The following is a 72089-nucleotide window of genomic DNA, read 5'->3' as shown; positions in this document are numbered from 1 at the left end:
TAGCATTAGAACTCTAGTTATTCTCTTCATATACTAACTCTATAAATTGCAGGATGTTCTCACTTTATAGGCATGCACAAAAACGCAGAAGTTAAACGTGAATTAAGAGCAAAATAGTAAGGCTTTTTGCAAGCAGTTCGTGTGTGATTCAAGTGTGAAAACCTGAAGCTACGTGAACTAGATAGAAGAACCAGTTCCAAGTGACTGTCTTTTATTCTAGTTCAATTGTAGTAGGTGTTTTCATATTGTACCTTTCAGCTTTATCTAGAGGCAATTATATTAGGTACTCAGAGTATTCAAGTTAGAGTTAACTTGAAGTTGTCGCAACAATCAGAGGCTGTTTGTTACAACGGGATTAGAGTTAGTCCTAAGTTTACAAAAGTATTTTTGTAAATGCAGTTTTTGGCTCAGTGATTTAGTAGAGAGTTTGAAAAAATCCTACTGGGAAGTAGGTCGTGGTTTTTTCACCTTTTGAGTCAGGTGTTTTTCACGTAAAATACTTGTGTTCTTTAATTTTCACATTTACTATTTCTGCAATAGTAGGTTGAGGAACACTTAGAAGAACCAGGTCCTTCTGTAATCAGTTTAAGCGAAAATTGGACACCACACAAATTATCCCCCCTTGTGTGGTATTTAAGTATAAAACATCACTAGGTACTTGAAACTCTTGTCACACCTCCTTTTTGCGCGCCCCGCCCCGAGGGGTAAGATGCGCAGGTGGAGTTTTTCCAATTTAAGTGACAATATTCGAAATGGGATTATTTATTTAATTCAGAGTCGCCACTTGGGAAAGGTTTGGCTTTTGGTGTCCCAAGTCACCGGTTTATCTTGAATCCCAAATCGAGGAAATTTTCGACTTTTCCAAATGAAGTCTGCGAACCAGAAATTCTAAGTAAGGAATTCTGTTGACCCGAGGGAAGGTGTTAGGCACCCTCGAATCCCGTGGTTCTAGCACGGTCGCTTAAATTGTTATAATGGCTAAATATCTGATTTAAATACAGGTTGTGACTTATGTGCTTTTATTAAGTTTAAACCGCTTTTATTATTATCATTTATTTTATAGAATTACAACGTCGTGAAAATGCATCTCGAACCACGTCACAATCAATGCACCCGTAGTTGTTAACACATTTTGACTCCGTTGAGACTTGGATTTGGGTCACATCAATGTGCACCCGATTTTTAAGAATATAATTTACTAAAGTCGCGCCTAAAGAATCTAAACGCATTATTATCTTTGGGGAAGGCAGTGGAATTCACTAAACAGTCCGTCCCAAATTCTAAGTATTTATCATTATCAATTATTGAGGGCCCCGCAATTTGCATTTTTTATTCGGCGAGGCTCGTCTCATTATTTTAGAATGGTACCCTACAATGGCTACATTTCTACTACGTTTATCTTTAAAGAGAAGGACGATGCCGAACTTTGCTTGTTTGAACAAATACAGACTGAATCCTCATTATGTTCGCCGAACCTAAACTTGTTTGATTACCTGATTGATTGTTCATGAGGTGAGGGTTACCTCATGCTTTGTCTTCATCGAGTGAATACGCTTATTAATTTGCTAAATGAGATTGCAACAAACTAACAACATATATTGAGTTATGTTTAACGACCTCCAAGTTCCATTTTAACACTCTAACCTATTTGAAATTGATAAACGAAATCGGCTGTTTATTAGGAAAATTACTACTAAATGAACTCAAAATGACTATTAGTTTCTCTCAACAATCATCACATTATTTCGAAACAAAGAATCTATACCGAAACCCGATATGGAACTTATATTGGAGCACATAATCTAACAGGAAAGTTAGCCTTCATAGCCAAACTCTTAATGTGACTGCGTGAGGGTTTGTTTGGGATACATTTATCCCGGACCTAGTACCATAGATTTGTCAATCCAGTGGTCTAGGCAAAATACATACAAGTACTTACCATGACTCTATGTTATACAATTATAACTAAACCAAACAAGTGTTATACTGAACTGAATGTATATCAAATCAAACATGTTGTCATACTGTCATTACTGTTGAGCCATGCTATCTAACAGTTCATCTTAAACAGAATGTATGCTAGTTTATACAGAATATTTGCAGTTTGCAGTAAAATACAGGCCCAACTAACATTCGAACTATCTTTTTACACCAATGCTATAACATAAACTGGTGTTCATTTCTTTATTTCTGCTTCAACTTCAAACTTTCAACAATACATGGTTCAAAGGTTGTGTACCTGGGAATATTTACAATTGAAGGAGAGGGCAATCAGTAGAGTAACAATGAACAAATGCAGCAGCAGTAACAGTAGCAGCAGGGCAGTATAGCAACAGCACCAAGAAACACAACTCACAAAACAAATGGAGTGAGATCAACCCCAACTAAACCAAACTTTCGAGTAGAAAAAACAACAAACAAGCAGACTCAGTTGTGAGAAATCAGTGTTTGCACATAACATGTCCAGATTTAGTGAAGTCAGAAACAAAAGGAAAGGAAGCAACTTCTGGTTTTGTCTGTCTGAGTTATCAGACAAAAATTCTTTTCCAGTTTTCTGTTTCCAAAAAATTGAACTCTCAGGTGTTCCCTCTTAGTATCTCTTTGTATGTCTTTCCAGCTCTCTCTTTCAAAACCCCTCACTGTGTGTGTATATTTTCTTTTTACAGCCCTCAAGGTCCAGTTTTTCCAATCTTTTTCCTCTCTTTTTCAATTAGATGTCCTCCTCCTTTTATATGCCTTCCTTAACCCTTTTAACAGCCTGTTTTTAGAGTATCCCAGTACCCTCCCATGTGCCTTTAACCTTTTTCAGTTCCACTTTAGTTAATTAGGTATAAAAACCCCATCATTCCCTGGCAGATTTAACTTTTCCATTTTATTTAACTAAAAGCAAGTATGGGCAGTAGGATATGTTGACAGCATATGCTGTCAAACCATTTTAAAATTAAACAAAGGACCTTTATGCAGGCCACAGGCTGTGCACAAAGCACATGAGATGCACCAATGCACATGCTGTGCACGAGTGCACATGCCTTCCAATTCAGAATCTAAACACAAACAATCCAACAGCTATAAGTGAACTAAACTGGCTCTTAATTGATTCAGGCAAATGTTCAATAGAAGCAAATCGATTTAACTTTGTTCAGACAGTTGAAACTAATTGACGACACATGTCGACTCGACTATATTAGCATTAACATACACAAACGTAGCCAAATCAGACATTCAAAAGCATGGGACACATGACTCGACTTATACTGATTAAGCAGGATTATACTTTGAGGAATCAGTTAGTCAGTCCAAACTCGAAACACAACCAATACACATGCCTTATCAGAACAGGAGGGGGGGATTTAGACAAACACAGAAGTTTAAGTAAAGTGGACAAACAAAGTTGATAAAATCAAAACAAATATGAACAGACTTTTAAACAATCACACGGACTAAAACAAATAAAGGAAAGAAAGCAGACTTACCTTAAAACTTGAAAAGTTAACAGTTTGAACTCGGATTTGGACAAACTTTTCTTAAGGCTGAATGGACTTTAATCGAAGTGTTTCTCAGATGAGAAACACTTTGATTAAAGTCCATTAGACCTTAATCTCTTCGGTTGAACCGGTATGAACCAGTGACGAAGAACTACACAATTCTTCAAAACTCAGATCCGGGATTCATGCTTCCCTGATCAGATTCGGACCAAACCAAGTATGGTTTGGTCACGAGGGGGGTCTGGGGAGTATCTGGTGTGAAGTTGGGGTTGGTTGGTGTAGATCGAGTTTTGACTCGAATCTTCAAATGAAGATTCGAGGACCTGGAGGGTGATTCGAACCAAACGGTTTACAGGTCTATGTTCAGGGTGGTGAGGGGGTTCCATGGTGTTCAGGGCGAGGTCACCGGCGTTCATGCCGCCGGTTTTCATGGTGAAGAATACAGGGGCGGCTCTAGGGTTTGTGGGTTTGGGTGAAGACGACGAGGCTGGGGTATTGGATAGGGGGCAGGGTAAGGATCTAGGCTTATATAGTTAGTGGGTGGGTTGATCTCAACCGTTAGATCAATCTAAATCTACGGTTTGGATCTGATGGTCTTAAGTGAAACGGTGTCGTTTCAAGTGTTGAGGGTTGGGGTCGGTCCGGGTGAGACGGGTCGGGTTTATTGGTGGGTTATGGGGAATTGATCTTGGCCGTTGATCAATTCGAGATCAACGGCCCAGATCAACCTGTACCAAAACGACGTCGTTTGGATTCTCTAGGCATCAGGTGGTCTGGACCGGGCAGGCCTGGGTTTTGGGCTGTTCGTTTGGGCCAATTTTGTTAAAATTGGCCCAAATCCGGAAGAATAAAGGGACCCTTTCTTTTTCTTTTTTTTTTTATTATTTTTTTTATTTCTTTTCCTTATTTATTTAAAAACAAATCTAAACAACAAAAAAAATCAAAAATTAAATACACACTCAATACAATTATTCGCACACACACTAAAATATTTCAAAACAAGTAAAATCAAACAAAACAAAATCACGGACAAAGATGCATGTTTATGCCTTTCTATTTAAACCATGTTACGGTTCAAATTATGCATGACACGTACGCATTTTTCAATTTTGTTTTAATAAAGTAAATAAATAAAATGGGCCAAAGTCACAAATAAATCAACAAAGTGCCGCACAGAAATCCAAAAATTGTACAGCAGGACCAACTTTATTCTTTTGGAGCGACTGTCGCGCAAAAACAAAAATCACGTGCTCACAGCTGCCCCTCTTTGTTCGGAAACACGAAGAGTTTTCGTGCAAAGATAAAGTGAGCGTGTATGAGCGATTTTTGCCTATGGACCACTCCGTATGAAGCATGTTTTTGAAAGATCTGACCGAATCTTGCTTCAAAGATTTCCTACATATCCTGGGCTAAACAGGAATCAGGTCAATGTAGTTCGAGAAGTTTTGGTAGCTGGGACTACCATGGGACTGCAATGCTTGCTGCTACTGCTGCTGCTGTTATCACTGCTACGTCGCTGACCGCCTTATTACAACCAAACGAAAATTGGAAAATGAACTAACTACTTATATGCATGTCAACTGCTAGTTACAAGATTCCTATCTATCATTCTTTTACGACTTGATCTTGGGTCTTAGCTGATTCTGCTTGTAGACTCCGATCTGAATCTTGATGCTTGCGAGTTGCGGTGACTTGTTTAATCTCCGGGATACCGAATAAAATGTTGGCAGAGTTCAGGACCTTAGTCAAATGTTGGAGTCGATCTGCTTTCCCTTCATTCTGATATCTCGGGATATCTTCTTTTGTCTTTTTCTTCTTTGATTCCGAACTGGGATTTATCTCGTGGGTCATTTCGATCCATGTGGCTCGAGGTCAGACCTGCGGGAGAAAACAAACAAACGAACGAAATTTTCTGCCCCAGTTTCACTAGGAAAATTTCGTTAATTATTCACCAGGAAGTTCATAAAATTGATGAAAGAGGATATGCATGCTCAGTTCAGGGCTGGAGCCCTAACACCGGCTAGCTGGGGAGAGGTTTCGGTTTGGGGTTTAAAACCCTAATGCTGACTAAAGGAAAATTCAGTTTAGGGTTTAAAACCCTAATGCTGATTGCATGGAAAAGCTCAGTTTAGAGTTTAAAACTCTAATGCTGGCTGAAAGGGAAAAGTTCAGTTTAGGGTTTAAAACCCTAATGCTGACTAAAAGGAAAATTCAGTTTAGGGTTTAAAACCCTAATGCTGATTGCATGGAAAAGCTCAGTTTAGAGTTTAAAACTCTAATGCTGGCTGAAAGGAAAAAGTTCAGTTTAGGGTTTAAAACCCTAATGCTGACTAAAAGGAAAATTCAGTTTAGGGTTTAAAACCCTAATGCTGATTGCATGGAAAAGCTCAGTTTAGAGTTTAAAACTCTAATGCTGGCTGAAAGGAAAAAGTTCAGTTTAGGGTTTAAAACCCTAATGCTGACTAAAAGGAAAATTCAGTTTAGGGTTTAAAACCCTAATGCTGATTGCATGGAAAAGCTCAGTTTAGAGTTTAAAACTCTAATGCTGGCTGAAAGGAAAAAGTTCAATTTAGGGTAAAACCCTAATGCTGGCTGGAAGGAAAATTCAGTTTAGGGTTTAAAACCCTAATGCTGATTGCATGGAAAAGCTCAGTTTAGAGTTTAAAACTCTAATGCTGGCTGGAAGGAAAATTCAGTTTAGGGTTTAAAACCCTAATGCTGATTGCATGGAAAAGCTCAGTTTAGAGTTTAAAACTCTAATGCTGGCTGGAAGGAAAATTCAGTTTAGGGTTTAAAACCCTAATGCTGATTGCATGGAAAAGCTCAGTTTAGAGTTTAAAACTCTAATGTTGGCTGGAAGGAAAATTCAGTTTAGGGTTTAAAACCCTAATGCTGATTGCATGGAAAAGCTCAGTTTAGAGTTTAAAACTCTAATGCTGGCTGGAAGGAAAATTCAGTTTAGGGTTTAAAACCCTAATGCTGATTGCATGGAAAAGCTCAGTTTAGAGTTTAAAACTCTAATGCTGGCTGGAAGGAAAATTCAGTTTAGGGTTTAAAACCCTAATGCTGATTGCATGGAAAAGCTCAGTTTAGAGTTTAAAACTCTAATGCTGGCTGGAAGGAAAATTCAGTTTAGGGTTTAAAACCCTAATGCTGATTGCATGGAAAAGCTCAGTTTAGAGTTTAAAACTCTAATGCTGGCTGGAAGGAAAATTCAGTTTAGGGTTTAAAACCCTAATGCTGATTGCATGGAAAAGCTCAGTTTAGAGTTTAAAACTCTAATGCTGGCTGGAAGGAAAATTCAGTTTAGGGTTTAAAACCCTAATGCTGATTAAAAGGAAAATTCAGTTTAGGGTTTAAAACCCTAATGCTGATTGGCTGGAGATAAAGCTCGAGAATACTACACGATCTATTTTTGAGTTTTCTTGTTTCAATAGAAGATAAAAGGGAGTTTTGCGGGAACTTACCTTTTGAGTGAATTCCTTATTGCCAAAATGTTTCTTGTACCCGTGTACCTTCTTCTTTGGGCGACACCCGCTTCTTGCATGGTTGTCTTGGATCATTCCTGTTTCAACTTTTCAGACAAAGAAAAATTGTTAGTTCGGAAACGACGGTTGGTTCGGTGACCTTGATCGTTCCCAATTGCTTTGTTGCGTCTCTATTTATGTTGCGAAGTCCCGCCATTGATTTGGTTCGAATGGCGAAACCTTTAGACTGCTCAGGCTTGTATTTCCGGATTTTTTTTGTGTCCCGTTTTGCTTGGGGGTTCTCAACGGGGATTTTATTGGAGGTATTTTGTGGGAATTTTACAAAAGGGAAGCTCTGTGGGGAATATTTACAAAGTGGATTCTTTGTGTGGATTTTTGTACAATGGGGCATGCTGGGGATTTATTTCAAAGCGGGATTTCTAGGATTTGTTGGGGTAAGCTTGTTGGGGAATATTTACAAAAGGACTCGCTGGGGATGTGCTGATGAAATTCCAACGGGGATTTTTTTTTATACTAGGGAGACTTTGTGGGAGATTGTACAAAAGAGAAACTCTGTGGGGTTCTGTACAGGGGGAGACTCTGTGGGGATTGTCCGAAGGTGGACTTGCTGGGGAAGATTTCAAGATTTCTCTCTTTTTCCTTTACTCCGGAACACCATCAAATGTCATGATTCATCATGCTTGGGTAATCATATCAACGAGATGAGGTGCTTTCCTTCATGAGACGGGATTCCGTGCAAACAAACCTGCCACCTGTCCTTTCCGGTGTGTCCTGAACTCGGGGTTAAAATGCGAAAGGGATTCGAAAAGAAACAAAGAAAGGGGAAAACAAATCAGAAAAGGAATACCCTTTTCGGGATGAGAAAGACTTATCTGAGGAAGATAACGCTGGCTTTCAATGACATGACATGCTTTTTGGACTGGACATCTGACCTTCTAAGAGCTTGCGTATTCCTGAACCAGAACGGATCTGTGATTCCAAACTGATGGCACTCTGCCGAAACTTTCTTGGGATGGCGTCATTCTTTTCGGCCAACAGTGACCTTTGCGGGTTTTCGCTGGCTGACCTCTCTCATTTCTCTTCCTGTCGTCGCTTGATAGCACTCTTTGCGAGTTTTTACTAAACAAGCTCTCTCATTTTGGTTTCTCTACCCCCGTCGCCTCGTGGTGCCCGAAGGTTTTCACCGCCGAGACTCTCTCATTTTATCTTTCTCAATTCAGAGTGTGCTGGTCTCCATTTGTGACGCTTATTGGTCCCCCACCATATTTGGTAATTGATTTGAAGGCATGTGCTTGGTAAAGAAAAGGTAGATGATACTAACTTCTAAACTGCTCGACGTGCCCCGGTTTCAATTTCAGGGTGAATGGGATTTTATTGTTGGTGTGACTGAACCTCAAGGAGAGGTTGCCTACGTATCCTTTCGGAATCAAGTCAAACGTAGTTCAGGCCTCAATCAAATTTTGTTTTTGTTTTCTTTCTTTGTTTTTTTTTTTGTTTTTTTTTTTCTTTTTTTTTCTTTTTGTAGAGAGGATTGGGTAGTGTTTGGGGAGTAGTGGGAAATAAAACCTTCGCCATTTTCGAATGTGTCAGGACCACTCGGAGTATGATCTAGACGTAGTATCTCTTGACTGCATCTGCATTCACTGCTATGTCGGGGTCATTTCCTTCGATATCACCTAAATACAGTGCTCCTCTCGGCAATATCTTCCTTACGATGTATGGACCTTTCCAATTTGGAGCGAACTTTCCTTTCGCTTCTTCATGATGCGGCAGAATACACCTTAGTACCAGCTGACCTACTTCGAAATTCCGGGGTCGGACTTTCTTGTTGTAAGAACGGGCCATTCTTCGTTGGTATAACTGTCCGTGACAAACCGCGTCCATTCGTTTTTCATCAATCAACGTCAATTGCTCTAATCGAGTCTTAACCCACTCGCTGTCCTCGATTTCTGCTTTGACAATGATTCGAAGTGAAGGAATCTCTACCTCTGCCGGTATTACGGCCTCGGTCCCATAAACCAAAAGATAAGGAGTTGCCCCTACTGACGTGCGTACCATAGTGCGGTACCCCAATAATGCAAAAGGTAACTGCTCATGCCACTGTCGGGAACTTTGGATCGTTTTCCTCAGAAACTTCTTGATGTTTTTGTTTGCCGCTTCCACGGCACCATTGGCTTTTGGCCGATAAGGAGTGGAATTCCTGTGTGTTATCTTGAATTGCTCATACACGTCTCCCATCAAGTGACTGTTCAAGTTTGCTGCGTTATCTGTAATGATAGTCGCAGGAATACCGAAGCGACAGATAAGATTTGAGTGTACAAAATCCACCACGGCTTTCTTGGTGACCGACTTGAGAGTGACAGCTTCTACCCATTTTGTGAAGTAATCGATGGCTACCAGTATAAACTTGTGTCCATTCGAAGCCTTTAGTTCAATCGGTCCAATGACGTCCATGCCCCAAGCGACAAATGGCCAAGGGGCGGACATGGGATGCAGTTCCGTGGGAGGTGCATGAATCAAATCACCGTGCACCTGACATTGATGACACTTCCGGACAAAGCTAAAGCAATCCTTTTCCATGGTCATCCAATAATAACCCGCTCGGAGGATTTTCTTCGCTAAGACATACCCGTTCATGTGAGGTCCGCACGCACCTGCGTGTACTTCGTGCATGATCTTTCTCGATTCCTCGATATCGACACATCTTAGGAGATTGAGGTCTGGGGTCCTCTTATACAACAATTCGCTGCTCAGAAAGAAACCACTTGCATGTCGCCTAATGGTCCTTTTTTGATCTTCTGTAGCGTGCTCGGGGTATTCTTGTGTCTTCAGGAATTTCTTGATGTCATGGTACCAAGGCTGCGTATTTGATCCCGCCTCGATTACACTGCAGTAACCGTGTCTTTCCTTGATTTGGATTTCCAAAGGATCGACGTGGGCGTTTGCCCGGGTAGGGTAACATTGAAGCCAAAGTAGCAAGTGCATCTGCCAGTTCATTGTGACACCTCGGAATATACCTGAACTCTATTGAGGTAAAGCGCTTGCTGAGGTCCTCCACATGTTGTCGGTATGGGATAAGTTTGACATCCCGAGTTTCCCACTCGCCTTGAGCTTGCCGGATGATCAGGTCAGAATCTCCCATAATCAGTAAGTTTTCGACATCCTGATCGATTGCCATATGCATGCCCATAATGCAGGCTTCATACTCAGCTGTATTGTTTGTGCAAAAGAAACGCAGTCTAGCTGTGGCGGGATAATGCTGACCGGAAGGCGAGATCAAAATTGCCCCAATCCCTACACCCTTGGCGTTTACGGCTCCATCAAAGAACATCTTCCAAACATGTGCTTCCTCCGAGAACACTTCTATGGTGTTTACCTCTTCGTCTGGAAAGTAGGTATCCAATGGCTGGTATTCCTCATCAACCGGATTTTCGGCCAAATGATCTGCTAACGCCTGGGCTTTCATCGCCGTGCGGGTGACATAAACTATGTCGAATTCCGTAAGCAAAATTTGCCATTTAGCCAGTCTCCCAGTAGGCATTGGTTTCTGAAATATATACTTCAAAGGGTCCAACCTGCTTATGAGGAATGTAGTGTGGGCTTGGAGATAATGCCTCAGCTTTTGTGCAACCCATGTGAGAGCGCAGCATGTCCTTTCCAGCAGAGTGTATTTGGCATCGTAGCCGGTGAATTTCTTGCTCAAGTAGTATATTGCTTGCTCCTTCTTTCCGGTTACGTCGTGTTGCCCGAGGACGCAGCCGAAAGAGTCCTCCAAGACTGTTAGATACAAGAAAAGTGGCCTTCCCGGTTCTGGAGGGACCAAGACCGGGGGATTCGAAAGGTACTCTTTGACTTTATCAAAGGCTTCTTGACATTCAGTTGTCCACTTAATCGCCGCATCTTTCCTTAACAGTTTGAATATGGGCTCACACGTGCTCGTCAGCTGGGCAATAAACCGACTGATGTAGTTCAACCTGCCCAAAAGACTCATCACGTCTTTCTTTGTTCTTGGAGGAGGCAAATCTCTGATGGATTTTATCTTAGTTGGATCTAGCTCGATACCTCTCCTGCTTACGATGAAACCCAAAAGTTTGCCCGACGGAACTCCGAAAGCGCATTTGGCTGGATTTAGCTTCAAGTCATACTTCCTTAGCCTCTCGAAGAATTTCCTCAAGTCTTGGATGTGATTATCCTGCGTCCTGGACTTGACTATCACATCGTCCACGTACACCTCTATTTCCTGATGCATCATGTCATGGAAAATGGCAGTCATGGCCCTCATGTAAGTAGCCCCAGCATTCTTCAGACCAAATGGCATGACCCGGTAACAGTAGGTGCCCCAAGGCGTGGTGAAGGCAGTTTTCTCGGCGTCCTCTTCATCCATCAGTACCTGATGATACCCAGCGTAACAATCTACAAAAGACTGTATCTCGTGTTTGGCACAATTGTCAACGAGGATGTGGATGTTGGGCAGCGGGAAGTTATCTTTGGGACTTGCTCTGTTCAGATCTCGGTAATCTACACATACCCGAGTTTTCCCGTCCTTTTTTGGTACTGGAACCACATTTGCCAACCATGTTGTATATTGGACTACCCGGATCACTCCTGTTTTCAGTTGCTTGGTGATCTCCTCCTTAATCTTGTCACTGACCTCAGTTTTGAACTTTCGTTGCTTTTGTTGGACTGGAGGACAATCAGGATGAATCGGCAATTTATGAACCACCAGATCAACACCTAGTCCCGGCATGTCATCATATGACCAAGCAAACACATCTTTGAATTCAAAAAGAAGTTGAATTATCGCCTCTCGCGTTTTCTTGTCCGTGTGAATGCTTATCTTGGTCTCCCGGATTTCTTCCGGGGTTCCTAAGTTTACCGGTTCAGTGTCATTCAGATTTGGCTTAGGTTTATTCTCGAAATATTCCAACTCTCGGTTTATCTCCCTAAAAGCCTCTTCCGCATCGTATTCTGGTTCTGGGTTCATTAATTCGCAGTTAAATAACTCATTGTGATCTGGGCGTGAAGTCCGCAAGCATGTCATATTTAAAGCCGTATTATTAGGACTGAAAAGGAAGATAAAAGGAAAAGTAATAAAAATCAGAACAAAAGAAAGAATAGGAAAGCAATGATGATTTTTTTTGTATATTTTCTTTGGAAAGTTGGAAGACAACAATGTTTACAACTAGGAATTCAAAACAACAATTGAAAAGAAGAAAACGTTCAAGTTATGTCCCGGAGATAACTTGTGATACAGGAAAGGTGGCAGGACAGGTCTACCCGGACTTCCGTCTAGTCGGGAATGGCGTGGCCTCCCAGTTTTGAAGTTGGGCGTTTGGTCCCATGTACAGCATCTCAGCAGTGCTTGTGCCTTCACCTAGTTGAACCATGTGGACCTCGTAGAGCATTTCTCTCATCGCCCCACATATTTCCTCGATTTCCTCAGCTGTGAAGACCTCATCATCTTCTTCTTCAGCGTACCTTGGCCTGACGAAAGTCGCATATAAATCCGGCAGTGGTTGAGGCAACTTCCAGCCCTCATTTCTCCTTTTCTTTGCCCATTTTTCGTCTGCTGGAGTAGGTTTGAAACCTAGTCCAAAAGGTTTCTTGATGACTGGCAAAGTAACGGGTTCTGTTATTCCCTGAAGGGTTCGTCCAAGTCCCTTCCCTGGCCTAAATCCGTGCCTGATCATCTCTTTGGCCACCATAACCGAAGCGTTAGACAGGAAAGGCTGGGGGCAAGGTACTCCCTCTTCGTGCTGCTCGGCCAGTACCACCTCGAAAGCTTGATAGACCGTATGTTCGCTCCCTTCTCTTGGTTCAAGATACGGGATGGATGGGTCCCGATAAATGGCATGTTCGTCTTCCCCATGGACCACGATCTCTTGGTCTTCGTACTCGAACTTCACCATCTGGTGAAGAGTGGAAGGCACGGCTCCTGCCGCATGGATCCAAGGTCTGCCGAGGAGAAAATTGTAGGATGTGTCCATGTCGATCACCTGGAAGGTTACTCGAAATTCGACTGGTCCTATGACCAACAACAGGTCTATTTCTCCCATGGTATCTCTCTTGATGCCGTCGAAAGCTCTCACACAGACATTGTTGGGTCGGATTCTTCCTGCCCCAATTTCCATTCTTTGTAGCGTGGAGAGCGGGCAAATGTCAACACCTGATCCCCCATCCAGCATTACCCGCTTGACGTAGTAGTCCTCGCATTTAACTGTTAAGTGCAAGGCCTTGTTGTGTGCTGCTCCTTCCGGGGGTAAATCATTCTTGCTGAAAGAGATTTGGTTGACGGCGAAGAATCTTTCTGTCATCCGCTCTAGTTGCTCCGCCGAGGTTTCGACCGGTACATATGCTTCATTCAGGGTTTTCAGCAGGATCTTTTGATGCTCGGTTGACCTCATCAATAATGACAGCATGGATACTTGCTCAGGGTGCTTGCGCAGCTGATCTATCACTTCGTAATCCGGCATCTTCATTTGTTGGAAGAACACTTCCGCTTCTTCAACACTCACGGGCTTCTTTGGAGGGAAGCGCCTTTGTGTGGCGTTGTTCAGTTCTTGGGTATTTGAGTACCCTCCAATGAAAGTATTTTCTGGAAGTTCTCCCATGACCTCTTTACCTTTGTACATTACCAAAGTCTTTTGATAATTCCACGGCACTGTGGACGGGTTGGTCATTGGCTTTTGTGGCACGCGTCCGATAACCACTGGCTCATTCAGCCGAGGTGGTTGAATCGTCCCCCGGACCACATAGGCCCCTTTTGGCACGTACATAGGTTTTGTCTTTTTGATCCCGAAGTTCTGCGTCTTCTTGGCTTGACCTCGCGGTATGTAAAGAATTCCACCCTTTGCTGGTACCGCTTTCTTCTCCACCTTCTTTTCAGGCTTGCTCTCTGCAACCTTGGCCTCCTCCCCCTTTTCTGATTTCTGGTCTATTTCAGGCCTCTTCCCTGTGTCGACAATGGCAATTATGGCTTTCAAAGCAGGGTCGAACTCTTTGTCTTCACAAATCATGCCGATCAGCGGCCCATTATTGTGAGCGGGCAATGGATTGTTAGTCACATTCGGGATCTCTTCGTCCCTTAGCACTATTTTCCCCTGCTCTATCAAATTTTCGACCACTCTTTTCAATGACCAGCAGTCGTTTGTATCATGTCCCTCGGCCCCTGAATGATAGGCGCATCTGACTCCGGCTTTGTAAGAAGGAGATGTCGGGTTTTGCCTCGTTTGGGGAATTGGTTGCAAGAAACCCAACTGGACTAGCTTAGGGAACAATGTAGAGTATTGTTCACCGATGGGCGTGAAAGTCCGCCGTCGAGGTGGCTCCTGGGGGCGGTAGTTATTCTGCGGGGGTTGTGGGTTATAGTGGTTGCGGTAAGGAGGCTGATTTCTGGGAGGTGGAGCTGGGCCTCGGTTGGTTTGTTGTGGTGGATGGTTATAAGGTTGGGCATTCATGACCATGTAAGGTTGATGAGCATATGCCAAATTTGAGTGGGGGTAGTAGTGGCGTGGGGCTCTTTCCGGAAAATGGGGCCTGGGATGACGATACTCCCTTGCTTCAGAGGCTGCCATAGTCGTTTCTTCTTTCTTCTTCCCCCTTGTCGTTCCTCCAGACCCGCTTTGGACGGCCTGAGAGGTTGCCCTTATGGCTGCTTGACTCAAAATCCTTCCCGTCTTCAAACCATTTTCCACCATCTCTCCAATCTTGATCGCTTCCGCGAATGGCTTACCCATGGCCGACATCATGTTTTGGAAATAGTCAGACTCTTGAGCCTGGAGAAAGGTAGTGACCATTTCCACTTCATCCATGGGAGGTTTTACTCTCGACGCCTGTTCACGCCACTTAATAGCATACTCTCTAAAGCTTTCTGAAGGCTTCTTCTTCAAATTTGACAGAGAGTTTCGGTCTGGCGCAATGTCGATGTTATACTGGAATTGTTTTACAAAATCTCTGGCGAGATCATCCCATATATGCCATCGGGACATTTCCTGATCCATATACCATTCCGAAGCTATCCCTACTAGACTTTCCCCAAAGTATGCCATTAGCAGTTCTTCTTTTCCGCCGGCTCCCCGCAATTGGTTGCAGTATTTCTTAAGATGTGCAATGGGGTCACCGTGCCCATCGTATTTCTCAAACTTGGGGGTCTTGAAACCCGTTGGCAGGTGCACGTGAGGAAACATGCACAGGTCGGCGTAAGAGACGCTCTTTTGCCCGCTCAATCCTTGCATATTCTTCAGACTTTGTTCAAGGCTTCTCATCCTTTTGGCAATCTCATTTTGTTCTGCAAATCTGGGGTTCTGATCCTGCCCGGGTGCAAGCTCGCACTGAGGCGGTAGAGGATTAGTATTGGTAGCGAACCTAGTTGGTTCCATTGAGAACGATGGGGCTTGGAATGTAAAAGATGATGAGTCAAAGCTTGGCTTGTATGTGGTAGGTTGTGCCGTAACCGGGCAAGGCGATGCAGTAAAGATGTTCATGCTTGCATCAGTGGCCGACATTCGGGGATGAGGTTCAGAAGGCGATCCAGCGGAGAAGGCTGAGGTGGCTGGGTACCCGAATGGGGTAGCAGGATAATTTATGGGGACATTAGAAGTCCCACTTGACCTGGAGAATAATTCAGGGAATCCGGGGACGACACTTGGCGGCTCTTTCCCATTGTTCCAGTCGTCCAGCATTTCCAACATGCGGAGCCGTAGGATTCTATTTTCCTCCGCAGTTGTGGATTCAGGTGTGAGGACGGCTGAGATTGAGCTCTCCTCAGAAACAGGGATCGTTTGCAAGGGAATTTCTGAAGACATTTCCACACTTCCTTTCGACCTGGTGAAGTAAGTGTGAGTACTGCTTCTGGCCCTAACAACAGGTGGTTGAACACTTCTTCTTGACCTCGTGAAATATGAGTGCGAGGCCAGACTTTCACCAAACCAACCGTCTTTTCAAAAAACCCTGGGGAAATGCTCAATGACAAACGCACGGTTAATTTGTAGCAAATAACAGATAGTTAATCTCACGTTGGGCATGATGCACCTATACAGTTAAGTGGATTACTATATGTTTGCTACGAGAGCATGCGTCATTCCGGCGTTTTTTTTTGTTAGTTTTTCTCCCTTTTTTTTCTTTTTGTTTTTCTTTTATTTATTTTATTTATTTTGTAGTAAAAGAAATGCGACCGGATCCGATGAGGATTGCCTACGTATCACGATGCCTACGTGAATCAGATCATTACGTAGTTCGAAAAACACAAATGGGCGTAAAAGAAACAACCTCTTTATTGTTGAAACGTTCTATTACAAGCTACATTTTGCAAAAGAAAGAGCAAACTTGGAAAATGAACCTAGACTCAAAATAGACTGAAAATCACCTTGATGAGGAAAAAACAGGCAGAAGATGCTAAAATACAGATTTGACCTATGAATGCATTATGGTTTTAAAAATTGGTTTCCGCGGGGCATCGTTCGGCCTCGCCGCGGTCCTAGGCGTGAGATCCCTCTCAAGTTGCTCCAGCTCGTGCATAGTCTGCTTGACATAACCCATTACTGCCGAGAGGACGGTAGCGCTGGACATGTTCTCACATCGTAGACATCGTCTGGTGATGGCATGGGCAATGGCCTTGATCCTATCTCTGGTTTGCTTCTTCTCTATGAGTAGGTGCCTTATCTGATCACTGCACGTCTTGAATACCTGTGAGTCCTGTATGTGCTGATCCCTCAGCTGCCGCACTTCTTCCTTCATTTGGGCCAACAAGTCGTAACAGTATCTACTCTCCATTTGGAAATCCCTGGCCTGCTTAACTGCTTTAAACTCAAGTGTAGCCATCTCCCTCTTTATTTTGGAAACAGCCTTCTCGTGGTCACGTTTCAATTGGTTCAAACATCGGCGATGCTTATCTACTCTTGTTTCCCACCGTGCCTTGAACTCTGTCATGACCTTTTCGGATTCTTCTAACCTGTCTCGCCATTCCGTGATCTCTCTTTTCAAACCCTTTATCAACCGCTGGTCTAATTGACTTCTGGGTTGCTCATCAAGAGACAATCTCAATTTTTGGACTTGGGCCTTAAGTTCTTCATTCTCTTGGATCAACCTATTCTTTTCGCTTCGATCTGCCGCGATTTGTACGCTGTTATCGAATTTCAAACTATCTATTTGTAGCTTCAAATCGCCAATCTCTGCTCGATAACCCTTCTCTTTTGCTAACCAGTTCCATTGCCCTTGGGATGATTCTACGAAATCTTTGAGATGCGGCCTCTTAGCCGGTCTTTCGTAAGACAGGCTACCTCTAAACCAAGCGTGATATCCTGGGGCGACTTCCCCTTTTGCCGTATCGATCACACAAGTGTTTGCTGTCAGATGTTGGCATTCACTCCAGATTTGGCGAACTTCTTCTTCAGGGAAATGACCGTTCGGACTGATTTCAATCACTTGGGTACTCAAATCTTCATCTTTCGGTACCACTTGGTACCTCCCAAGTTGCCTCAAAACCCGATACGGTGCATAGGGTTGGATACTTTTCAGTCCCATCAACAGAAAGTGAGGCCGGGTTGCCGGCATGTATATGATTTCCTCGATAGGTGACCATCCGAGCGTCCATTGGATTTGGCTGGCGGTGAGAGTTCGGAGAAATGAGGTCCATGATGTGACTCCCTCAGGTAAATTGAGCCCTTTGATTCTCGTGTAGAATTCTCCAATACAAGTTTTCTCTGGCGAACCATAACCCAAAAGTGAGGAGCGATGACATAAATGATCGGTCATCCACACTTGCAACAGTAGGTTACATCCTTCGAAAAAGTCACCCCTGGCTCGACAAACAGTGAGAGCCCGGAAAATGTCAGCCATAATCATAGGCGCCAGAGTACTTTTATCTTGGGTAAGCAAAGTACTGACAACCCCAGTCATTCTTAGATCGATGTGGCCGTCCTTCCTTGGGAACACTATAAGACCTAAGAAGGCCGTCATGAAAGCCAACTGCCTGTGTTCGTCCCATTTTTGTCGGTTGCCTTTACTACATAGTTTGAAATCCGGCTTATTGAACCCGCCCTCATGACCGTATCTAGCATACATGAGATGGAGACTGCAGAAACCTTTGGCAAGATCTGGATGGTGAAATGTTCGGGGTATTTTCAGAAAATCCAAAAATCGGTGTACCGTGACGGCCCTAGGTGCAATCAAGTACTTGAACCTTAACGGAGCTTCATCACCCCCAATGTATCCCGCTATTTCCTCCAACGTCGGGGTGAGTTCGAAGTCTGAAAAATGGAATACATTGTGCGCCGAATCCCAGTAAGTGACCAATGATCTGATAATATCACCCCGAGGCTGAATGTCTAGTAAATCCGGGAGATTTTTCAGATATTTCCTCACTTTGCCTTGCCCCTCTTTGCCTAAGTCGTTCCACCATAATCGCAACTCAAAAGGGATCTTGGTCATTATTGAAAACGATTCATTTTGTATCGTGCTCATCCTGCACATTTATTTAGGGTGATAAACTTTATTAGACTCAAAAATTAAAATTATCTAGATTTTTTTTTTTTTTTTTGCAAAAACGGGAGGTTGGACCCGCCGAGGGTTGCCTACGTATCTCACCCCGTGCGAGAATCAAACCGGCGTAGTTCGGTCATATCGTGAATAGAGAAAATCAAATAAACCTAGCAATCAAGAATAAGTATTATTTTTGGAGAAAGATAAATACTAAAAAAATATTTTTTTTTGTTTTTTGCAATATTTGGACTATTAGTCCGAATTTATAAAAGGGTACTACAAAAGAGACAACACATTTTTTGAATTATGAGTTTTCCATTTTTTTTATTTTTTTATTTTTAAAATAAATACCCCCTCTTTTTTCTTAAAAAGAAAAGAACAATTTTTATATGTTTTTTTTTTAATGAATCAAACTAAAAGACAACTTTTGGTTTTATATTTTTTTTTTAGAAAAATTCCGACGAGGTTTCGACACTACTTGGACATTGGTTTTATTTTTCCAAAAAGTAATTATCTCCCTACGCTGCTATTTTTTTATTTTTTTTTTAGAAACCGGTCAGCATGCGGAACCGAAGCAAATAAATGCGCAAAACAAATAGGATGCAGCAGGGTGGTCTTTTCATTTCAGGTTGCTTGTCCTAGACGGACCCAACCCCTGTGTTGAGCCCCCTAAGTCAAATGCAACATGATGCAAATAAGCGTTCCTACTAGGGATCCGGCATGAAGTCGAGTTATACTAGGTTTAAACCTTGGTATTTGTTCTAGACTGTGTACCCGAGCGGACAACTCGAGTCGAGGAGGGGCAACTTACCGGGAACCAAAAGGCCGTCCGGCTTCGTAACTTATCCGTCCTCTTTCTTATTTCGGGTATTGACACTAACAGAATAGGGAGTCTCGACCAGCGAGCTTCTCCCCGGAGGTGAAGAGAGAAGGGTTTCGGCACAGTTTATATACAGTTCAGATAATATCAAAGCGGTAAAAGACAACATTTAGCACGTTATGCAAAAAACATGTAATAAAGATCAGATAATAAAGCCAAATATAACAATTATTCTAAGCTCGAATTCTTGAACCCTGAACAAGAGATTCTGGGTTCGAATCCCCAGCAGAGTCGCCAGAGCTGTCACACCTCCTTTTTGCGCGCCCCGCCCCGAGGGGTAAGATGCGCGGGTGGAGTTTTTCCAATTTAAGTGACAATATTCGAAATGGGATTATTTATTTAATTCAGAGTCGCCACTTGGGAAAGGTTTGGCTTTTGGTGTCCCAAGTCACCGGTTTATCTTGAATCCCAAATCGAGGAAATTTTCGACTTTTCCAAATGAAGTCTGCGAACCAGAAATTCTAAGTAAGGAATTCTGTTGACCCGAGGGAAGGTGTTAGGCACCCTCGAATCCCGTGGTTCTAGCACGGTCGCTTAAATTGTTATAATGGCTAAATATCTGATTTAAATACAGGTTGTGACTTATGTGCTTTTATTAAGTTTAAACCGCTTTTATTATTATCATTTATTTTATAGAATTACAACGTCGTGAAAATGCATCTCGAACCACGTCACAATCAATGCACCCGTAGTTGTTAACATATTTTGACTCCGTTGGGACTTGGACTTGGGTCACATCAATGTGCACCCGATTTTTAAGAATATAATTTACTAAAGTCGCGCCTAAAGAATCTAAACGCATTATTATCTTTGGGGAAGGCAGTGGAATTCACTAAACAGTCCGTCCCAAATTCTAAGTATTTATCATGATCAATTATTAAGGGCCCCGCAATTTGCATTTTTTATTCGGCGAGGCTCGTCTCATTATTTTAGAAGGGTACCCTACAATGGCTACATTTCTACTACGTTTATCTTTAAAGAGAAGGACGATGCCGAACTTTGCTTGTTTGAACAAATACAGACTGAATCCTCATTATGTTCGCCGAACCTAAACTTGTTTGATTACCTGATTGATTGTTCATGAGGTGAGGGTTACCTCATGCTTTGTCTTCATCGAGTGAATACGCTTATTAATTTGCTAAATGAGATTGCAACAAACTAACAACATATATTGAGTTATGTTTAACGACCTCCAAGTTCCATTTTAACACTCTAACCTATTTGAAATTGATAAACGAAATCGGCTGTTTATTAGGAAAATTACTACTAAATGAACTCAAAATGACTATTAGTTTCTCTCAACAATCATCACATTATTTTGAAACAAAGAATCTATACCGAAACCCGATATGGAACTTATATTGGAGCACATAATCTGACAGGAAAGTTAGCCTTCATAGCCAAACTCTTAATGTGACTGCGTGAGGGTTTGTTTGGGATACATTTATCCCGGACCTAGTACCATAGATTTGTCAATCCAGTGGTCTAGGCAAAATACATACAAGTACTTACCATGACTCTATGTTATACAATCATAACTAAACCAAACAAGTGTTATACTGAACTGAATGTATACCAAATCAAACATGCTGTCATACTGTCATTACTGTTGAGCCATGCTATCTAACAGTTCATCTTAAACAGAATGTATGCTAGTTTATACAGAATATTTGCAGTTTGCAGTAAAATACAGGCCCAACTAACATTCGAACTATCTTTTTACACCAATGCTATAACATAAACTGGTGTTCATTTCTTTATTTCTGCTTCAACTTCAAACTTTCAACAATACATGGTTCAAAGGTTGTGTACCTGGGAATATTTGTAATTGAAGAAGAGGGCAATCAGTAGAGTAACAATGAACAAATGCAGCAGCAGTAACAGTAGCAGCAGGGCAGTATAGCAACAGCACCAAGAAACACAACTCACAAAACAAATGGAGTGAGATCAACCCCAACTAAACCAAACTTTCGAGTAGAACAAACAACAAACAAGCAGACTCAGTTGTGAGAAATCAGTGTTTGCACAGAACAGGTCCAGATTTAGTGAAGTCAGAAACAAAAGGAAAGGAAGCAACTTCTGGTTTTGTCTGTCTGAGTTATCAGACAAAAATTCTTTTCCAGTTTTCTGTTTCCAAAAAATTGAACTCTCAGGTGTTCCCTCTTAGTATCTCTTTGTATGTCTTTCCAGCTCTCTCTTTCAAAACCCCTCACTGTGTGTGTATATTTTCTTTTTACAGCCCTCAAGGTCCAGTTTTTTCAATCTTTTTCCTCTCTTTTTCAATCAGATGTCCTCCTCCTTTTATATGCCTTCCTTAACCCTTTTAACAGCCTGTTTTTAGAGTATCCCAGTACCCTCCCATGTGCCTTTAACCTTTTTCAGTTCCACTTTAGTTAATTAGGTATAAAAACCCCATCATTCCCTGGCAGATTTAACTTTTTCATTTTATTTAACTAAAAGCAAGTATGGGCAGTAGGATATGTTGACAGCATATGCTGTCAAACCATTTTAAAATTAAACAAAGACCTTTATGCAGGCCACAGCACAAAGCACATGAGATGCACCAATGCACATGCTGTGCACGAGTGCACATGCCTTCCAATTCAGAATCTAAACACAAACAATCCAACAGCTATAAGTAAACTAAACTGGCTCTTAATTGATTCAGGCAAATGTTCAATAGAAGCAAATCGATTTTACTTTGTTCAGACAGTTGAAACTAATTGACGACACATGTCGACTCGACTATATTAGCATTAACATACACAATCGTAGCCAAAAATCAAACATTTAAACAATATCGATACATGGTTTGAATTATACTGACTAAGCAGAAATGCACTCGAGGAGTTAACTAGTCAGTCCAAACTCGAAACACAACCAATACACATGCCTTATCAGAACAGAGGGGGGGATTTAGACAAACACAGAGGTTTAAGTAAAGTGGACAAACAAAGTTGATAAAATCAAAATAAATATGAACAGACTTTTAAACAATCACACGGACTAAAACAAATAAAGGAAAGCAAGCACACTTACCTTAAAACTTGAAAAGTTAACAGTTTGAACTCGGATTTGGACAAACTTTTCTTAAGGCTGAATGGACTTTAATCGAAGTGTTTCTCAGATGAGAAACACTTTGATTAAAGTCCATTAGACCTTAATCTCTTCGGTTGAACCGGTATGAACAAGTGACGAAGAACTACACAATTCTTCAAAACTCAGATCCGGGATTCATGCTTCCCTGATCAGATTCGGACCAAACCAAGTATGGTTTGGTCACGAGGGGGTCTGGGGAGTATCTGGTGTGAAGCTGGGGTTGGTTGGTGTAGATCGAGTTTTGACTCGAATCTTCAAACGAAGATTCGAGGACCTGGAGGGTGATTCGAACCAAATGGTTTACATGTCTATGTTCAGGGTGGTGAGGGGGTTCCATGGTGTTCAGGGCGAGGTCACCAGCGTTCATGCCGCCGGTTTTCATGGTGAAGAATACAGGGGCGGCTCTAGGGTTTGTGGGTTTGGGTGAAGACGACGAGGCTAGGGTATTGGATAGGGGGGCAGGGTAAGGATCTAGGCTTATATAGTTAGTGGGTGAGTTGATCTCAACCGTTAGATCAATCTAAATCTACGGTTTGGATCTGATGGTCTTAAGTGAAACGGTGTCGTTTCAAGTGTTGAGGGTTGGGGTCGGTCCGGGTGAGACGGGTCGGGTTTATTGGTGGGTTATGGGGAATTGATCTTGGCCGTTGATCAATTCGAGATCAACGGCCCAGATCAACCTGTACCAAAACGACGTCGTTTGGATTCTCTAGGCATCAGGTGGTCTGGACCGGGCAGGCCTGGGTTTTGGGCTGTTCGTTTGGGCCAATTTTGTTAAAATTGGCCCAAATCCGGAAGAATAAAGGGACCCTTTCTTTTTTTTTATTATTATTATTTTTTTTTATTTCTTTTCCTTATTTATTTAAAAACAAAACTAAACAACAAAAAAAATCAAAAATTAAATACACACTCAATACAATTATTCGCACACACACTAAAATATTTCAAAACAAGTAAAATCAAACAAAACAAAATCACGGACAAAGATGTCTGTTTATGCCTTTCTATTTAAACCATGTTACGGTTCAAATTATGCATGACACGTACGCATTTTTCAATTTTGTTTTAATAAAGTAAATAAATAAAATGGGCCAAAGTCACAAATAAATCAACAAAGTACCGCACAGAAATCCAAAAATTGTACAGCAGGACCAACTTTATTCTTTTGGAGCGACTGTCGCGCAAAAACAAAAATCACGTGCTCACAACTCTCTCTCTTAGGAATGACTTGTGAGTCAAGCCTCACTTCCACATCTGCTTCCCCTGAAACGTCGCTAAACTTACACTCCAAATATTCTGTTTTGGTCCTACTCAACTTGAAACCTTTAGACTCCAGGGTCTGCCTCCATTCCACCAGTCTCTCGTTAACGCCGCCTCGCGTCTCATCAATTAGAACTATGTCATCAGCGAACAACATATACCAAGGCACCTCCCATTGAATATGGTGTGTCAGTGCGTCCATCGCCAGAACAAATACGAACGGGCTGAGCGCAGATCCTTGGTATAACCCCATAACCACCAGAAAAGGCTTTGAGTCACCTTCCACTATCCTAACCCGAGTCTTAGCTCCATCATACACATCTTTTATCGCCTAATATAATATACCGGTACATCTATCACCTCCAAACATCTCTAAAGAACATCCCTAGGGACCTTGTCATACGCCTTCTCTAGGTCAATAACACCATGTGCAAATTCCTCTTTCTATCTCTGTACTGTTCCACCAACCTCTTAATAAGATGGATAGCTTCCGTAGTAGAACGACCCAGCATAACCCCGAACTGGTTCTCTGATATAAACACCGTCCTCCTTACCCTCCCTTCCACCATCCTCTCCCAAACTTTCATGATATGACTCAGTAACTTGATATCCCTATAGTTGTTACAATTCTGGATATCACCTTTGTTCTTATACAACAAAATTATCATACTCCACCTCCACTCATCTAACATCCTCTTCGTCCTAAAAATAACATTAAACAGCCCAGTCAGCCACTCCAAGCCTGCTCTACCCACATACCTCCAAAATTCTATTGGGATCTCGTCTGGTCCGATCGCTTTGCCCCGACTCATCTTACGCATCGCTCCACTACCTCCTCACCCCTAATACGCCTACAGTAACTCCTCAACTTTAATTATTTAGATAATTACGTAAATATCTAAAAATAATACATGAGGATGTTTTTTGAATTCAAATCATAAATGGAAATGGAAATAATTTCCTCTTAATTGATTGTGAATTCTTTATATGAGTTATTATGTTTAAAGTAATTAAATACATATATATAATCTAAACAAGATTGTTATAAATAACAAATACAAATTTGATCGGCGGTCGGTCCAACTTTGGACCAGAAGATATATCGGTTCACTACCTGCTGCTCTTTCCCCTGGAATAGGATCTGATTTCCTGCAACATCTCCTCCTCCACCTCACCCTCTCCCTACAAACAACAGATCATTCCTCTTGAAACAACACAGATTATTTGATTTTAGCTAGTAAGAAGCCATTTGTGCTAAGTTTTCTTCATTTTGAGCTTTCAAATTCGTTGTTTTTTAAAAAAAAAAAAAATTTAACTCTTTGTTAGTCTCATTTATTTCTAATATTGCCTCGTTTAAACTTGATCGATTAAGCTTCTGTTTAACTTTGGGTGTTTAAGTGTAATGATGGGTTTAACGCTAAGGCACAATATCCGCTAACAATTGAATCTTTTCTTATTGCAATGCTACTTTTTTTTTTTTTTTTGAAGAAATAAATTTCGTGTTGAGCATGTTGATGTTGCCTTTATTTTCTGTATCCATTAAATTTATCAGGCTGTATATTATTGTGGTTAATTTGTTGATGTTATTTAGAATATAAAAAATTGGTTGATGTTCCCTTGAATTTTGGAATTTTCACTTGAATTCATGGTAAAACTTTTCTAATAATGGAGGCAAGATTGAACCAAGAGTTGGGCTTAATGTCAGGATAGAGCTTGAATTCAACTCCTGGGAAAATGAACTCAATATGGAGGAGAAATGAATTTTGCTGTTACTCTAATTGAATAAAATGTAAGGCATTCTCAAGAAGAAGAAGAGTATGTAGATTAGAAGTTCCTTAGATTTCCATAGCCACCTTCTTCCGCTACTTCTTTATTTATTTGCGGACTAGTTTATTTGCTGATCATGTGCACCCACTTCTTCACTAAATTCACTAATCATCTTGATTATGTAACTAACTTGTATTATCTAACTAATCTCCACTCACAGCATGAAAGATCTTCTTAGCATACTTTCAGCAATACTCATGAGAGGGACAAATCATATATATATACATGCCTTTATCCTGCTACAATATATATATACATACATACATGCCTTTATCCTGCTACAATGGATTTTTTTGAGTTGCATCTCATACCTCAATCTATGTTAGTAACAGGGAAGTTATGTACAAATGTCATGTGAAGGAGGTCATCTAACTTTCTGATTAGTTATGCAAGAATGTAGGATAATAATTTGGTTTAACATTCCACTACCTATATATGTTTGTCAGAAGTGTAAATGCATTACACATATTATGTGTCTACGCGTCTAATGAGTCAATGCCTAATTGCCACTCAACCTGTTCAGATCTGCGATGGAACTTCATGATCTTCTGGGACGATGTTTGGTGATGATCATTGCAGTGGTACAAATTGCTAGGATCAGCTCATGTCTCGGTACTGAAGTATTAAATGAAGTAAGTGACCTAGCTGCTGAACAAGCTCAAGATGTGCAGTTATTTCTCAATGCATGTATTTTGGGTGATAGTAATATACTAATTTACAGAAAACTGTGTGTTGCCAACAAAACTTTTAGACTCAATTGAATCTTGCAACCATTAATTCTTAGAAGTTCTTAGTAACTTTTCCCCGATCTTCTTCAGGTCCATGCACCTTATCTTGATAAATATGTTGCAAAATCCTACTTAGGCAAACCTGACAATTTGGTTGACTCAAAGTTTGAAGATTTCATTGCACATGACATTCTGTCCAGCACCTGTGTATGAAGGATTGCGTATAGGTGTTCGTAACACGCAGCGGAAGACAATAACAATCCTAGGCAGATCTTTTTATGTTTAAAATTTATTGACATGTCAATAGATCACATCTAAGACGTACCTGGTGAAGAGAGTCTCGTTTCAAAATTTCTTCGATAGTGCGAAGACTCTATGCGTATCCACACCGAGACTGATCCTTGCTATCAACTCTTTGATCAATGAAACCCGCGAACAAATTGAACGAAATATTGTGTTGAAATTTTTCACAAAAATCTCAACTCAATGTTAGAAGAACAAGAAACACTTTTCTTGCAATTGTATTTTCTCTTTTGGCTTTGTATTGCACTCTCACTTTCACAAAGTGGGTTTTCTTCTCAAGAATAATAATATGCCGGCAAATTTTCTCCATCACCCTTTATATAGCATCACCTATAAACCCTTTTCCTATTTGGGTGAGGTAATGATTTACTTAGGGTAAATTTATTCCAAAATAAACTTCATAAATTTTATATGGAAAAATCGAAAACAACCCATTCTTAATAGGGTTGAGTTTGCCGCAACTATTACACGGACTTTCCATAAAGTCCAACGTCAAAATTGATTGAAATATCAAATCCAATTCAAAATTGGATTTTCCTTTTAGTTCATTAACTAATAATTTTCTAAAAGGAAAGTTTGAATCCCATAGAAAAGGATTTCACGTTGCTTTACAATCCAATTTCAAGTTGGATACTTTATTTTTGCATATATCAATTATGACTATTAAATATATATCATATATATATTTCAATCAAGAGATAATTTAATTTTCTATTCTAAATAGAAAATTTTAATTTGTTCATAATATTAATTATATCTTCTGTGCTAGCAGGGAACATAATAATATTTCATATGAACTAATAACTAAATTATTTGACTAATTAAATTCTTTAATTTAATTAACAAATAATAAATTAATTAATCCTTTAGCAAAGATCAGAACACTCGTTAGTGTGCGACCCCATAGGTTCAATACTAAACCAGTAGTAAATTGATCACATCAATATACTAATCAAGGGTGGTGTCTAGCAACACTCCTTAGCGACCGGATAGCATGAAGTATACAATTTACTCTCAAGAACCAGTAGAAGAATAATGTAGTAATTCCTTCTGTCCTTATAGCTCTGGATCACCCGAGGATATGGTTCAACTGTCAAATCCTAATAGGCGACCAACTATGTGTCCATGTCAAATATATTCGACCATTGAATGACCTAAGAAACTCTTTTCTTCTTTCATTCAATTGCCCGCCCTGGCCAAGGTCTTAGTTTGGTCGTTTATAATTCATGACAACATGGAGCTTAAACTCATTACCAAGAGTTGACAAATTCCATCTTGATCAATCACTAATTCTACAAGCATTTAATCATACTCAATATCCTTTCAACTATCGCCCTAGGGCCATAGGTGTCTAGTATCAAAGCACAATAAATAACTTATCAATTACTATGACGATCTCAGGTCAAAGGAAACGGTTACATCACATTCTTCAAGAGAATATCCTATTGACAGTTTATGGTAATTCTAACCATTAGGAATTATCCAATGAGTCGGTTCAATGATCATATCTCTATATGCATCATCTATCTATGTAATTTAGTTAATGAGATCAACTAATCTTTATCCCATAAAGACGATCACATAAATATTGATCTAATCGGATTACTAATGTCCAAATTAATAATCCTACGATCAAGAACAAATTTAGATTAAATTATAAGAAACTTCACTCTCATTATCATGATCTCCATCACAATGTCAAGTCTCAAAATTTAATCAAGGGCTTTATCAAATTAATCAAGCAATTAATAACAATGATAAAAGAATATCAAATGCCATATATATTTTATAAAAATATGTTCAAAACATCAAATGTGATATTGGATCTAGCGCATATCTACTATATCCCTAACAGTGTATCGCTGCAAGACAATGTCAAATTTGCACCAAAGCTGTCTGCTTTACATCGAAAGCTGATTGGTGAAGGCTCCCACCGGCGTCCTTCATCATCTCTCAGATTGAAGATGCCATCGGAGTCCACATGGAAGCTGTATCTGCTTTTACTTTCATCTCAGCTGTTGTGTCAGCTCTTCTCATCATTGTTGCCTCAATTAGGTACTCTCACGACAAAGCGTGTAATGCCTTGAAACAGCCGTGAATAATTAATGACTTTAGCAAGCTATTCTTTCCCCTTTCTGGACTAACCATCGGCAAGAGAAACTCACTTGATGTTAGGTAAACTGATAACCTCCATCAGTTATAGCTGCTGCTTATCTATGTTTTAAACTTTTGTCATTACTAATTTCTTAGATCAACTACATTTGTGTTAACTTTTATAGTTACAAGTTACAACATAGAACATTGGCAGACGGAGGAGAAGGTGCAGGGCTTTGGATGTTAGTCCACTAACACTTATGCGTTTAGAGAAAGAAATAGGAGAGCTTTTGAAGGGGTAGAGCGAATCTCATACAGTTGAAGAGTAGCCTCTTATTCCTTATTTTCTTCCGGTGCACCCATGATATCCCTGTAGCATATATAGGTATGGAAGATCGGGTGCTGTTTGTCGAAAACCATATCTTTGTGTAGATTTTCTCTCTTTTAAGTATACTTCTTGTATACGTGCGATCATTTTGCCCAAATGTTAATAAAATCGTAATTACTTTATCAAAAAGAAGTTACAACATTGAAAATGTAATCAAATAATGCATGCTGATGGTATAAGCAAATTCAGTTTTTCCTCTACTACAGTAACGAAGACTTCAGCTAGACAAGTGATTTGTTGAATCAACTCGCGTTAGATGCTCGGTCTCTGTGTATTTTGTATATCATTCCTGGCCACCTCAAATACTTGTGTACGATGATTCATCGACTTTTCCCTACTCAACCGTAGCTCCACCTCAAAGTTTTTTCTACCTAAGTTGTGCTTTTTCATATCCATGGATAAACCAATATTTCTGTGATCGCAAAACTATATTCTCAAAATTCAGGAAGGAATTAAGTGAAAAAAATTAGAAGTTGTACTCTGAGGGGAAAGAAAATAAACAGCAGCAGAAATAGATGATGTCATTCCTGGCAAAAGCTGTTAACAGCCCGGGATTCTTGGCCCTTTTTTGCAGCAGCAAAATGATAACAATAGGCGCGCAATAGAAGGTAACATGAAACACAGGATTAAACAATATTTTCCTTCAGATGATCTTTCTGTTAGCCCTGCTGATTGACATATTGTGAAGTACCAGCCTGTAATGAATGAGGCGGCAAAAGCCAGGTTAGAGAACTTCAGCAACAGTACTCCTGGAAGTGTACTCCTTTGCAAGTGCGACATCAGCTGTTGGAGCTCAAGACTTTCCTCCTGTTTCACAATATGACTATAAATACTTGCAACTTCAGCTGTTGGAGCTCAACATTTGCAAGTGTAAGTGCAACTTCTATTAATCTAATCTCTTAGGAGTCGTTTGGTTGGAATACGATTTGTACCGGTATAAGTTATATTGGGATAAGTTATGTTGAGATTGTTGTTTATTCATTGTTTGGTATGTTGTATTAAGAATGACAATTGCATAATTTCTAAGGAGAAGGTATAAGTTATATCCGTGCTAATTACCCTACCTTCTATAAGGTATAAGTTATCCCAGTGTTAAAATTAACACTGGGATAACTTATACCTGGTTTGCTAACCAAACAGGGTATTAAGGTGGTATTAAATTTTTATACCACCCTTATACCTTCTTATACCTCATACCAAACGACCCCTTAGTGTTTTGGGTCATGGGCAAATAAGATATTATCTCTAATACCTGCTTTCACCTTTGTCCTGGATTTCTTCGCATATATGGTAACTCCTTAGCTTCGTGATTCATCTGGATTAGTTCATCTCAATTTTTTTTGTTTCTTCCTTGCATAAAGCTGAATGGAGCTACCATACTAAAATTTTTATGGTGGTTTCCTTTTTCCCTCTTTAATTTCTCACAGTATAAGCTAGATCTGGTCATATAAGTTTGTAACTTACCGGCCTTTTAACCCTTGTATATACTAGTCTGTTAGTAATATCCCTGCAAGGAGTTGACATAAAAGGAATATTTTAACGTTTATTTGTCTTTATGTGATTATGTTTCATTCATCTTTCTTTGCAGGATTATTGGCTTTGAAGAGAACTTAATTTATTAGTTGTGACTTGGTGGCAAATTATGTGTTTTCAAGTAGTAATTTGCCTTGTGCCTCTATGTTTTCAACTAGTAATTTGCCTTCGCGAGTTGATTACATGAGAAATCAGATTCTCAGTCTTTGTGTAGTAATTATTTGGGCTGGTGCCATCAGCCAAGTGTCATGGTTCTAGTGGTTATATGAAATGCATATCTTTATTTCTCAGAATATTGGGTCTTCATTGAAATATTAAAGTACCGCCCCCGAAGAAATCTCGAATATTGAGTCACTAATTGCTACAATAACGTTACAGTTTCGTTTCTCAAAATCAAAAAAAAAAAAATAAAAAAAAAAATAAAAAAGCATAATATGAAGCATATAAATATGTAATATAAAACCGCAGTTTGGAAACTCCAAAGAACAGAAAATACGTACAATGTATATTATGAAGCTGAATATGTATTGATAATCTATTTACTCATTTTTCTAAGAACATCTCTTTAAATACACTCTTCTACCCAGCATAACTAAATCTAGCTATTCGAAATAAAGAAAATAATTGAATCTAGTAAACGTTCAAAAGGAACTATTACACCGTGTTATACTTGAACATAACTGCTGATTTCCATATTAATAGAAACAAATACAACATATCCCAGGAGTATCTGGCTATCTCCTAATGTACGTAATGGAGATTACTCATTTTGGCAAGTAATACACCCCCAGAAAAAAAATGGTTTCTGCAAATAATACTCCATAATACACACTATTGTCAGCCATCTAAGTGATTTTGCAGTCTTATTTGCTTCATTGTATCCTTAAATTACTTTCAAAGAGCAAATTGATGAAGTCCTTCTCATGTACTGCATTTGGAATTTTGCAACAAAAAGGATTAACCCTTGCTATCATCCCTTGAGTTTTAGGCATCAAATTAGAAATACACATAGCTTGCTGAATAAAAGGATGCTGAAGTAGCTGTTCACTTGTCCATCTTCTTAGAGGGTCATTTATAAAACACTTGTACAAAAAATCTCTTGCAATCACAGAAACATTACTCGGAATCACAGGATCTTCATTCATAATCTGCCATTGCAAATCTTTAGTATCGCGACAAATCCAAACGCGATTCCCTGTCATCATCTCTGCCACAGTACACCCTAGTGACCATATATCATAAGCTTTTGCATGAAAACCGTGCGTCAAAGATTCTGGTGGTGCATAAAGTAGAGTCCCCCGATTGGTCAACGGAGTTCCAGTCATATATGCCATTCCTTCACCAATTCTCAACGATAATCCAAAGTCAGCCAACTTCAACTTGTACATGCCACGTTCATTAGCATCGAAAACCAGAACGTTAGCAGGTTTAATATCACAATGAACCCACCCTTTTTTATGAACATCTTGTGTTAGGGATATAGTAGATATGCCCTAGATCCAATATCATATTTGATGATTTGAACATATTTTTGTGAACGTCATTTGATATAAAATATATGGCATTTGATATTCTTTTATCATTATAATTAATTGTTTGATTAATTTGATAAGGTCCTTGATTAACTTTTGAGATTTGTCATCGTGATAGAGATCATGATAATGAGAGCAAAGTCTCTTACAATTTAATCTAAATTTGTTCTTGATCGTAGGATTATTAATTTGGACATTGGTAATCCGATTAGATCAATATTTATGTGATTGTCTTTATGGGATAAATATTAGTTGATCTCATTGACTGAATCACATAGATAGATGATGCATATAGAGATATGATCATTGAACCGACTCACTGGATAATTCCTAATGGTTAGAATTACCATAAACTGTCAATAGGATATTCTCTTGAAGAATATGATGTAAAAGTTTCTTTTGACCTGAGATCGTCATACAGTGGCGAAGCTAGATATTTCCCCAAGGGTGTTCAAATTTAAAAGAAGTGAAAAAAAATTCCGACAAAGGATGTTCAATATGTGTTACATATCTCTAAAATATAATATTTTACCTATGTACACAGTGTAATTTTTTGATGAAGGGTGGTCAGTTGACCACCCTTATCACCATGTGGCTTCGCCACTATCGTCATAGTAATTGACAAGTTATTTATTGTGCTTTGATACCAGACACCTATGGCCCTAGGGCGATAGTTGAAAGGATATTGGGTACGATTAAATACTTGTAGAATTAGTGATTGATCAAGATAGAATCTGTCAACTCTTGGTAATGAGTTTAAGCTCCATGTTGTCATGAATTATAAACGACCAAACTAAGACCTTGGCCAGGGCAATTGAATGAAAGAAGAAATGAGTTTCTTGGGTCATTCAATGGTTGATTATATTTTGACATGAACACATAGTTGGTTGCCTATTAGGATTTGACAGTTGAACCATATCCTAGGGTGATCTAGAGCTATAAGGACAGAAGGAATTACAACATTATTCTTCTACAGGTTATTGAGAGTAAAATGTATACTTCATGCTATCCGGTTGTTAAGGAGTGTTGCTAGATGTCACCCTTGATTGGTATATTGATGTGATCAATTTACTACCGGCTTAGTACTGAACCTATGGGGTCGCACACTAACGAGTGTTCTGATCTTTGCTAAAGGATTAATTGCTTTATTATTTGATAATTAAATTAAAGAATTTAATTAGTCAAATAAATTTAGTTATTAGTCCAAATGAAATATTATTATATTCTTTGCTAGCACAGAGGATATAATTAATATTATGAATAAATTGAAAAATTCTATTTGGAATAGAAAAACGAAATTATATCTCTTGGTTAAAATATATATGTGATATATATATATAATTAGCACTTATTTTATATATGAGATGTTATATAAAATATTAATGAAGTCTTGTTAGTAAATTCAATTTTGAATTGGATTAATTAACATAAAAAGTCCTTATGGTATTGTCTACAATTTTCAACCCATTTGATATGGGAGTTAATTTTTTAATAGAAAATATTAATAAGTAGAATTTAATTTAGAATTGAATTCTATAAATGTGTTGCATGTTTTTATTTTCAAATATTGACTAAGTTATAGAATTCAATTCTAAATTGAATTCCATAAATGAAAGTCATGTTTTTTTTTTAAAAAAAATGGTGACTAAGTTGTAGAATTCAATTTAGAATTGAATTCCACAAATGAGTTACATGTTCTTATTTTAAAATGGTGACTAAGTTGTAGAATTCAATTTAGAATTGAATTCCACAAATGAGTTACATGTTTTTATTTTAAAAATGTTGACTAAATTGTAGAATTCAATTTAGAATTGAATTCCATAAATAAGTTATATATTTTTTATTTATGGAATATTTACCATAAGACATGTGATTTGTATTTTCCAATGAAAATTATGTATATATATATATGTGTGTGTGTGAGTCCTAATTAAGAATTAGAGAGATAGAGATCTTACACATATTATAAAGAAAGGAAGAGAGTCATTCTTGAGAAGAAAAAATTACTTTGAGAAAGTAATAGTGCAAGATAGAAAATATTAGTACAAGAAAATTGTTTCTTGTTCTTCTACCTTTGAGTTGAGATTTTTGAGAAATATTTCAACACAATATTTTCATTCAATTTGTTCACGGGGTTTCATTGATCAAGGAGTTGATAGCAAGGACCAGTCTCGGTGTGGATATGCATAGAGTCTTCGTACTATCGAAGAAATTTAAAAACGAGACTCTCTTCACAAGGTACGTCTTAGATCCCTCTTTGATATGTAAATAAATTTTAAACACGAAAATTTCTACCTAGGATTGCTTTTATCTTCTGCTGCGTGTTATGAACACCTCTATGCAATCCTACAGTAGTATCAGAGCCATGGTTTCTCATGTTTAAAAATTATTTACGAAATATTTTATGATTATATTTGAAAAGTTCAAACTGTAATACATGTGTCTTGTGCACTAGACAAATTATTTGAATGCATGGATTGATATTATTTTATTGTGAATAAAATATGTGTTCATAAAAGTTAAACTACTGAGATAGTACTACTGAGATAGTTCGTAACTTGAATTTTAAAATTTCGTATAAGATACGACGGTGATCTATAATAGGTTATTAGATTATATAGTTATTTAAATTGTTATTAGTTTATAAGGTATTAACTAATAATAGTTTTCTTACATGAATTATTTTATGTGATATATAAGATAAACATGTTAGAAGTTTGTTGAATTTCATTTTTATGTCACATGCTTGTTCGGCATATGATTTTGAATTATTTATTACATGTGATGTAAATTAATTTCGGACAAAGCATGTAGACAACTTAAACCAAATTCATGTGCTATGAAAGATTTGATCATCATGTTATTAAAAGTTGTTCTAGTAACAATTCCCTCTTATTAAAATTTGAGTTCTTGAATAATAAAATATAAGATGTATTTTATTATAGAGCTATCCATCAAAGTAAATAATTTTACTTATCTCTTGTTTATAAGGAGCGGCCTGACTACCAGGAGACTTATAGTTCGAGAATATGTTAAAATTGTTTATTTGCATTAGATGTATGGATTGAAAGAATTATTCAATTTTACACTAGACGTCTGGACTACCCGGGGAGTATAAAATTTAATAAGTTCTTTGCTATCATGATGGTTGAACTCAACTATGCCAATAGGATCGACCTGACTACCAGGGGACTATTTGACATAGAGCTATTTAAGAAAGTTGTATAGGGATATAATTGGTAAGAGTACCTACCTTTAAAATATATGTGAGAAACGACTTGACTTCCAAGGGGCTCATACATATTGTTAAAGGATTTCTTTACTCCACTAACAGAAATAAAGATTTCGTAAACTATAATGAGGGTAAATAGTTTAAAATAATTAGTGAAAATATCATATAGATAAAAGTACATGTCTTTATGATATATGCAAATATGTTCTTATATTATTGCCTTTTTCTTTTCTATATTTTAGATTTCTCAATATGTCTGCTATATCACTACGTGGAATACTTGAGGCCAACAAGTTGGTAGGACCAAACTTTGATGATTGGTACAGAAATTTGAGAATTGTTCTCATGCATGAAAAGCTTATTCATGTGATCGATAAGCCTGCCAAGGATGTCCCAGATGAGAATGATGATGATGCCACCAAGATTTATCAGAAATACTTGGAAGAATGTCTTACTACCAAATGCATCATTCTCGCTTCTATGAATTCTGAACTACAGAGGAAACATCACGATATGGATCCAACTGCAATCATTGAACATCTTAAGAAGATGTTTGGTACACAAAGCAGGACAGCTAGATACCAGCTATCTAAGGCTTTATTTGGATCCAAATTGGCTGGAAACTCTCTAGTTGGACCCTATGTCAATCATATGATTGATCTTATTGAAGAACTTGAGAAGTTGGGGTGCAAACTGGGTAAAGAGCTTTCTCAAGATTTGATCTTGCAGTCACTATCAGAATCCTTTTCACAATTTGTTATTAATTTCAATATGAATAAAATGGATTGTGATCTTCATGAGATGCTCAACATGCTGATTGATTATGAGAATCAACTTGCATCTGGGAAGAAGAAAGGAACCGTCATGTTGGTTGGAAACTCTTCTAAGAAGAAGGGTAAGAGTAAAATTAAACCCAAGAAGAAACCTATTGTGCCTAAGGGTAGTGTGACCAAACCCAAAGGCAAAAAAGGCAAAGCCAACCAATCTGACGCTGAGTGTTTCCACTGTAAGAAGATAGGACATTGGAAGAGAAACTGCCGGAGTATCTTGCAACTCTAAATGATAAGAAACAAGGTAAGACTCAACTGAAAAATGATTTCAAAGTTTCTTTAACTACTACTGATGTTTCATTGTGGGTATTAGATATTGGCAGTAGTTATAACATCTGCAATATGTTGCAGGGGTTCCGAATAAGTAGAAGGTTGAAGAAAGGAGAAATTAATCTACAAGTTGGAAATGGTGCAAAAGTTGCGGCCATAGCTGTAGGATCAATTTCTTTAATAATGCCTACGGGCAAAGTACTTATGTTGGATGATTGTTATTACGTTCCTAAATTTGTTTCGAACATAATTTCAGCTTCTATGTTAGATAAACGTGGTTTTCACATAAATATAGGCAATGGTGTTTGCTCTATTTATTATGGTGATAATTTTTATGTGAATGGCTATCTCCAATATGATGTTTATGTCTTACCTAATATGAATGCTAATTCAATTATGCATGTTTCAAATCTTAAGAGAAAAAGAGATGATAAAGTAAATCATACATACCTTTGGCATTGTAGGCTTGGTCATATTGGAGAGAAAATAATTAACAAGTTGTACAAGGAAAGGTACCTTGACAAATATGATTTTGAATCATATCCAACTTGTGAATCTTGTCTCAAAGGAAAAATGACCAAATCTCCATTTACTGAAAGTGGAGAAAGAGCTACTGAATTATTGGGACTAATTCATACAGATATTTGTGGGCCCATGAAAATTCAAGCTAGAGGTGAATATTCTTACTTTATCACCTTCACTGATGATATGTCAAGATATGGATTTGTGTATCTTATGAAACACAAGTCTAAATCTTTTGAAATGTTCAAAAGGTTCGGTAGTGAAGTTAAGAAGTAGACTGGTAAAAGTATCAAAGTACTAAGGTCTGATAGAGGTGGAGAATATCTTAGTGAAGATTTTACCAGATATCTCAAAGAAAATGGGATTCTCTCACAGTGGATGCCTCCAGGAACACCACAACACAATGGTGTGTCTGAAAGGAGAAATCGAACCTTATTAGATATGGTGAGATCTGTGATGGGGTTCACTGATCTTCCAATAAATTTATGGGGATATGCTTTGGAAGCAGCAACATACTTACTTAATAAAGTTCCCTCTAAGTCAGTCTCTACAACACCATATGAGATATGGAAAGGATGTAAGTCTAACCTTAAACATATTAAAGTTTGGGGTTGTCCAGCTTATGTTAAGAGACTACAGTCTGATAAACTTGACTCAAGATCTGATAAGTGTAGGTTTATTGGGTATCCTAAGGAAACAATGGGATACTATTTCTATCACCCTTCTGACCATAAAGTGTTTGTGGCCAGAGGAGCAACTTTTTTGGAAAGGGAATTTTTTTTAGAAGGAAATTATAATGGAGAAATAGAACTTGATGAAGTCCAAGAAACTAATGAATCAACACAATGTAAAGATCATGAGACCCAAGATGAAGAACCTTTATTCGATGTTTTGAAGTTTCCAAGAAAGTTGCCATCTTCAACGGTTGAAGTTCAAGAACTAAATGAAGTTCAAGAACAGGTTAATAAACCAGTTCCAAACCAAATTGAACAACAACCAAATCCAGCACAAGGTGAACAGGTTGTACAAGTGCCTCTTCGAAGGTCTACACGAGAATGTCATGTACCAACTAGATTAAATTTATTGGTACAAGATGATGTATCAAATGAGGTTGATCATAATGATGATGACCCTAAGACGTATGAAGAGGCTATACAAAGTTCCGATTATGAGAAATGGCAAAAGGCCATGGAATCCGAAATGGAATCCATGAAGGAAAATAAAGTATGGACTTTAGTTGAACCTTCAAATGATATAAAACCTATAGGTTGTAAATGGGCTTTTAAGAAAAAGATTGGAGCAGACGAAAAGGTGGAGACCTACAAAGCTCGTCTTGTTGCCAAGGGATATCGTCAAAAGGAAGGCATCGACTATGACGAGACTTTCTCTCCCGTGGCAATGCTCAAATCAATTCGGATTCTACTTGCTATAGTGGCATACTATGATTATGAAATATGGCAAATGGATGTGAAAACAGCTTTCCTTAATGGTGAGCTAGAAGAGGATGTGTATATGACATAACCTGAAGGTTTCACATCTTCGTCTGATCATAATAAAATTTGCAAGCTACAAAGATCCATTTATGGACTGAAGCAAGCTTCTCGAAGTTGGAATATTCGCTTTAACAAGACAATTGAAAAGTTTAATTTTGTTAGATGCGAAGAAGAACCTTGTGTGTACAAAAAAGGTTAGTGGGAGCACAATTATATTCTTAGTATTATATGTTGATGATATATTACTCATAGGGAATGATATACCAGTACTGCAAAGTACCAAGATTTGGCTATCTGAACAGTTCTCCATGAAAGATTTGGGAGAAGCAGCTTATATATTGGGAATAAAGATCTATAGAGATAGATCAAGGAAGCTACTTGGACTTTCCCAGTCTTTGTACATTGATACTATTTTGAAAAGGTATAACATGGATAATTCCAAAAGAGGGTATCTACCGATAGGTACTGGAATTACTCTCAGTAGGGAGGATTTTCCTAAAACACCTGAAGAGAGAGAACACATGAGTAGGATCCCATACGCTAGTGCAGTGGGAGCTATCATGTATACCATGACATGTACACATCCTGATGTGGCTTATGCACTTGGAGTGACTAGCCGATATCAGGTAAATCCCGGTGAGGAACATTGGAAGGTGGTGAAAACCATTCTTAAGTACTTAAGAAGGACTAAAGACCAATTCCTCATCTATGGAGATTCTGAGTTGAAACTTGAAGGTTATACTGATGCAAGTTTCTCTTCAGATAGAGATGATAGCCAATCTATTTCTGGTTATGTATTCACCTTACATGGTGGTGCATTGAGTTGGAAAAGTTCTAAACAAGTTACAGTAGCTGATTCAGTGACTGAAGCAGAATATATAGCAGCTAGTGAAGCTGCTAAGGAAGCTGTATGGATGAAAAAGTTCTTAACTGAACTTGGTGTGGTTCCTTCAATAGAAGGTGCGGTTCCACTGTTGTGTGACAATACTGGAGCCATTGCTCAAGCAAAAGAACCAAGATCACACCAAAAGTCCAAACACGTTCTGCGAAGGTATCACTTGATAAGAGAGATCATTGAACGTGGAGACGTCGAGATTCAAAAGGTTGATGGAAAGGAAAATGCTGCAGACCCATTCACTAAAGCTCTTGGCGCAAAGGAGTTTAACAAGCACAAGTGGAAATTGGGGATGAACTACAAGAGCTATTGGCTCTAGTGCAAGTGGGAGATTGTTAGGGATATAGTAGATATGCCCTAGATCCAATATCATATTTGATGATTTGAACATATTTTTGTGAACGTCATTTGATATAAAATATATGGCATTTGATATTCTTTTATCATTATAATTAATTGTTTGATTAATTTGATAAGGTCCTTGATTAAATTTTGAGATTTATTATCGTGGTAGAGATCATGATAATGAGAGCAAAGTCTCTTACAATTTAATCTAAATTTGTTCTTGATCGTAGGATTATTAATTTGGACATTGGTAATCCGATTAGATCAATATTTATGTGATTGTCTTTATGAGATAAATATTAGTTGATCTCATTGACTGAATCACATAGATAGATGATGCATATAGAGATATGATCATTGAACCGACTCACTGGATAATTCCTAATGGTTAGAATTACCATAAACTGTAAATAGGATATTCTCTTGAAGAATATGATGTAAAAGTTTCCTTTGACCTGAGATCGTCATAGTAATTGACAAGTTATTTATTGTGCTTTGATACCAGACACCTATGGCCCTAGGGCGATAGTTGAAAGGATATTGGGTACGACTAAATGCTTGTAGAATTAGTGGTTGATCAAGATGGAATCTGTCAACTCTTGGTAATGAGTTTAAGCTCCATGTTGTCATAAATATATATAAACGACCAAACTAAGACCTTGGCCAGGGCAATTGAATAAAAGAAGAAATGAGTTTCTTGGGTCATTCAATGGTCGATTATATTTTGACATGAACACATAGTTGGTTGCCTATTAGGATTTGACAGTTGAGCCATATCCTAGGGTGATCCAGAGCTATAAGGACAGAAGGATTACAACATTATTCTTCTACAGGTTCTTGAGAGTAAAATGTATACTTCATGCTATCTGGTCGTTAAGGGGTGTTGCTAGACGCCACCCTTGATTGGTATATTGATGTGATCAATTTACTACCGGCTTAGTACTGAACCTATGGGGTCGCACACTAACGAGTGTTCTGATCTTTGCTAAAGGATTAATTGCTTTATTATTTGATAATTAAATTAAAGAATTTAATTAGTCAAATAAATATAGTTATTAGTCCAAATGAAATATTATTATATTCTTTGCTAGCACAAAGGATATAATTAATATTGTGAACAAATTGAAAAATTATATTTGGAATAGAAAAATGAAATTATATCTCTTGGTTAAAATATATATGTGATATATATATAATTAGTACTTATTTTATATATGAGATGTTATATAAAATATTAATGAAGTCTTGTTAGTAAATTCAATTTTGAATTGGATTAATTAACATGAAAAGTCCTTATGGTATTGTCTACAATTTTCAACCCATTTGATATGGGAGTTAATTTTTTAATAGAAAATATTAATAAGTAGAATTCAATTTAGAATTCTATAAATGTGTTGCATGTTTTTTTTTTCAAATATTGACTAAGTTATAGAATTCAATTCTAAATTGAATTCCATAAATGAAAGACATGTTTTTTTTTTAATTTTAAAATGGTAACTAAGTTGTAGAATTCAATTTAGAATTGAATTCCACAAATGAGTTACATGTTTTTATTTTAAAATGGTGACTAAGTTGTAGAATTCAATTTAGAATTGAATTCCATAAATGAGTTACATGTTTTTATTTTAAAATGGTGACTAAGTTGTAGAATTCAATTTAGAATTAAATTCCACAAATGAGTTACAAGTTTTTATTTTAAAAATGTTGACTAAGTTGTAGAATTCAATTTAGAATTGAATTCCATAAATAAGTTATATATATTTTATTTATGGAATATTTACCATAAGACATGTGATTTGTATTTTCCAATGGAAATTTATATATATATATATATGTGTGTGTGTGTGTGTGTGTGTGAGAGAGAGAGAGAGAGTCCTAATTAAGAATTAGAGAGATAGAGATCTTACACATATTATAAAGAAAGGAAGAGAGTCATTCTTGAGAAGAAAAAATTACTTTGAGAAAGTAATAGTGCAAGATAGAAAATATTAGTACAAGAAAATTGTTTCTTGTTCTTCTACCTTTGAGTTGAGATTTTTGAGAAACATTTCAACACAATATTTTCATTCAATTTGTTCACGACGTTTCATTGATCAAAGAGTTGATAGCAAGGATCAGTTTCAGTGTGGATACGCATAGAGTCTTCGTACTATCGAAGAAATTTAAAAACGAGACTCTCTTCACAAGGTACGTCTTAGATCCCTCTTTAATATGTAAATAAATTTTAAACACAAAAATTTCTGTCTAGAATTGTTTTTATCTTCCGCTGCGTGTTATGAACACCTTTATGCAATCCTACATCTTGAATACCCTTTAAGAGTTGATATGCATAGAAACCTATTTCCACTTCTGACATCTTTCCTCTCTTCGAATTGATCAAATTGTGTAGTGATCCACCACATGCATATTCAAGAAACAGATTATAAGTTGGAATATTGTTCTCGATACTCACGTCTGCCCCAAAGAATTGAACCACGTTAGGACTACCTCTTAGAGTTTCCAAGATATGTGCTTCTCTCTGGAGTGAAATTGAACGCCAAAGATCTGCACATTTTACAACAGCAACTGAAGCACGTAACAAAAACGAATCAATTTTCACTGCATAATACACTTTTCCATAAGAGCCCGCACCAAGAACGGAAATCTTTTTCCACTCCATAATTCCTCTTCTCACTTTCTTCTTTCTCTGTTAAGCTAAATGAACTATTGTGAAAAAAAGAAAAGAAATGGTAGCTAATTTATAGAAAACCCTTAATCCTTATTTGATGTGGAAAGGGTTTCCAATAAGTAGACGTTAAGGTGTTATTAGTGTAATGTTTTTGGTAACTTTGTATTTCCAAATTTTAAAATCCTACTTTGATGAGGAGAGGGTAATTCCTCCGTTAGCGTAGTGCTGTATTCCTCTCTACATGGATTTCCTAAATGCACCAATGTGATTTCTTGTGCATTACACAACCTTTTCCTAGTTAAATCTTGATAAAACTTTTATTTTAGGGTTAATTTAACAATGGCAACTACAAGTAAATAATGTATAATTGAAAAGGATTAATTAATTAAGGGTATTATTACGTTCATTATTATTATTTACTTAAATATAGTATACAATATTTTAGTTTCTTCAGCTACATATTCTACTCCCAAAAGAGAAAGAAACATTTGTCGTGAACTAAGATATTCTACTTAATTAAACCAAGTGAAAGTCAAATTCAAAAGCACTTATATGCAATTGTACTATTCTCTAGAAGAAAATGTAACTGACTGTTACTATATAATTTAAAAATTAAAAATCAACAGAATAAGGACTGAACCAAGAGCAGTATTAGTGGAAGCCTACCGTATAATAAGCGTCATTTTTTTCCTTTTTTAAAAGAACTTTAAAACATATAAAGGGTCTGACTTCTTTTCAAAAGTAATTATATTATTTGTTGTAATTATAGATAATGTATTCTCTTTAATTAAAGATATTGAAATCAATCTGTTCAAATATTATGACTGTTTAATTTAAATTTCCCAAAATAACACTAAAATTTGGAATATGATCTAGAAGTAAATGGATAAGCCAAAGCGCTACATATACACACGAATCTACTAACGTAGTGTACGAATGTATGCACCTTTGAATAGAGGCGAGCATCGTTCGGTTTGGTTCGGTTATGAATATTATCGGTTATCGGTTTACAAATTTGATAAATCAATAACCGAACCGATAAGATATTGGTTATCGGTTATCGGTCATTATCGGTTCGGTTATTGGTTTACCCGATAAAATAACTCAATCTAGAGTTAAGCAACAAAGAGAAGACAATTCACTGGAGTTAAGCAAAAAAGAGAAGAATTCACATATAGTATACTACCCATTTCTACGTTCTGTCCAATGGCTACAACTAGAATAATACTAATTCTTCAACAACAGTTGTCCAAATACATTAATAATAATACAAAGTAGTAGCAATTTCACTTTAAAATTAACAAGTCCAAACATATAGTACTAATAGTCCAAGATAAACTGGATGTTGTTTGTCAAATGTCTAACCTGAAAAAAGAAACCATAGAGCAAAACCTTGATCTGTGCATGGTAATACTAATACAGAAATGAAAAATACCTAGAAGGCAAGAAAATGTTGTCCTTGATTTCAAAGCTCAGCATACTATACAGAAGAATAGTGTTCAAAAATATACCCGAAACTAACGAAGATAGTCGATTGAGAATTGATAAATGCGAAGAGAAATTGGTAGTAGGTATAGGCTGTACAACGTGAGCTCACAAAATTAAGAAACAAAAATAAAAAATAAAGAATCATTAACAGTCAAAAATACCAATATGAAAATGAATTTTGTTATAGAAATTAAAAGCCTAATGTATAAGACTAAAGATTTATGCTATGAGTAACTAGTAAGGTCTATGAAGAATGAAGATGAAGCAATTGAAGAGTGGAGCTGAGAAAGAATAGGAGAGAATGAACTCAAGCCCTAGCATATGTATATACTTAAGGGTAAAGTCATAATTTTATTAATTCTTATTGGGTTATCGGTTAACCCATTAACAAAAGAGAAATTTTCATAAAGCACTATCTTTTAGTGGTAATTAGCTATCTATAGATACCATTTGCTATATTACGGATTGTAGATAGGTTTTCTGTTGTTATAAGATGTATTAGATGTATTTAAGCTACTGTATTCATGAATACAATAGCAAAAATAGGTGTGAATTAGGGAAGTCCAGCTAATCAGTTGTTGTATTCGAGTGTATTCATGGCATGAAACATGGGATTACATCTAGACATATTATTGTATTCGACTGTATTCACGGAGTGAAATAAGGGATTACACTACTTTAAATGGAAAGTGTATCAATTAACATAATAGACTCCTAATATAACTCAACAAACTCAATTATAACACACAAATTTGTATTTCCGATTGTAAAAAAGATTCTCAACCGAAAAATACCCCAAAAATATAGCAATCTTCAGAGAAATTATATAATACATCTGAATACATAAATTATATTAATTAATATATAGCGAGACAGTGAATACAATGAAATACATAGAATACAGCGGGATACACTGAAATACAATGAAAAAAAAGACAATGAATACAATAAAATACATGGAATACAGCGAGATACATTGAATTACAATGAAAAAAAGACAATGAATATAATGAAATACATGAAAATATAGCGTGATACGTTGAAAATATATTGAAATATATTAACAGAAAATCAAGTTGCTTAGCCCCAAACTCCGTCGTTTTTGTTCAAGAACAAATCTTAATTTCCGACAAATCCGCCGTTGAGCAACGGTTGCAGAATAAGGAGCTGTTAATCACCATTAACGAACAGATGATTAACAACTTTTGAAGCAGCAACAACATAATCTTCATATAAATCAAACCTGATGAGGATGTGCCTTCTCGCTAGCCACTCAATCAAGCTACGTCCTTGAGTTCCAAGCAGTTTTGGCAAGAACTTTCGAAGTCCATTCATATCCAATCTCTCAAACGAAAATTTTAATACTAGAACTTGTTGTAGGCCTTCTTCAACGGTGAACTTTCCAAGTTCCTCCATAGTAAACACAACAGTAGGTTCTCCATGAACTATTTCAATAGGTTTAAGAATTGTTTTTGATGGATTTTGAGCAGGGTTGTTTGTGAGCACTCTCGTAGCGTATGTAGTGGCTGGGTTAGGGTTTAAATTCGTCTCTCCCACAGCGGCATGTATCAAAGTAGAGAGAGAAAGAAAATAGTGTAACTGATAGCGTATTTAGTGGCTTAGGGGTAGGAGGTAACCAAAATTAGATATTTTGCTATAAACATTAAAAAGTATCTATAGAATATAATTTTTTAAATGGTATTTATTTAAAATAAATAAGGTGTTAACCTTTGCTATAGGAGGTAAAAATTCCTTAGCAAAATTGGCAAACCGAGGTCCGAACCGATAACCCAATAATAAAAAAATTCTAAATCATTACCGAACCGTTAACCCAATAACCCGATACCGATAACCCAATAAAAAATTAACGGTTCGAGTTATCCGTTTTACCCGATATATGCCCAGTCCTACCTTTGAATGTATATTATGTTGGACTCACTTTCATTTAATTTGTTTTATGAAAATCCAAATAAATTTTGAAGTATTTATCTTATTTGAATAGGTAGCAGCTTAAAGATCAATGAGATTTGATTTTTCATAAGCAAAAAAGTTCAAAATTATAGATAGATAAAGTGTGTATCCACTCCAATATCCTATTTCCAACACATATTTCAAAGTAAGGTCAAGACATCTGAAGTCATCTAATCCTAATGAAATGAATCATAATGGTTAACGAAGAATGGAAAACTAGAATAGTTTATTCATCAGTGGACAAGGGCGGAGCTAGAACACATATTACGGGTTCGATCGAATCTAGTAACTTTGTTTCAAACCCTATATTTGTCTTAAGAAATCTGTTAAATATGTACAAATTATAAATTTAGAACTCAGTAACTCAAATGGACTAGAATTTCAAATCTATAAATTTCAAATTCTTGCTCCGTCTTTGTCGGTGGATGGAGAATCACAATGTTGAAAAGTGATCAAAAGGCTCACAAAATACACAACAAGCAGCAAGAAAGAGCTTCTAATAGCATACTAGTATCAGTACCCGCGCGATGCGCGGATACAAATCATGTCAAATTATGATGTAGATTGTTTGAATCATGTGCAAATAACCTTAAAGTGTAAACCTCTCGGATAAAAATTATATAACATTAGATATTAATTATGAAGCAGGATATGAAATTATTGTTCAAATCTCGTAGTGGACAACCTATTTTTTTCATATATGCAGCAACCTAGCCCATTGATTTAGTACTTGCATTTCGTTTCACTGTTAATATTAAAGAATATTAAACATGTGATGTTGTGATCTGTCTTGTTTGAGCATATTAGATCATAACAAAATTCTTAGTATCACTTTGTTTTTATTAGAAAGTCAAAAATATCTTATTCATCACATCATAAAATGTCTTATTCATCATATCATTTTACGCAAATTCTTTTTTCTTTTTGTTCATTATAGTTATTGAATTATTTATTATTTAATATTATTATACTATCATATAATTGTTTATTAGCTTAATAATTAAATTAATGTCTTGCTTATTATCCTTTTAATAGTATTTAATAAATATAAATGTGTGACGACCCAAAATCCACTAAGGGTCGTGATGGCGCCGGACACCGCTGTCAGGCAAGCCAACCAAAATACTTAATTAAATTCTCGTTTTAATAATTTTAAAAACTATGATTTTTCTTCAATTTGGTTAGTAAAAGATAATCTTTACAAAATAAATAAAAGAATGTATAGAAGTTAATATAGAATACCCCATAATCATCCTAGAACCCGGTGTCACAAGTGCATGAGCATTTACTAGGGAATGGCGTAAAATATAGTAACTGTCCGAAATACAAGTGGACAGAAATGAAAATACAGTACAATACTCTGAAGGAGACTCTACTGGTTGCGGGTCGTCTAGATAATTGCAGCTCACCCAAGTCTCCATATCAATCATGCCGCTATGCCACTAAGCCACTAGCCACATATGAACCTGTGCAACAAAAATGCGCAACAAGTGTAGCATGAGTACGAAAACAACGTGTACCCAATGAGTATCCCGTCTAATCTCGAAGAAGTAGAGACGAGAGGTCGACTTCGACACTTGCTAGTAGTCCAATAGTAATATTATTAATGCGATGAATCACGGATTTATTAAGAACAACAGTAAATTCAAATAAGACATGAAACAGGTAAGAGTTCCTTTTTATTAAAAGTCTCCGGATTCATAATCCATTAATTAACAATTAGCTCAAGTCGGGGAAAGCAAATATCAATATCAATAACTCTCAAGGAAAGCAATACAAACATGCGCAAATCATGTTGAGGTCGTACGGCCCGATCCAACATAAATGTAAAATGTGCACTGTCGAGGGTCGAATAGCGCGAACCATAGATGCATCTATTACCCCGCTCGCGAATCATACATGCGACGCGGTCAAATTTAAATAAGCAATCACCCTGCTCGCGAATCATACATGCGACGCAAGTACACATAGAAATACATTCTCAAACAGCCAATTAAGAATTTATCGGGGAACATTTATCCAAATAAAAGCCAATTCTTTTTTAACGATTTAAGAAAATGAAGTTTAATTCTTTTAGAAATTCATTTACCAATTCCATAGGATTTAAGCAATTCAACTGCCAACAAGATTTCAGATATTCTAAGTGTAGAATGCTTTTGGGTCCTAGACTATCCGGACTTACACATATTAGTAGCTACGCACGGACTCTCATCACCTCGTGCGTACGTAGCCCCCACAAATAGGAGCACATAACCAATTATTTCACCTATGGGGATAATTCCCTCTTACAAGGTTAGATAGGAGACTCACCTCACTCCGAAGTCCAATAACCGGCTTCCAACCCCTTCCGACAACTCAAACTGATGCCCCAATGCTCCAAAACTAGCCAAATAACGGAGGCAAACCAATGAAAATATACCCCAATACTTATAACAATTCAATTTATATAAAATTCCAACTCCGCTCGAAAAGTTGACAAAATGGCCCTCGGGCCCACATGCCCGGATTCCGAAATTTTTTGAAGATAAAGTTTACCCACAACCTTACGAACTCAAATATATAAATGGCTCTCAATTTCATGTCCAAAATCGTGGTCAAAATTCAAGAATACAAATTTCCTAAGTTTTCTTCAAAATCCCAAAATTTCTACTAATTTACATGATTTTCCATGTTAAGATCTAGAGATGATCCATGTAATTAACTTGCAATAGGTGGGGATCGCTTATCTTGACATGGATGATGAAAATGGAGCTTCAAAATCGCTCCTGGTCGGCTCACATGGAGGAAGTGCGATGAAATGAGCCAAACCCATTTCTTTACACTTATACACTGCCTAGACGACTTTTCTTCGCGTTCGCGAGACCCCATCCCGTTCGCGAAGAAGAAAATTCCCAAAAACCATTTTCCAAACTCTTCTCAGACAACCTCTAGTATAATGGCCATAACATTTTATACAAAACTCCAAATGATAAATGGTTTAATATTTTGAAAACTAGACACCAAAATCTGCAACGTTTATGTTTTGGTAATCTCTCAATTCCTTATAGATTTTGTGATATAAGCTGCCAAAATCAGCCTTGTGCAACACAAATTTCTTCTTCATCTTACCGAATAGCCTGTAGTGTACTAGACATAACTTTTGGTACACAAATTCAAATGCTAAATGGTTTATTTTTCTAAAAACTAGACATAAAGAGCTACAACTTTTATTTTTGGATCATCTCCAAATTCCTTATAAATTGCGAGATATGAGTCTCCAAATTCAGACATGTGCAACAGAGATTTCCTTCTTCGCGAACGCGAGGATATCTTCGCGAACGCGAAGAACAGAGTCCCTGAAGCCAAATCCTTCTTCGCGAACGTGAAGAACAACACCAGACACCAGGAACAGCTATTGCAAAACAACCCAAAATGATCCGAAACCACCCCGAAACACACCCGAGGCCCCCGGGCCCCTGTCCAATCACACAAACCAGTCCCATAACATAACATGGAGCTGCTCAAGGCCTCAAATCACATCAAACAACATCGAAATCATGAATCGCACCCCAATTCAAGTTTAATGAACTTTAGAACTTCAAACTTCTACATTCGGTGTCGAAACCTATCAAATCACATCTGATTGATCTCAAATTTTGCACGCAAGTCACATTCAACATTACGGACCTACTCCAACTTCCGGAATTGGATTCCGACCCCGATATCAAAAAGTCCACTTCCCGTCAAACTCCTCAAAAACTTTCAAATTTCTATCTTTAGCCAAATGACTCCAAAATGACCCACGGACCTCCAAATTCACTTCCGATCGCGCTCCCAACACCAGAATCACCATACAGAGTTATTCCCAGACTCGGAACAGACATTGATAACACTGAAATGTACTTCAACCCAAACTTATGAAATTCTTCCAAAAATGCTAACTTCCACAATAGGTGCCGAAACATGCCCGGATCTTCCAAAATCCGATCCGAACATACGCTCAAGTCCGAAATCATCATACGAACCTGCTGGAACCTTCTAATCCTGATTCCAAGGTCGTTTACTCAAAAATCCAATCTTAGTCAATTCTTTCAACTTAAAGCTTTCGAAATGAGAATTCTTTTTCTAGATCATCTCCGAACTTCCCGAAATTCAATTCTGACCATGCATACAAGTCGTAATACCTGAAGTGAAGCTACTCATGGCCTAAAACCACTGAACGATGTGCTAGAGCTCAAAACGACTGGTCAGGTCGTTACATTCTCTCCCACTTAAACATATGTTCGTCCTCGAATGTGCTAAGAACTGCATTGGAGTTGTCCGAAATCACTGTTTAACACCTCGAGCACCTACCTGTGCTACCACAACTCGGTTGGGCACCTTAGCTTGATCAATATGAAGATATCTTTTTTCACTTAAGCAAATAAGCCTTAGAGCCCAATTCCAACATCCGAAATTCTCTGCCAGGCTTGTTTCCAACATACGCTCACCGTATCAATCACCACACGATGTACCAGAATATGACTGCATACCTTTACTGGATTCACACCTTGCACCGCTTTACTCACAGGATCGCAACACATTCTCTGATCATATTAGTCGAAATTCCACGAATCTGATGCTCCCATTGCACCTCATGACATACATAGTCTTGCTCTAACTCTTACAATACCACTATGACAGAAGAGATATGTAGAAATTCATAACCAACTGCCGAATCAACAAATCATTAGATCTATACTCCTGACATGAACCATCACCTCATTCTGAACCAAATAATGGACTTAGCTCCTTAATATACTTCATATAATCAGATTGCACTGATCCTAAATCTAATGATCTCGTCTCACCCAGTACAAACTGATCAGGCAATAAGCCACCCAGACATGACCAAAAGTCTTGTATGATGTCACAATGTGCCAATAGGCTACCCAACTCGAACGGGATACAAAAGGAAAACAAACCCTGGAAGGAGCTACTCAACTCACGCGCTATTATGAACTTTCCTCAAAAATGAAAAACAAGACACACAAAATAGAATATAGAAAGTTGTATTCAACATCACACTGTTGCGGCGCACAACCCGATCCAAACAACATACCCATGGTTGTGTGCCACCCAACATATAAAATTCACATAAGGAGATACACACCGAGCTAGATTGCTCATTATAACAAAATACCAAATGTCGGTCACACGCACGCTAGGTGCATAATACCATCCCTGGGGAGACATATATCGCTATAAGCTACAACTCAAGCACAACTGAAGTGTGATATACGATCTGAATCTCAAGAGCCATTCTGCTCATATAACATCATCCCTACGCGGAATCTCAACACATAAGAAATTAACTAAGCCGTCTCACATCTCACACGGTGCAATGTATCATTACATGAAATAGCTGATGACGAAATAACACCCCGACTACTCTTCCATAAGGAGCGCATTGCTGAAATGAACGCATCTGGCCTGATATAGAACCCATATTCACATTTAAATCCATCCACAGACCTCAAGCTGATTCTGATCACACTGAACTAGGCTAATAATCTTTCATGGCTCCATAATAACCCCCTTTTTCCCTTAACACACAAGAACAACCATCATAACCGAAGTAATCCTCCATAGTCCATAACCCAATAAATCGAGTGCCCTCCAGGCATCGATTCTCAATTTAACGACATCACAACAATCTTCATACTTGGTTTAACTCTTCAATCGATCAAGTGGCTACATGCTACACTTATACAACCTTCCCGTGGGGCACGCTCCCACAACCTTCCGTAACAGATAACAAGTTTGTACATCCAAACCACCGGCTGCACTAACACTGAAAAGCGATCAAGAATCCTTAACCAGGATGCAAAGCCTTTTTCACAAAACACCGATCTCAGGTGATGCTGAAGACAATACCAACTTACTTTAAACATCGATACTCCATTTCTGCTCATCCGAGCTCATGACATCCTTGTCAACATTGAACTGCAACCTTGATCATCACTTCAAATTCCATACCACTCCTTGCACCCAACATGCCAATATACGATAGAACACGATGTAGACGTGTGATTTTTGACTCTCCCCAAGATTTTTCATATTTTAGAACGTAAATATTTAATTTAGGCCTAATATAGCTATTTCAACTCATTTTTACTCTTATACTTTATTTTATTACAAGAAAATAAAAATTATAAAATAGGTTCATTAATGTTTTGTTAGTCATTTTTAACCTTGAAAAATACAAAAAAATAGTTCGTTTTAATGGTCAGTCTTATTTTAATAGTTATTTTATTTTAAGTAGGACTAATTAATAAATAAGGTCGTATTTTAGTCCCGTTCGCAGAGAAAAAATAAAATTTGGGCTCGAGCAACCCATTTTTAGACCTAATTTTGGACCTAACCCATAATTTTCAAGCCCATACCCCTAACCTAAAAAAAACCCTATAAAATAATTAGACTCTAAGACCTAAAGGGGGACGCCTAAAAAAACCTATACAAAACTTGGATCTGCCGTTTTCTAGACACACAGCAATCAGCGTTTCCATGGAGGGGACAAAACAAAAATCCCAAAAAATCAGCTAGGACCTAAAAGCTGGAGACAGCAGCCTTTCATCTTCATCCTTGAGCTTCAGCAGAAACAGCCATATTCTGAAAAATCTAAGACCCCTATCGACCTTCTTCTTCAGCAAAACGAAGCAGCCTTCGATGGCTTCTTTCTGAACAAACACCAACACCCTTGAGCTTCTTCTTCCTCTTTCTTCATAAAATCAGTCCTGGTTCTGTCCATTTTCGAGTTCGTCGCCGATCGAGATTGTTCGACGTCGATTCCGATTCGAACCCTGTCGCTGCTCGAGGTTGATTCTGTTTTGAGTTCAAGGTTGTCTGTCGAGGTCTTCGTACGTGGTCTGTGATATCCAAGCGACTTGTTGCTACACATTTGAGGCTCATTTGTCAATATATTGGAAAGCTTATTCAAAAGTTCATCATTAATCCTCTTGTCTAATCTTATTTGAATATAGCTATCCCTTTTGTGTTTGAATGATGTTATATGGTTATGACTGCCATAGGATTGTTTGGTTGTTTGTGTGTTCTGGAGCTTGATAATAAGAATTTTGCTCTCATTAGATGCTCTGCTTCGGCGTTTTAGTTTAGGGGTTGTGATTTTCGTTTTGTTTAAACCTATTATGGATGAAGCTAATTACTTTGCTAATTTTTTTTTAAGTACTTTTTGTGTCAAACAGTTGTGCCTCTGTGAATTTTGTGTCAAACAGTTGTTATGGTCTTTCATATAGGTTCTTTGCTTTAGTATGAAGCGGAATTTTACTAATAATTGTGTGCCTGTACAAGCTTACTTTCTGCGGAATTTCCCTATGTTTCAACAAAAATAGGGAAATAAACGAGAGAGGAAAGAGGGGTTAAAAGATCGTTGAGGAAATAAAATCATATATGCAGTTTTTCGGTTCACCCTATTTTCTAAATCTTGTAGTTCTAAGGAATATCTTTGGTGCTTCTGTGTGTGCGGCAAGTGAAGCTGCAAATAACCGACAAGTGAGGCAATGCAAAAAAGAATCATTTTTTTTCATAAGAGAGCCAAAACTTGGAATTTTGCATGAAAATGATAATAGTAGTAACGTATAAGATTAGTTGAATTCTGGCATGTTAAGTGTTAGGGAAATGACCAATCTTAACCCAACATCTAACAATCTCAGCTAACACCAATACTCAATCATAAGTAATATCTACGAAAATAATCTTAATCCTTGCTCAATACCGAGACTCATCAATTAAAGCATCCATAGTATCATTTAAGAACACAATAAATTGCAATTTAAGACTCACGATCATGCAAATTGAGGTGATTCTAAAAGAGGTTTTAAAGCCTCAGAACGCAGAATTTTATTTTAAAACAAGTGATGACCTCTTGGGTCATCACAGACATCCCTATCGATCTCCCCATCTCCCTGGATAATAGACCCTAGGTGTTGGCCCAAGTGAATGTTAGTTTTGAAGATTGACAAAGGAAGCTCAGGCATAAACCAGGTTCATCCCTCAGGTGCATAGAAACGGGCAGATTTGAGCATGTGGGATGCACGTGAAGGAGATAAGCTTAATTGGGTATATTTGATATCTCCTGATCGAAAAGGTTGCATAATTAATAAGGAGAAAGACTCCTTACTCAAAAAGAATACTGTCCAAGATAGGGAAGGAGTTAGAAGTTGAGATCAACTAGAACTCTTCCACCAAGGAAGAGTAGCATTAGAACTCTAGTTATTCTCTTCATATACTAACTCTATAAATTGCAGGATATTCTCACTTTATAGGCATGCACAAAACGAAGAAGTTAAACGTGAATTGAGAGCAAAATAGTAAGGCTTTTTGCAAGCAGTTCGTGTGTGATTCAAGTGTGAAAACCTGAAGCTACGTGAACTAGATAGAAGAACCAGTTCCAAGTGTTTGTCTTTTATTCTAGTTCAATTGTAGTAGGTGTTTTCATATTGTACCTTTCAGCTTTATCTAGAGGCAATTATATTAGGTACTCAGAGTATTCAAGTTAGAGTTAACTTGAAGTTGTCGCAACAGTCAGAGGCTGTTTGCTACAACGGGATTAGAGTTAGTCCTAAGTTTACAAAAGTATTTTTGTAAATGTAGTTTTTGGCTCAGTGATTTAGTGGAGAGTTTGGAAAAATCCTACTGGGAAGTAGGTCGTGGGTTTTTCACCTTTTGAGCCAGGTGTTTTTCATGTAAAATACTTGTGTTCTTTAATTTTCGCATTTACTATTTCTGCAATAGTAGGTTAAGGAACACTTAGAAGAACCAGGTCCTTCTGTAATCAGTTTAAGCGAAAAATTGGACACCACACAAATTATCCCCCCTTGTGTGGTATTGAAGTATAAAACATCACTAGGTACTTGAAACTCTCTCTCTTAGGAATGACTTGTGAGTTAAGCCTCACTTCCACATCCGCTTCTCCCGAAACGTCGCTAAACTTACACTCCAAATATTCCGTTTTGGTCCTACTCAACTTGAAATCTTTAGACTCCAGGGTCTGCCTCCATTCCTCCAGTCTCTCGTTAACGCCGCCTCGCATCTCATCAATTAGAACTATGTCATCAGCAAACAACATACACCAAGGCACCTCCCCTTGAATATGGTGTGTCAGTGCGTCCATCGCCAGGGCAAATACGAACGGGCTGAGCGCAGATCCTTGGTATAACCCCATAACCACCAGAAAAGGCTCTGAGTCACCTTCCACTGTCCTAACCCGAGTCTTAGCTCCATTATACACATCTTTTATCGCCTAATATAAGCTACTGGTACATCTATCACCTCCAAACATCTCCAAAGAACGTCCCTAGGGACCTTGTCATACGCCTTCTCTAGGTCAATAACACCATGTGCAAATTCCTCTTCCTATCTCTGTACTGTTCCACCAACCTCTTAATAAGATGGATAGCTTCCGTAGTAGAACGACCCAGCATGACCCCGAACTGGTTCTCTGATATAAACACCGTCCTCCTTACCCTCCCTTCCACCATCCTCTCCCAAACTTTCATGATATGACTCAGTAACTTGATATCCCTATAGTTGTTACAATTCTGGATATCACCTTTGTTCTTATACAACAAAATCATCGTACTCCACCTCCACTCATCTGACATCCTCTTCGTCAGCCACTCCAAGCCTGCTCTACCCACATACCTCCAAAATTCTACTGGGATCTCGTCTGGTCCGATCACTTTGCCCCGACTCATCTTACGCATCGCTCCACTACCTCCTCACCCCTAATACGCCTACAGTACCTCCTCAACTTTAATTATTTAGATAATTACGTAAATATCTAAAAATAATACATGAGGATGTTTTTTGAATTCAAATCATAAATGGAAATGGAAATGGAAATAATTTCCTCTTAATTGATTGTGAATTCTTTATATGAGTTATTATGTTTAAAGTAATTAAATACATATATATAATCTAAACAAGATTGTTATAAATAACAAATACAAAATTGATCGGCGGTCGGTCCAACTTTGGACCGGAAGATATATCGGTTCACTACCTGCTGCTCTTTCCCCTGGAATAGGATCTGATTTCCTGCAACATCTCCTCCTCCATCTCGCCCTCTCCCTACAAACAACATATCATTCCTCTTGAAACAACACATATTATTTGATTTTAGCTAGTAAGAAGCCATTTGTGCTAAGTTTTCTTCATTTTGAGCTTTCAAATTCGTTGTTTTTTTTTAAAAAAAAAATTTAACTCTTTGTTAGTCTCATTTATTTCTAATATTGCCTCGTTTAAACTTGATCGATTAAGCTTCTGTTTAACTTTAGGTGTTTAAGTGTAATGATAACGCTAAGGCACTATATCCGCTAACAATTGAATCTTTTCTTATTGCAATGCTACTTTTTTTTTTTAGGCAAGTGTGGTCGACCAAGGATAAAATTGTCTTTATACTCTCCATCTAGAATTGCCTTTTCGATTTTCTCATCTTTTCAATCTGTCATAGTCCTTTTAGCTTCATCTGCCATAAAACACGTACTTGTACTCGCCGGCGACAGCAACCAAGCCCAAAAGTAAATATGATTGAGATTTTCGTGTATGTTTCTCTTAGCTCTTTCCTTCTATTTTTCGATCTCTTCTTTCCTAAGTTTCAAGACCATACTGATGGAATTTGGGTCTACTTCTGAATTTGGTCCTAATTAATTAGTTGCCTTTCGAATATATGTGCATTCCACTTTCTCATCCCAGATTTGCATTCCGTATACTCTGTTTCTTTTGTTACACTTTCTAGCCTTATTTGTTGAGTTTCCTTTCAAATTTCTCTAATTTCCTTCAGTGTGTGCTATATTTCGTTCGGAGTTTTGCAGAATTTTTCTTCAGTCTTTCTTTGTTTATTGCAACCATGTATTGGTAATGGGTATTTGGTGGGTATCTCTTATCCACTACTCTCTGCGATAATTTCTTCCATTTTGTACGTTTGAATTGCACATCTTTGTTGGAAAATTTTCTGCATAGGTTTAAACACGATTTGGCATAATTAATTTCCATCTAGGACAAAAATGTTGAAGAAACAAACAAGATCTCTCCTGCAACCAAGATGTTTGATAATATGTCTTAAATACAAGAACTGTGATGTTTACTTAAGAGCTGAATTTGGCATTTTAGGTATGTATTTGTACTGGGTGCTCCTTTTTTAGGTTTCGTTTAAAAGACTATATTTGACTTTTGTATAGGTTATGGGTATTTGTTCCCTTTAATCACATATTAACAAGATTGTCTACTCTTTCTTGACATACAATGATTTACGTATATTATTAACTTGAGAAACTGCACTTGAAAAATCAACAAGAAAAAATCTCAGTAAGGAACTTTACCATAAGGTGTTAAATTTGAAATTTTCATATGCAACATGGCATTAAAGGCTAAAAGTTTGAAATGGAGGTTTCAATAATTGTGCTGGAGATTTTGTTAATTAATGGTTCTAATGCTAATTGGCGCTTTTCTTATGTTTATACGGCCAATTAGTATCCCTCAAATTATGATTTGTTTTCTTTAGACTATGTAGCTTTCGATGCATGACCCCGAACTAATAACTGCATCAGTACATAGCAAGAAAAGGGAGGCCCTCATGGAGCTTTCCTTCTGGAAGATGAACAAGGCTGATACAAATAGATAGCTTTTTATGTATGACTAACCTGGATGAAAATAATTTTTATCCTGACATTAGTTATCGGGCCTTGGCTTCTTTTTAAGGAAATGTTAATGAGGCTTCAGCAATGAAGTATCTTTTGAAAGTTGTCCTTAATATGAGTTGGAACTGGTACTTGGCAGGCATTGCCTGATTATCTGTTATAAATTCTTTCTTATTTTTGCAATACTTTAATTCTATTTGTTGTTATTTAGTGCAAGATAAACAACTTACCCACAAAAAAATATAGAAATTAAAAAAAATAAAGTCTCTAGATCAAGCATTTGACTTACCAGAGATGCCAGATTGATGTTGCAATTATTTTGTTTCTTTTCTTGAAAGCTTGTAAAGTTAAGTGCCAGAAAAATGAATCTTTGAATTTGTGTATTTATACATAATGAAAAACTTTGGTTCTAATACTAAAGCATGTCATTTATAAATCTTAATATGTTTTCTTTATGCTTGTGTCCATGGATAAATATTTTCTCTATATATAGTTAGTCACATTGGAGGATCTAGAATTACAGAACAGACTTTGGTTAGCTTTTCAATAGTGCAGACTATTTTATTCTGCTATTATTATTCATATGTATTGTATTGTGTTAAATGATATATATTGCTAGCATATTGCAGTTAAAAGGAAAACTAAAATATTGGGATTCTGCTTGGTCGAATGAAGGAAAAAGCTGTTATTGCCAAGGTAATGTACTTTTCAAGGATGTTCTGCCTTAGACAAGGCTTTTCTGTCTTATAGACCTGCTTATAGTGATGGAAGAGTTTAACATCCAATACTGTATGCCTTTTGGGCTAAAGTCATATATGATAACACTAACATATATTGAGATTCAAACTCCTCTACTTATATAACATAGAATCAATAAGTTCCTCTATTAGTTGTTTCGTGTATTAGCACTACTTTTTTGTGTCTTCTTTGGCTGAATTTGTAGTTTGATGCATTTCAACCTAAAAGCCTTCTATATTTGTCTCTCATTCACTAACAAATACCTTTCCATTTTTAACAAGATACTGAAAACAACCTATTTCCATTTTTATATAGCATCAATAACAAATGTTAGCAGATACTGATGAATTATGGGTTTAGTTATGCATGCCACATCATTAGTTTGTCAAGACTTCATTAATGACAACGCTGCCGCATACAATACCTTTTTTTTTTTCCTCTTTTTCTAATTCTAGACCCATTACATTGGTCGATATTCTCTGTTGATTATAAGATAAATTATTTGTAATACAAAGATTTTGTGTCTTGATTCAATTGTACTTTTTCAGCAATTATAATACCATCAAACTTTTATCATATACAAAACACCAAAAAGCTAATTGCTTAAAAATGGGGTCATTTGCATCTATACCCGCTTTTTGGGTCACGTTTTAACTTGTGCCCGCTTTGCAAAAGAAATTGCAAGCTAATTTACGCGAAAAAGTGGGTACGCTTGCAATTTTTTTGGCAAAGTGGGCACAAGTTAAAACGTGACCAAAAAAACGGGTATAGATGCAAATGCCCCAATGTGAATGTTGGGCCCGTGCATGCACGGGCTATATCCATCTAGTACATATATATAATCTAAACAAGATTGTTATAAATAACAAATACAAACTTGATCGGCGGTCAGTCCAACTTTGGACCGGAAGATATATCGGTTCACTACCTACTGCTCTTTCCCCTCGAATAGGATCTGATTTCCTGCAACATCTCCTCCTCCACCTCGCCCTCTCCCTACAAACAACAGATCATTCCTCTTGAAACAACACGGATTATTTGATTTTAGCTAGTAAGAAGCCATTTGTGCTAAGTTTTCTTCATTTTGAGCTTTCAAATTCGTTGTTTTTTTTTTTTAATTTTTTTTTTAACTCTTTGTTAGTCTCATTTATTTCTAATATTGCCTCGTTTAAACTTGATCGATTAAGCTTCTGTTTAACTTTGGGTGTTTAAGTGTAATGATGGGTTTAACGCTAAGGCACTATATCCGCTAACAATTGAATCTTTTCTTATTGCAATGCTACTTTTTTTTTGAAGAAATAAATTTCGTGTTGAGCATGTTGATGTTGCCTTTATTTTCTGTATCCATTAAATTTATCAGGCTGTATATTATTGTGGTTAATTTGTTGATGTTATTTAGAATATAAAAAATTGGTTGATGTTCCCTTGAATTTTGGAATTTTCACTTGAAATCATGGTAAAACTTTTCTAATAATGGAGGCAAGATTGAACCAAGAGTTGGGCTTAATGTCAGGATAGAGCTTGAATTCAACTCCTGGGAAAATAAACTCAATATGGAGGAGAAATGAATTTTGCTGTTACTCTAATTGAATAAAATGTAAGGCATTCTCAAGAAGAAGAAGAGTATGTAGATTAGAAGTTCCTTAGATTTCCATGGCCACCTTCTTCCGCTACTTCTTTATTTATTTGCGGACTAGTTTATTTGCTGATCATGTGCACCCACTTCTTCACTAAATTCACTAATCATCTTGATTATGTAACTAACTTGCATTATCTAACTAATCTCCACTCACAGCATGAAAGATCTTCTTAGCATACTTTCAGCAATACTCATGAGAGGGACAAATCATATATATATACATGCCTTTATCCTGCTACAATGGATTTTTTTGAGTTGCATCTCATACCTCAATCTATGTTAGTAACAGGGAAGTTATGTACAAATGTCATGTGAAGGAGGTCATCTAACTTTCTGATTAGTTATGCAAGAATGTAGGATAATAATTTGGTTTAACATTCCACTACCTATATATGTTTGTCAGAAGTGTAAATGCATTACACATATTATGTGTCTACGCGTCTAATGAGTCAATGCCTAATTGCCACTCAACCTGTTCAGATCTGCGATGGAACTTCATGATCTTCTGGCACGATGTTTGGTGATGATCATTGCAGTGGTACAAATTGCTAGGATCAGCTCATGTCTCGGTACTGAAGTATTAAATGAAGTAAGTGACCTAGCTGCCGAACAAGCTCAAGATGTGCAGTTATTTCTCAATGCATGTATTTTGGGTGATAGTAATATACTAATTTACAGAAAACTGTAAATGGTGTTGCCAACAAAACTTTTAGACTCAATTGAATCTTGCAACCATTAATTCTTAGAAGTTCTTAGTAACTTTTCCCCGATCTTCTTCAGGTCCATGCACCTTATCTTGATAAATATGTTGCAAAATCCTACTTTAGCAAACATGACAATTTGGTTGACTCAAAGTTTGAAGATTTCATTGCACATGACATTCTGTCCAGCACCTGTGTATCGCTGCAAGACAATGTCAAATTTGCACCAAAGCTGTCTGCTTTACATCGAAAGCTGATTGGTGAAGGCTCCCACCGGTGTCTGTCATCATCTCTCAGATTGAAGATGCCATCGGAGTCCATTTCCAGGCCTCCAAAATCTTGTGAGGTGATAATTGTTGAAAGACTGCCTTCTGGAGTCTTTGCAGATCCTTTTGAGCTACAACACCTTGTGCAGCGTGGTGGTAAATTACTATCAGATTATGTAGGTTTCTACCACTGCAACTCTTGATTTTGAGGCTTGTCCGTGTCCATATTTTGTTGCAGTTCTTAGGGAAGCTGCTGTATTTGGAGATACAAATTTAGAGTTACCCTCATTTCGGTCAAACAGGTCACTTGTTGAGGTTCATCTGAAAATGGGTTCCAATTTGATATCAGAACAAAAGGATGAACAGGAAATACACATGGAACTCCCTCTACATGCACGTTATCAGGTACATCACATAAAAAATTCTCAAAATTATGTAGGAATCTCTAAAGTACGTCTCAGGCATCAAAGGTAGTCATTTTACTCCCCTGAAGTTATTTGATACTTTTACCATAATTTTGGCCACTTTTTGTTTTGGGAGGTACATGTACTTTTGTTTAGAACCTTCTCAACTATTGACTGTAACATCCCAGCTTTTTCTTGGCAGCCACTAGGACATGGATTCTCAAGAGTCGAATTTGCTTCACCTGACTTGTTTCTGCGCTGCAGCGGTAAAGGAAATCAACATGCCACGAGCTGTTTGTTTTCACTAGACAAACAGAGTGCTGAATCAAATAATAGTCATCCTGTGTGGGAAGTACCATGTGGAAGTAGAGAACACATGGAAGTTGTATCTGCTTTTACTTTCATCTCAGCTGTTGTGTCAGCTCTTCTCATCATTGTTGCCTCAATTAGGTACTCTCACGACAAAGCGTGTAATGCCTTGAAACAGCCGTGAATAATTAATGACTTTAGCAAGCTATTCTTTCCCCTTTCTGGACTAACCATCGGCAAGAGAAACTCACTTGATGTTAGGTAAACTGATAACCTCCATCAGTTATAGCTGCTGCTTATCTATGTTTTAAACTTTTGTCATTACTAATTTCTTAGATCAACTACATTTGTGTTAACTTTTATAGTTACAAGTTACAACATAGAACATTGGCAGACGGAGGAGAAGGTGCAGGGCTTTGGATGTTAGTCCACTAACACTTATGCGTTTAGAGAAAGAAATAGGAGAGCTTTTGAAGGGGTAGAGCGAATCTCATACAGTTGAAGAGTAGCCTCTTATTCCTTATTTTCTTCCGGTGCACCCATGATATCCCTGTAGCATATATAGGTATGGAAGATCGGGTGCTGTTTGTCGAAAACCATATCTTTGTGTAGATTTTCTCTCTTTTAAGTATACTTCTTGTATACGTGCGATCATTTTGCCCAAATGTTAATAAAATCGTAATTACTTTATCAAAAAGAAGTTACAACATTGAAAATGTAATCAAATAATGCATGCTGATGGTACAAGCAAATTCAGTTTTTCCTCTACTACAGTAACGAAGACTTCAGCTAGACAAGTGATTTGTTGAATCAACTCGCGTTAGATGCTCGGTCTCTGTGTATTTTGTATATCATTCCTGGCCACCTCAAATACTTGTGTACAATGATTCATCGACTTTTCCCTACTCAACCGTAGCTCCACCTCAAAGTTTTTTCTACCTAAGTTGTGCTTTTTCATATCCATGGATAAACCAACATTTCTGTGATCGCAAAACTATATTCTCAAAATTCAGGAAGGAATTAAGTGAAAAAAATTAGAAGTTGTACTCTGAGGGGAAAGAAAATAAACAGCAGCAGAAATAGATGATGTCATTCCTGGCAAAAGCTGTTAACAGCCCGGGATTCTTGGCCCTTTTTTGCAGCAGCAAAATGATAACAATAGGCGCGCAATAGAAGGTAACATGAAACATAGGATTAAACAATATTTTCCTTCAGATGATCTTTCTGTTAGCCCTGCTGATTGACATATTGTGAAGTACCAGCCTGTAATGAATGAGGCGGCAAAAGCCAGGTTAGAGAACTTCAGCAACAGTACTCCTGGAAGTGTACTCCTTTGCAAGTGCGACATCAGCTGTTGGAGCTCAAGACTTTCCTCCTGTTTCACAATATGACTATAAATACTTGCAATTTCAGCTGTTGGAGCTCAACATTTGCAAGTGTAAGTGCAACTTCTATTAATCTAATCTCTTAGGAGTCGTTTGGTTGGAATACGATTTGTACCGGTATAAGTTATATTGGGATAAGTTATGTTGAGATTGTTGTTTATTCATTGTTTGGTATGTTGTATTAAGAATGACAATTGCATAATTTCTAAGGAGAAGGTATAAGTTATATCCGTGCTAATTACCCTACCTTCTATAAGGTATAAGTTATCCCAGTGTTAAAATTAACACTGGGATAACTTATACCTGGTTTGCTAACCAAACAGGGTATTAAGGTGGTATTAAATTTTTATACCACCCTTATACCTTCTTATACCTCATACCAAACGACCCCTTAGCGTTTTGGGTCATGGGCAAATAAGATATTATCTCTAATACCTGCTTTCACCTTTGTCCTGGATTTCTTCGCATATATGGTAACTCCTTAGCTTCGTGATTCATCTGGATTAGTTCATCTCAATTTTTTTTGTTTCTTCCTTGCATAAAGCTGAATGGAGCTACCATACTAAAATTTTTATGGTGGTTTCCTTTTTCCCTCTTTAATTTCTCACAGTATAAGCTAGATCTGGTCATATAAGTTTGTAACTTACCGGCCTTTTAACCCTTGTATATACTAGTCTGTTAGTAATATCCCTGCAAGGAGTTGACATAAAAGGAATATTTTAACGTTTATTTGTCTTTATGTGATTATGTTTCATTCATCTTTCTTTGCAGGATTATTGGCTTTGAAGAGAACTTAATTTATTGGTTGTGACTTGGTGGCAAATTATGTGTTTTCAAGTAGTAATTTGCCTTGTGCCTCTATGTTTTCAACTAGTAATTTGCCTTCGCGAGTTGATTACATGAGAAATCAGATTCTCAGTCTTTGTGTAGTAATTATTTGGGCTGGTGCCAACAGCCAAGTGTCATGGTTCTAGTGGTTATATGAAATGCATATCTTTATTTCTCAGAATATTGGGTCTTCATTGAAATATTAAAGTACCGCCCCCGAAGAAATCTCGAATATTGAGTCACTAATTGCCACAATAACGTTACAGTTTCGTTTCTCAAAAAAAAAAAAAAAAAAAAAAAAGATAAAAAAGCATAATATGAAGCATATAAATATGTAATATAAAACCGCAGTTTGGAAACTCCAAAGAACAGAAAATACGTACAATGTATATTATGAAGCTGAATATGTATTGATAATCTATTTACTCATTTTTCTAAGAACATCTCTTTAAATACACTCTTCTACCCAGCATAACTAAATCTAGCTATTCGAAATAAAGAAAATAATTGAATCTAGTAAACGTTCAAAAGGAACTATTACACCGTGTTATACTTGAACATAACTGCTGATTTCCATATTAATAGAAACAAATACAACATATCCCAGGAGTATCTGGCTATCTCCTAATGTACGTAATGGAGATTACTCATTTTGGCAAGTAATACACCCCCAGAAAAAAAATGGTTTCTGCAAATAATACTCCATAATACACACTATTGTCAGCCATCTAAGTGATTTTGCAGTCTTATTTGCTTCATTGTATCTTTAAATTACTTTCAAAGAGCAAATTGATGAAGTCCTTCTCATGTACTGCATTTGGAATTTTGCAACAAAAAGGATTAACCCTTGCTATCATCCCTTGAGTTTTAGGCATCAAATTAGAAATACACATAGCTTGCTGAATAAAAGGATGCTGAAGTAGCTGTTCACTTGTCCATCTTCTTAGAGGGTCATTTATAAAACACTTGTACAAAAAATCTCTTGCAATCACAGAAACATTACTCGGAATCACAGGATCTTCATTCATAATCTGCCATTGCAAATCTTTAGTATCGCGACAAATCCAAACGCGATTCCCTGTCATCATCTCTGCCACAGTACACCCTAGTGACCATATATCATAAGCTTTTGCATGAAAACCGTGCGTCAAAGATTCTGGTGGTGCATAAAGTAGAGTCCCCCGATTGGTCAACGGAGTTCCAGTCATATATGCCATTCCTTCACCAATTCTCAACGATAATCCAAAGTCAGCCAACTTCAACTTGTACATGCCACGTTCATTAGCATCGAAAACCAGAACGTTAGCAGGTTTAATATCACAATGAACCCACCCTCTTTTATGAACATCTTGAATACCTTTTAAGAGTTGATATGCATAGAAACCTATTTCCACTTCTGACATCTTTCCTCTCTTCGAATTGATCAAATCGTGTAGTGATCCACCACATGCATATTCAAGAAACAGATTATAAGTTGGAATATTGTTCTCGATACTCACGTCTGCTCCAAAGAATTGAACCACGTTAGGACTACCTCTTAGAGTTTCCAAGATATGTGCTTCTCTCTGGAGTGAAATTGAACGCCAAAGATCTGCACATTTTACAGCAGCAACTGAAGCACGTAACAAAAACGAATCAATTTTCACTGCATAATACACTTTTCCGTAAGAGCCCGCACCAAGAACGGAAATCTTTTTCCACTCCATAATTCCTCTTCTCACTTTCTTCTTTCTCTGTTAAGCTAAATGAATTATTGTGAAAAAAAACGAATGGTAGCTAATTTATAGAAAACCCTTAATCCTTATTTCATGTGGAAAGGGTTTCCAGTAAGTAGACGTTAAGGTGTTATTAGTGTAATGGTTTTGGTAACTCTGTATTTCCAAATTTTAAAATCCTACTTTGATGAGGAGATGGTAATTCCTCCGTTAGCGTAGTGCTGTATTCCTCTCTGCATGGATTTCCTAAACGCACCAATGTGATTTCTTGTGCATTACTCAACTTTTTCCTAGTTAAATCTTGATAAAACTTTTATTTAGGGTTAATTTAACAACGGCAACTACAAGTAAATAATGTATAATTGAAAAGGATTAATTAATTAAGGGTATTATTACGTTCATTATTATTATTTTATTAAATATAGTATACAATATTTTAGTTTCTTCAGCTACTTATTCTACTCCCAAAAGAGAAAGAAACATTTGTCGTGAACTAAGATATTCTACTTAATTAAACCGAACTGGTAAGATATTGATTATCGGTTATCAGTTAATCAGTTATCGGTCATTATCGGTTCGGTTATCGGTTTACCGATAAGATAACTCAATCTAGAGTTAAGCAAAAAAAAAAGAAGAAAATTCACTGGAGTTAAACAAAAAAGAGAAGAATTCACATATAATATACTGCCCATTTTTGCGTTCTGTCCCGTGGCTACAACTGGAATAATATTAATTCTTCAACAACAGTTGTCCAAATACATTAATAATAATACAAAGTAGTAGCAATTTCACCTTAAAATTAACAAGTCCAAACATATAGTACTAATAGTCCAAGATAAACTCGATGTTGTTTGTCAAATGCCTAACCTGAAAAAAGAAACCATAGAGCAAAACCTTGATCTGTGCATGGCAATACTAATACAGAAATGAAAAATACCTAGAAGGCAAGAAAATGTTGTCCTGTTTTCAAAGCTCAGCATACTGTACAAAAGAATAATGTTGAAAAATATACCTAAAACTGACGAAGATAGTCGATTGAGAATTGATAAGTGCGAAGAGAAATTGGTAGTAGGTCTAGGCTGCACAACGTGAACTCACAAAATTAAGAAACGAAAATAAAAAACAAAGAATCATTAACAGTCAAAAATACCAATATGAAGATGAATTTTGTTATAGAAATTAAAAGCCTAATGTATAAGACTAAAGACTTACGGTATGAGTAAATAGTAAGGTCTATGAAGAATGAAGATGAAACAATTGAAGAGTGGAGCTGAGAAAGAATAGGAGAGAATGAACTCAAGCCCTAGCATATGTATATACTTAAGGGTAAAGTCATAATTTTATTAATTTTTATTGGGTTATCGGTTAACCCATTAACAAAATTGGCAAACCGAGGCACAAACCGATAATCCTATAATGAAAAAATTCTAAACCGTTACCAAACCATCAACCAAATAACCTGATACCGATAACTCAATAAATAATTAACGGTTCGAGTTATCGGTTTTACCCGATATATGCCCAGCCCTACCTTTGAATGTATATTATGTTGGACTCACTTTCATTTAATTTGTCTTATGAAAATCCAAATGATTTTTGAAGTATTTTTCTTATTTGAATAGGTAGCTACATCTTAAAGATCAATGAGATTTGATTTTTCATAAGCAAAAAAGTTTAAAATTATAGATATATAAAGTGTGTATCCACCCCAATATCCTATTTCCATGTCACGACCCGAATTTCCCGCCCTCGGGAGTCGTGATGGCGCCTACTAATGTGAGTTAGGCCAGCCGATTGTTTGAACAAATTACCTTTTTACCCATTTTATATTCTTTAACAATTATGAAGCAATAACATGTAGACAGCGAAATTTATAATAAGCGGAAGAAAAGCAATAAACTATCTAAATATGTATCCAATACAACTGCTTGAGCATCGACTACCCAGAACTGGTGTCACAGTTTTATAGACGGTCTAAGAATACTACATACAAAGTCTAAAAGATAAAAGATACACTGTTTCTGAAATAAGTAAAGGAAACAAGATAAAGGGATAGAAGGAGACGTCAGAGCCTGCGGTCGCCTGTAGGACTACCTTAGATCTCCGTGTGGACTGAAGGTAGCCACCCAAGCTACGGTCCAAAAGCTACCGCTCCGAGATCTGCACACAGTGCAGAGTGTAGTATCAGCACAACCGACCCCATGTGCTGGTAAGTGCCTAGCCTAACCTCGGCGAAGAAGTGACGAGACTAGGACCAGATTACCAAATAAACCTGTACAATTTAACTATATACACCGGAAAAGAAGAACAGTGATATACAGTCAAGTATAGGAGGGGGAACATGCTGCAGGGAGCTACCAATTTAGAATAGAAAGACAACGGGTATTAAAAGGAACAACATATCTCAGATATCAACAAAGAATCAGGAATCAATAAGTGCACGACATCACCCTTCGTGCTTTTACTCTCGTCCTCACCATATAATCAATATAATCGGCACGGAATTGTACATCATGCGGCACGATATCACCCTTCGTGCTTTACACTCTTCCTCACAAATCATACACGACATCACCCTTCGTGCTTTAACACTCTCTCACCAAAACAATGCACGACATCACCCTTCGTGCTTTAACACTCTTCCTCACCCAAACAACAATCACAAACAATAGGGTAAGGGAATAAATGAAATTACAATAAGAATCTCGGTAAGGGAACAATATCAAAAAGAACATCAACATCCCGGCAAGGGAGATAACATTAAAAACAACAAAGTCTCGACAAGGGAAGCCACATAATAATTCTTTTCGTTTTCTCACTTTTACTTCACAACTCACTTCACAACTTGAGCCAATGCTCTAAAAGGTTCAAGTACCACTTATACTTTCAGATTTCATTATACAACTTGAGCCAACGCTCCTCAATGTTCAAATGTCACAATTACTTCCATAAACTTTCCCAACAATAGAAATCATCACCAAAGCATGAATAATACAACGAAGTCACAATATAAGACTCACGGGCATGCTTGACACCAACCTATATATACTCGTCACCATGCCTATACGTCGTACTCAACAAATACCACATATCAAATAGGACTCGACTCCTAATCCCTCAAGCTAAGGTTAGACCAAACACTTACCTCGATGCCACGAACCCAATTCAAGTCTCTACTATCGCTTTACCTCTTGATTCCACCACCAATTCGCTCGTATCTAGCCACAAGTTACTTAATTACATCAATAAATCTAAATGAATCAATTCTAATGCATGAAAATAAGTTTTCCAAAGTTTTACCCAAAAAGTCAAAAATCGCCCCCGGGCCCACATGGTCAAAACCCGAGGTTCGAACCAAAATCCGATTACTCATTCCCCCACGAACCTAAATATATAATTTGTTTTGAAATCGGACCTCAAATCGAAGTCCAAATTCCCAATCTTTAAAAAACCTAGGTTCTACCAAAAACACCCAATTTTCCTCATGAAAATCATTGATTTTGAGTTGAAATCATGTAAAAAGATGTTAAAGATTGAAGAAAACTAGTTAGAAACAACTTACAATCGATTTGGAAGAGAAGTTATCTTTGAAAAATCGCCCAAGAGTGTTTTGGTTTTGAAAGAGTGTGAAAAATAAAAGATTTTCGGCTAAGTTATAAAATTGCAGGTTGCAGATGTCACAATTGCGAACCCAGACTTCTGCTAAGCTCGCATTTGCGAAGTGACCTTCGCATTTGCAAACAATATGTCTCATTTGCGATGACTGACCAAAAGGGGAAACATCGCATTTGCGATAAATTCCTCGCATTTGCGAGGTAGGCTGGCCTGGGCTATTTTCGCATTTGCGACATAGCCTACGCATTTGCGAGTGAGGCTTCGCATGCAGGACTACAATAGAGCAGCTGAAACCTGAAATTTCCCAAGTTTAAAATCCAAACCGTGGCCTAACCAAAACTCACCCGAGCCCTCGGGGCTCCAAACCAAATATGCACACCAACCTAAAAACATCATAGGGACTTGCTCGTACATTCAAATCACCAAAAGAACATCAAAAACTATGAATTTAGCATCAAAATCATGAAATTTCTTAAGAACATCAAATTTTCCAATTTTCTCAAATACAGTCCGATTCACGACGTATCAACTCCGTTTCTTACCAAATTTCACAAACTCATCTTAAATCATATATAAGACCTGTTCCGTGCTCCGAAACCAAAATACGGGCCCGATACCACCAAACTTTAAATACATTTCACTTTCAAAAACTCATAAATATTCCAGAAAATAATTTTCTTTAAAAATTCATTTCTCGGGCTTGGGACCTTGGAATTCGATTATGGGTATACGCCCAAGTCCCATATTTTTCTACGGATCTTCCGAGACCGTCAAATCACGGGTCCGGGTCCGTTTACCCAAAATGTTAACCGAAATCAGCTTAATTCATTTTAAAGTCAAAATTCATCATTTTCCACAGATTGTCACACATTGTCTTTCCGGCTACACGCTGGACTGCACATGCAAATCGAGGTAAGACAGAAAGAGGTTTTCTAAGGCCTCAGAACGCAGAATTTACTTTTAAAATAAGTGATGAACTTTTGGGTCATCACATTCCAACACATATTTCAAAGTAAGGTCAAGACATCTAAAGTCATCTAATCCTAATGAAATGAATCATAATGGTTAACGAAAAATGGAAAACTAGAATATTTTATTAATTAGTGGACAAGGGCGGAGCTAGAACACATATTACGGGTTCGATCGAACCTAGTAGCTTTATTCCAAACCCTATATTTGTCTTAAGAAATATGTTAAATATGTACAAATTATAATTTAGAACCCAGTAACTCAAATGGACTAGAATTTCAAAACTATAAATTTCAAATTCTTGCTCCGTCTCAGTCGATCGATGAAGAATCACAATGTTGAAAAGTGATCGAAAGGCTCACAAAATAGATAACAAGCAGCAAGCAAGAGCTTCTAATAGCATATTTGGCTAAGTTTCAAAAATCAACTTATTTTTGAAAAATATTTTTCTCAAAATTACTTTTGATGAGATACAGTTTAATTTGAAAAGCACTTCTGAGCAGCAATTAGTATTTGGCCAAGCTTTTAAAAAGTACTTCCAAGTGTATTTTTCTCAATAGTTCTTTTCAAGAAAGCGCTTTTGTGGAGAAGCTACTTTCTGCTTCTCCAAAACTACTTCTGCTTCTACTCAAAAATATTTTTTTTCTTCTAAAAACTTGGCCAAACACTTCAACTTAAAAAGAAAAACATTTTTTAGATTTGAAGAAGTTTGGCCAAACAGGGTATAAGCCCCCTAACCACTCTATTTTTCAATAGTACTTAATTTAATTAGGTAAACTTAGATAAAGAGAGTTAATTACATCAACCTAAACTATCTGTAATTATCTTTACTGATAAGGCAGTAGAAAATAACGCAAAGACTATGACATTGGGTTCTCAATTTGGAAAAAAATTGTTTTGAACACTACTAGAAATCCGGTAATTAGCAACCCAAAAAAGCGACCAACATTGGTCGGTTTAGGCAAATTACCGACCAAAACTTGTCCAAACACGCTTGGTCGCTATTTTGGTGGTCGTTTTAGTATACCGATTAAGGTTGGTCGCTAATTACCGACCAACGTTGGTCGCAAAGGTAAAAAGACCAACTGTGCAATTTAAAGCACATACCGACCATCTTTGGTCAGTAACAATATTTTAATAATTTAATTTTACCGATCAAAGTTGGTCGGTATATTTAAATTACGTTATGTTATTAATTATTAAAATTTAAAAAAATAGCGACAAAAGTTGGTTGGTAAAGTAAAATATATATTTTTTTAAAAAAATTAAAATTTAACCATACCGACCAAAGTTGGTCGGTAAAGTTGAAATCTGGGTAATCCTTGTTCAATAACCGACCAACTTTGGTTGGTAATTTTTTTCTTTTTTAAAATTAAGCGACCAAGGTTGGTCGCTAATCGGCCGACCAACTTTGGTCGGTTTTCTGGGTATTAATTTTGGCATAAAATGCCTGTTTTGGCAGCTACACCACCTTCCAGCATACCAAAATTCCTAAACAACAACAACAACAATAACAACAACAACAACAACACAATTCAATAAATACATTAAAACTAACAAATTAAAGTTCAATAGAACTAAAAAATCCAAAACCAAGTTCAAACTTATTACAACTAGTTCAAAACCGGTTCTATTTGTCTAGTTCAAAGTATATAAAAGTCAAGGAGTGTTTTGTACAACATCATCATCACCGTCTGATGAACTTTCATATAAAAGATGGTGTCGAGAAGGGTCTTGTGGAGGACGGGAGGAACAATCACGGGGAGGATGGGAGGAACGATTACAGGGAGGGTAGAAGGAACACTCACGTTCAAGTCGAGCCTCTGGCGATGACTCTTGACACCGGGGCAACGGAAAAGCTCCAGTATATAGGAGAGTTCTGATCTAAGCTAGCATGCCAAGGAACTGAGCATCTCTAACCCTTTCTCTTTCCTTGGCTGCTTCTAGTTCGGATGTGAGCTTTGTCACAGTCTCCCGCATAGAGGAGAGACTCTCCCTATCAAGTTGCTTGCCTTTCGAGGAAGTCCCTATTC

At 37.3% G+C, this 72089-nt stretch overlaps 5 protein-coding genes and 2 long non-coding RNA genes across 11 annotated transcripts; 4 read left to right on the top strand and 3 right to left on the bottom strand.

The window, feature by feature from the left end:
* The first annotated feature begins 26039 nt into the window (after window positions 1-26039).
* On the top strand, window positions 26040-26371 carry LOC104229973 (uncharacterized). Its single transcript, XR_011403723.1, has 2 exons — window positions 26040-26149; window positions 26336-26371. It is a non-coding gene; the product is annotated as an uncharacterized lncRNA (long non-coding RNA).
* Window positions 26372-28527: 2156 nt separating this feature from the next.
* Window positions 28528-29058, top strand: LOC138882245 (uncharacterized). Its single transcript, XR_011403722.1, has 2 exons — window positions 28528-28723; window positions 28828-29058. It is a non-coding gene; the product is annotated as an uncharacterized lncRNA (long non-coding RNA).
* Window positions 29059-31435: 2377 nt separating this feature from the next.
* LOC138881786 (mitogen-activated protein kinase kinase kinase 20-like) lies at window positions 31436-32512 on the bottom strand. Its single transcript, XM_070162055.1, has 2 exons — window positions 32443-32512; window positions 31436-32013 (listed from the first exon to the last, which is right to left on the bottom strand). Exons 1-2 carry the CDS (start codon window positions 32510-32512, stop codon window positions 31436-31438), a joined length of 648 nt encoding a protein of 215 aa, XP_070018156.1.
* Window positions 32513-39011: 6499 nt separating this feature from the next.
* Window positions 39012-39656, top strand: LOC138881785 (secreted RxLR effector protein 161-like). Its single transcript, XM_070162054.1, has 2 exons — window positions 39012-39350; window positions 39546-39656. The coding sequence occupies exons 1-2, from the start codon at window positions 39012-39014 to the stop codon at window positions 39654-39656; spliced, it is 450 nt and encodes a 149-aa protein (XP_070018155.1).
* A 1995-nt stretch (window positions 39657-41651) lies between these two features.
* Window positions 41652-61774, top strand: LOC104243937 (uncharacterized). 5 transcript variants are annotated; one of them, XM_070162498.1, is made up of 6 exons: window positions 41652-41869; window positions 58117-58183; window positions 60345-60453; window positions 60645-60987; window positions 61070-61236; window positions 61438-61774. In XM_070162498.1, the coding sequence occupies exons 3-6, from the start codon at window positions 60352-60354 to the stop codon at window positions 61726-61728; spliced, it is 903 nt and encodes a 300-aa protein (XP_070018599.1). In that variant the 5' UTR covers window positions 41652-41869; window positions 58117-58183; window positions 60345-60351; the 3' UTR covers window positions 61729-61774. The 5 variants fall into 5 exon arrangements, with proteins under 5 accessions (XP_070018599.1, XP_009797522.2, XP_070018600.1 ...); XM_009799220.2 differs by lacking the exon at window positions 41652-41869 and adding an exon at window positions 56224-56391; XM_070162499.1 differs by lacking the exon at window positions 41652-41869 and adding an exon at window positions 56414-56719.
* On the bottom strand, window positions 41907-42341 carry LOC104243935 (mitogen-activated protein kinase kinase kinase 17-like). Its single transcript, XM_009799218.1, has one exon. The coding sequence runs from the start codon at window positions 42339-42341 to the stop codon at window positions 41907-41909; it is 435 nt and encodes a 144-aa protein (XP_009797520.1).
* A 2738-nt stretch (window positions 61775-64512) lies between the features above and the next one.
* Window positions 64513-65463, bottom strand: LOC104230014 (mitogen-activated protein kinase kinase kinase 20-like). Its single transcript, XM_070162052.1, has one exon. It carries the CDS (start codon window positions 65461-65463, stop codon window positions 64513-64515), a length of 951 nt encoding a protein of 316 aa, XP_070018153.1.
* Between the last annotated feature and the right edge of the window lie 6626 nt (window positions 65464-72089).

Source organism: Nicotiana sylvestris, chromosome 11, assembly GCF_000393655.2.
Source record: "Nicotiana sylvestris chromosome 11, ASM39365v2, whole genome shotgun sequence".
In the NCBI taxonomy this organism is placed as follows: Eukaryota; Viridiplantae; Streptophyta; class Magnoliopsida; order Solanales; family Solanaceae; genus Nicotiana; species Nicotiana sylvestris.
The sequence above is the reverse complement of the archived record's forward strand: the minus strand, read 5'-3'. Positions and strand labels throughout refer to the sequence as shown.

Bases quoted from the DNA above. Each gene is read 5' to 3' on its own strand.
- LOC138881786 (XM_070162055.1), bottom strand. From the start codon at position 32,512: ATGACGATCTCAGGTCAAAAGAAACTTTTACATCATATTCTTCAAGAG. The intron at 32,014-32,442 runs GTAATTCTAACC...TTCATAAAAAAG, and splicing joins TATCCTATTGACAGTTTATG to GGTGGGTTCATTGTGATATT.
- LOC138881785 (XM_070162054.1), top strand. From the start codon at position 39,012: ATGACATGTACACATCCTGATGTGGCTTATGCACTTGGAGTGACTAGC. The intron at 39,351-39,545 runs GTATGGATGAAA...GAGATTCAAAAG, and splicing joins GTGAAGCTGCTAAGGAAGCT to GTTGATGGAAAGGAAAATGC.
- LOC104243935 (XM_009799218.1), bottom strand. From the start codon at position 42,341: ATGGAGTGGAAAAAGATTTCCGTTCTTGGTGCGGGCTCTTATGGAAAA.
- LOC104243937 (XM_070162498.1), top strand. From the start codon at position 60,352: ATGGAACTTCATGATCTTCTGGCACGATGTTTGGTGATGATCATTGCA. The intron at 60,454-60,644 runs GTAAGTGACCTA...GATCTTCTTCAG, and splicing joins GTACTGAAGTATTAAATGAA to GTCCATGCACCTTATCTTGA. The intron at 60,988-61,069 runs GTAAATTACTAT...ATTTTGTTGCAG, and splicing joins ACACCTTGTGCAGCGTGGTG to TTCTTAGGGAAGCTGCTGTA.
- LOC104230014 (XM_070162052.1), bottom strand. From the start codon at position 65,463: ATGGAGTGGAAAAAGATTTCCGTTCTTGGTGCGGGCTCTTACGGAAAA.